Source organism: Pavona decussata, unplaced genomic scaffold (genome assembly GCF_977016875.1).
Source record: "Pavona decussata unplaced genomic scaffold, jaPavDecu1.1 SCAFFOLD_68, whole genome shotgun sequence".
Taxonomy (NCBI): Eukaryota; Metazoa; Cnidaria; class Anthozoa; order Scleractinia; family Agariciidae; genus Pavona; species Pavona decussata.
In genome coordinates, this window is record NW_028145487.1 from 192,899 (window position 1) to 264,987 (window position 72,089).

Below are 72,089 nucleotides of genomic sequence, written 5' to 3' on the forward strand. Positions count from 1 at the left end.
TGGAGACAGTTTGGTTTCCTTTTTGTTGTTCAAAATAAATTGTCAAAGTTTCAATAAATTTAATTCCTTTCATTTGAGTTAATAATTGTTTCATAAAATGAGCAATAGCTAATCTGGTTGAACTCATTTGAATCAAAGGATCTGTTTCATTTTTAATTCCAACTTCATAAGATTTTGTATATCCCTTGAATGCTCTTGCAACTTCTGTGATTTGAGTTCTTTGTGTTGGAATCGACAAAGGTTGAGGTCCATCTCTAAATTGAACAGGTGGTTTGATGATTGTATTCTCATAATTCTGAACCATTTGTTTGACTGATTTTCGTGGAAAAGGAATTGGAGTAACTTTCTTGGTTCTCGGCATTGGAACCGGTTTTTGTTTAGCGATTAATAATTCAATTAACTGATTTTTCGTCAATTGAGATAAATTAGATTTATTCATATATGTATATGATATATTATTTTCAGATTGTGCGTTCAAAGTTTGCGAGTTTGGGGTTTGGCGTAATGATTGACCACCCAACGGATCAACCATGATTGGAATTTGCGTGGACGGAGCACCAATCTTACTCCTATTACTTGTTTTTCTTTGTCTGACCATACGGTCTATATACACTCATTGAGTATACACAGATCGTTAAAACAAAAAATATATATCAAAAATTGGAACACTCATAGCTAAATCAAATTATTTGTTAAGATCACTGATAATCAAAAATGAAGGATCAATATTTTTCGTTTCATTTTTTTCATCATTTTTTCATATGCTTTATCAATTGCAATCTTTTTTTTTTTCTGAAAGTTCAGAATCATAATCAATCCTTGAATTAACATTTTTTGCTAATTCCTTAACAACCTTCATAGAAGATTCAATTTGTAAATTATCAATTCTATTATCATCTTTTATTCCATTAATATGAACGATAACAACATCATTTGGTAATTCACCGTTAAAACATTCAAATACAAATCTATGAAATGCAATATTTTTTTTAGGTAATGGTGATTGATTCAAAACAATTCTTCTTGAACCATCTTTCATTTTTGTCCCCATCAACAATGTTTTAGTTTTCATGTTTAATAATTGCCCATCATCAGATGATGCATAATTAGTGTACACTGGATGTATATAAAATATTTTATCATTAATATTGATAGTCTTTGCGATTGGTTTTTGCTTAAATGATTGAACACCAACAGATTCAACCATATCTGGATTTTGCGTGGACGGAGTACCAGATCGGCTTCTTTTATCGTGTTTTCTTGTTTGTGGCATCTTGGCCTAAAATTCCATTTAATATTCATGAAATCTAAGGTCAATTTTGAATCTCATACATTTCTTCAAATTTATTTTTTCCACTTATTTTCTCTTTTTTTAAATATACGAGTTTTGTCTTTAAGCCCTTTTGGTTTTCAAATTCATGTCAAAACTGTCTTCCAAAACCACATCATTCATAGTCAAATCAAAATGTTGATTAAATTAGCCTTGTATTCAACATCATTAATCCCTGTAAAGTGGAAAATTAGTATCATCCATGTCATGGCACATACGGTAATACATCTTATTAATTATTTTATTTTCTGTGTGTGTAAACTCACAATCATTGTCTTCCATTGGTGGAAATTCCATTAATCTATTGACAACTCTCAATTCATCTTCATTATATGAACTGTTCAAAAATTCTTTTCTGGCTTGATGCATATATTTGATATTTTCAGATGCTGTGACCAACGAAAGATTTTCACTTGAATTGTCTTGGCGGTCACAATTGATGTGATGAATTTGCATTCCAGGTGGAATTATTGATTGATTTACGGCCTCATAAACGAATCTATGAGCTGGACATGTATTGTTACGTCCCGGAGAAATTATATAATAGCCGTTCTCAGACAAATATCCTTTTCTTGGTTCCAATCTTTTTCGGTTGATTATGTAACCATCATCTGAGGTTCCGTAATTCTCAAATGTTGGATGAATAAAATATGTTTTATCATTATGATCAAAGGTGTTACTCATTTTTCGAATATAAATAAGGTTACATAAAATTGAATAACCGGTTTAAACCGGTTTTGAAAAACCTAAATTTAGGTTTTTGAGAAACCGAGGATAAAAATTTAGGTTTTTGAGTTTAGGGTTGAATTCAAAAATCAAGATGGTGGATAAATCAGTAATTGTGGTTTCAGATAATTTATGCAGTAATTGGGGTGAGATAATGTGGAGTTAATAGGGTTTAGGAAAAATATTGGATTTATAAGGTTTCGTATGGGATTTTTTATCATTTTTTGGAAAGTGAGCTGATACCCTCAAACATCTAACTACTTAAGTTCCAATAGCTCGGGAGTGTCACTGTCTTGTGTTTCGTTTCTATTTTTACTTTCTCAAAGCTGCTTTGCTTAAGAGCGCAATATGTACAGAAGTGGTAGTGAGATACGATCAGTAAACTTCCAACTTGGACATCTGCTATAAACTTTCAATTTCTCCCCTCCCAGAAAGCAACAAACAACCACCTGTATCCCTCGCCCAAATGCACTACCATGCTGCATAAAACGCGGTTTAACTCTGTTAAACTTTGTTAATACGCCTGGTGGATACTTGGTAAAGATTCATACGCGGAGTCGCCGCCATTGGCTCTGATCCACCGCACTCCTACCTCGTGTGTTAGAGGGGCCAAGTGCTTTATGGACTTAGTCTTAAACCCAGCAAATTTCTCTGAGCCTTGTCTGGTAAAAGTAACAACAAGAACAACGATAAAACTAACAACAGTAACCTTTTTTCTTCTAATAACAAAATGAGAGAAAGAAAAGTTGGAATCCACTTGCGATCCAACTAGTCGCGGCGGGCGCAACGAAAACAAACATACCTGTTGCAATAAAAGAAAATATTAATCCACAAACCCTATGGGCAATCTGGTGTAAAGTAAAGCGGGCTCATTTAGCTTACATAATTCTACCATAGTAAATCGAACACTGAAAACTACGATATTTTTCTTTTATTTTACGTTTTTATTTTTACTATTTTATTTTATTTTTTTGTACACCGAACGGCAAAGCACTCAGATCAGCCGGACGCCTTCACTGACTGTCAAATGACAATTACTGGGAAATTTGCTCAAAATTTACATATGTCTATACAAATAATTTCAAATGAAAATGTTGCCTAATGTTTTTATGACTGTAAAAGACTGTTGTTAGACCAGAAAGGTAGTTTTTGCATAAAGCCCCTACATCACGCTTCTGCAAATGCTCATTTAAATCAACGTTTGATACATACACTTTTGAACACCTTTCCTACTACTTCGCCTCTTGTAATGCCCGTGGTTTTAGACCATTTGCTTTGTATAACTAAAAAGCGAAAAATGAAATAGAACTGATGCCTTGCAGCTTACCGAAGCAAGTGCTGCGAAAGTGGGGTCAATCACTGAAAGTTTCCCCAACTGTTCTGATTAGTGAAATCTCTCAAAACAACGGTTTCTGACTAATGGTTTGAAGCGCCGTAGCTTAAAAATTGATAGAAATAGAATTCCAGGCCATCGTAATCAGTATACAAACAATCAATTCCACTATTGTCACTTGGTTTCTGCGTCCTTCTGTTTAATTTCAAACAAAATTGAAGTTACAACGTTTCAGAGCGTCTGCTTAAAGATTAAAAAAATTAGTTCCTTGGTGGAAGTCGCCCCGGGCGATTCACTCGTGTAATTCCGAAAAAAAAAATGCCTACTTCGTATTATGCTATGGTATTTTTATCGGTATATGACCCATGATATGACTGTTTCCAAAGTGAATACACCTCTCAAATTAAAGAACCTGCCTACTAAGTAGAAGGTAATGAATACTGCCGTCACGTATCTCGAATGGATTTTATCATGGTTAGCACCCCAGCGTTTCAAGCAATTATATGAACTTCCATCGGGTATTAGTTTGAAAGTGTAAAAGTAAGGTGCATGAACCGCAATGGCTATAATCCAGGTACAAGGAATGCAGATAAAACGCACTTTGGATGAGATTAGTTTTATCTGCAACGGGAAGACAACAGCTATGAACCTGTCTACTGAAATCAACAGAAGGCTTTGGATGGAGACCATCAAAGAAACATCAAGGAGAAAGTAGCAAAGCTTGCATAAGATATTCCCAAGCACCAAAGGGGTATCAACCATAAAGGCAGCGGAACCTGAAATAATATGTACAATATGGACCGGCATGATTGTCAATGGAGTGAAGAGATCGGACACGGCCATTTTGAGAACATAATAATTGATCGATCTTTGCAGCTGCTTATTCTTGTAAAACACCAGAATTACAAGAGAATTTCCAACCAGAGATACTAGGAGAATGATGAAATAGGCAAGAACCATGAGTACCTTTTCTGCATTGGAGTCGGCGGGAATACTATGTTCGTCAGCTGTTGGGAAGTCCATCTGTTGAGGATGAGCTGTTGTACGGAAATGTCGAGCTCGAGTTTTCAGACATGATTGTGTGCTCTTAGAAGACGAGAGATCTGTTGGATTCTTCTCTCGAATAATGCTGCTCAGTTATGTGTCACCAGTTGGTCGATATACAAGTGACTTTACCATGTATGGAGTATCGGAGTATATCGGCTACAAAAGTGCCCGTGGCGGTTTTCCTCACGGCGAGAAATCGATATTGTCAATGTTTGGCTTAATCGTTTAATTAATTCTTCGTTTAACATATTGCTGTCAGAGACTGAGTCCAAACCTAATGATAAGCTGTGGAGGAAGTTCATAAGTGTGAGGATGGTCGGATTTTAAGTGTTAAATATATTGAAACGAGAGTTCTTTGATAATATTTAATGTTTTTTATTTCTTGAATTGAAAGTGTTAAGTAAGTTTCATCACAAGGAATCGAATATTGCCGGACAACTGTATTTTCTTCCGTTCTTCAACTGTATTAATTTAACTCCTGCATGACTTGGAAGTGAAAAGCCTGTATAGTATATTTTCCAAATTTCCTTTAACCGAAACAAAAAGAATGGTTGAATCTTAAGTCTTGGGTATTTGAATGAGAGTTCTTAGATAATATTTAATGTGTTTCTTGGATTAAAAGTAATAAATAAGTTTCATTATAAGGATCTGACATTGTGACAACTGTATAACTTGAACATCTGTGTGATGGGAAAGTGAAAGCTATATGCATATATTATTCAACACATTGTTGCACTGCCCAAATATGGTCATGGTGAACTCAATATATGTCGTCCGCACTCAACAGATATCCTGCGATATACGTAGTTTTCGTGTATCGGGGAAAAAAATGGCAGCCGAACGCCGCCCCAGAAAACGCGAAGAAAGCAACCAAGTTTTATTTTAAGATTTTTAATGGTTAGTGAAAATTTTTAACTGCCTAATTACCTTTTCCTTTTACGATTTGGTTTACAGTTCAGCGAAAAATGTTGCGACTTTTTTGCCAGACTTTTGTTTAGTCCCGGTATTCAAACAAAAACTCAGAAACTACAGCCATATCTTTCTTTTAGATTGGTTCTCGCAACAAACAGAGTTCTCGACTCGTATTGAAGAAATGGAAAAAATTGAGTTTGGAAAATGCCTCGAGAAATTTTATCTTTCTGCGAGACAAAAAGATGGAGGATACTACAAAGCAACCACTCTCAGAAGTATTAGAGCTGGTCTCGATCGATATTTACAAAGTACAGAGCTAAAAAAACGGTTTAGCATCATAACGGACCCAGAGTTTGTGCAAGCATGCAACAAGGCACTGAATGCGTTTCTCAAAACTCTGAGGAAAGATGGGGAAATTGCTGGTGTTGTAAACAAAGAAACACTCACAAGAGAAATCGTTGAGGAGCTTTTCCATTACGGTCAGCTCGGCCCAGCCGACATAAAAAATCCGTCGCAGCTTCTTAACACAGTTTGGTTTTATGTTTCTTTATATTTCGGCAAGCGAGGTCGCGTAAACCAAAGAAAAATGACCAAGCAGATGCTCGTTTTGAGAACAACCCCAAATGGTCGCCAGTATTATGATGTCAACCGCAGCGTAGCTGGTTCCTTGCCGAGCACAAAAAATCACCAAGGCGGAATCCAAGACGATGAAGACGAGTCAAACGCGAAAATGTTTGAGCTTCCTGGTTCGCCGAGATGCCCTGTGCAGACCGTAAAAAGTTATCTTTTTCATTTGCACCCTGATACAGACTTCTTCTACCAAAAGCCTCGAGCGCTTAATGCAGGAAAGTTCAATCCAGAAGTTGACCCCATTTGGTTCTGCAACTCTGCGATAGGCGAGAGACCCCCTGCAGAAATGATGAAGAACATGACTTCCAAGGCTGGTACAATCTCGTACCCAGAGTCCTCAGGCTTTTTGGTCAGCGGGGCGGCGCCAGGAGAGACTCTGGGATAATGGAAAAATTTAATTTTTTCGATTGGTTGTCTGCATAACAATGGAAGACCGACAGGAAGTCCGTTGGTCATTTGCGGAAGTTAACCAAACCGGAAACCCCCCAACCAACTTCCTTGTTTTGGAGGGAGATTTGAAATGTCAAACTCGCTGTTTTGTAATTTTTATGTGTGTGTCACGATTATTTTATGTTAATTTTTTCATACCAAAAATAAGAAGGACTCCAATTCAAAGACGGGTTTTGAATTATGTCATTGAAACAATTTCTAGCCGACTAAACATTAGCCGTTTTATCGTACTGAAGTTTGCCACTACTGTCATACGACGGTAAAATGACACGGCCAAATGCAAGCAGTTTAATAAACTGATTACTGTCGCTGTTGCAAAAAATTTTTTTCGGAAAATATCATTATATCAGTCAGTTTGGGAGAAAAGCGGTAGGAGAACGAATTGGTGAAGCCGTTCGCAAGTATGGAAACATTAAACGTATTAGAGAGGACATTGGTGTCGTCAACGTACTTAATATTTCGAACATATTATTTACTAGTGAAGGTTATCATGGAAAAATAGAGAAGTTCTTCAACATCTATAAACCTTGTCGTGGATAAAAATTTGGAGATGACTGATCTGGTGTGGAGTGGAGTCCATCTCAGGTTGCCGTTTCGATTAATTCCCTTTCGGTTTTGCCACAAGGGAAACGCTGAAGACATCTCTACGATGTTCAAACACCGCACACACGAGTAAAGGTTTCACTTTTGTCAGTCACGGCCCATGGCCAGCTTGCCAAAGAAAAATAATTCAGAAAAAATTGCCCCTTTGAGGCGGAGGTAATGGTGTGTTGAACATTTTTATTAAATTTTGAGAGATTTTCTTTTGAGAATTTTGGCAGATTTTGTTCTAACTGTTCCATATTCCATGCAAAATAAGAACAATTAGTTATTTGTCCTAAAAAGTGTAAAGGGCCGTGGTGTTAGGATACCTTCAGATGAAAGTTTAATCTCAAATGTAATAGTACATCCAGATTAAAAGATTACTTTTACAGTATAGGGGCAGTTGAGAATAAAGACTTGTTGTTTGTTACTTACTACCATCTTCTCTGCAAGAAAGTCAACACACTGTGACAGTGAAGAGCCACCCAACTTGACAAGTCAAAAAACAGGTGTAGATAATACTGAAGCCTGAAGCTGGACTTCGAAATGCAGAAGTACCTTAAAATCTTTGCATTTATTTATTTCCCACATGTACACAGACAAACAATGAAAAGAAAAAAACTCAAGTAGTGGAGTGGAGGCTCAATAAAAGAAATCAATATGAGGCTTATGAATATTAAGCCTCCTCAATCTTAAAATATACGAAAGTTATAACATAATATATTGCTTGGAGTTTTTATATAACTCAACAAATAATGTACACTGAGTTTAAAATAAAGATGAAGGTAATGATAGTTTAACTGTACTCTGTTAATGTGCTGTACATTAATATATGTAAGTAAAAATAATCTAACCTTTTTAAAATATTATTTTTCCCTTCATCTGAAAAAACATGCAAATACTCCATTACCGAAGTATGAGAGAAGAAAACTGTGGGTTCCCTTGCAGACAAATATTCCTGTTGAGAGGCCAAAGTAATTATGCTGTTGCAAAGTGTGAAATCATGTCTAAAGTACCATTTGTTGTTAAAAAAAAATAGATGAGCGGTGGTGTGACCTTCTGTGCTATATGTTATAAGGAAGAATACCAAGTCTTCCCCTGAAGGGTTCAATTAATTGGACGCTATTATTGAGGAGATACAGGAGAAGGCCCCTGCTCGATTTCATTCTGCTGCAAGTGTACCCGTTGTACATAAACATGGAAGCCAAGTACCCCAAGTTTGTGTGGCATATGACCTGTAGATAATGCTTGCACAGCCTTGTGCAGAATTAAGTTGTAATTGGCAAATTTACTAACATAATTATTTTGGCAGTGGATGGATTTTACTGAATAATTTGGTGAAAACAACCCCTTCTATCATTTCTTTATGTAATATTCATTCATGTAATTATTATTGCTAGTAAATATTAGCAAGAAATTTGTGGTAGCCAGCAGGTTTTAGCATAAAAATTATACTTCTTAGTGAATCATATCGTTTATCCTTATTTTGCACTGATAATCAAACAAAAGAAAAAACTTTCAGACACTACAATACTAGCTTGCAAAAAAAAACTACATTCAATATTTACTAAAGAATGACAAGTCTATAAAATATATATGTTGAACATTCCAAGGATTCCAATGGGTCCTTTACTCCCTTCCCCTTCCCTGCTGGGGGTAACTAATAAAATTATGTGTAAGCATTATCTCATCAAGTATATAGAATTTTTAAGTATAATCTGTTAACAAAACTGTTAATAATTATAGAGTGATTTTAGATGAAACATAAAGTTTTACAATCAACGCTTGTTAGACTCCCCCCCCCCCCCCCCAAAAAAAAAAAATAAATAAATTACTATTCAATATATTTTATGGGTTAAAGAAACATCACTACCCTTATTGTTTATTCTGTTAACAAGCTTGAAAGAAATTTGAAACATCTTTACAGTTTTGTAACTGATGGTATGACAAATTTATATGATTTCGAATTATTATTTTGAATGTGTATTTCTATTGTTCTAGACCTTTGATCAATGCAGCTCACTAGGCTTGGTCCAGTCCCACAAACATTATGCAATATGCTGGATGACCTAGATTGTGGCATAATAGACAATCAGAGCCCAGGAAAGGCTAGAACTAAGAGTAACGTTTGACAATTTTCAGTTTTAGTTCTTAGCTAACATTATTGTCAAGGGACCACAAATTCCCACAAGCGCTGTATAATTTACACAGTTCAGCAAAGGTCTCACAACACTGTGCCAATCATTCAGGATATTGGGGAGTTTGACAATAGTAATTATCTGGCGTCAAAGCAAGAGGTGCAAGATCAGAGAAGAGATTATATTATACTATTCAGCTGCAGAGTGTTGGTTGAGTATAATACTTCCCTTGCCTGAAGTCAATTAAATGTGTGATACCTTAATAATCACATCACCATCGAGCCGACTCAAAAGAAATGGCAAATCATTCAGAAATTATCAATTTACCAGTAATGTGCCCTAATCAATCAGAATACATTAGGTAATGTGTGTCAGTATCTGAGCTACCTGACTCAGCTCTTGCTTAAAGTGTACACTCCACGACCAGATGAAGTCAGGTCCCACCAAAATTTGTCAATTTAATATAAACCCAATTTCCCCAATCTATTGACCCCTTCTCTGTGCACCCAAATTTATTAGAGAACTCACATAACATAGTTTTAAATTATTTTACCTTGATTACATGTAAACAAGAACAGACTGAAGGAGATTTTATGCATGGTACAGAAATTGGCTGACTAAATGAAGTACCATAGTGAGGATATCAACAGTCTCTCAACAATCACATTATAACCAATTTACTGATGAGAGGTGGAATGATTGATTACCACGCTCCATACAGTTCTCATATATAATTATTACTCTGTGGTTAGGCAGAATAGCTAACTAATTAAACCTCAACACAACTCACTATCCTTATTTTCAAAGCCTGTTGGCACAATTATCCAATCTCTGTTATACTACCTCATTTTATTTCTAGATATATTATTAGTATACCTGGGAGCAACTCTACAGCACTAGAAGCATGCAAGATGTGAGCACTCTCTATCAGTTTTGCCAAAAGCTAGGCAAAAGGAATGTTTTTTCAGAAAAAAAAAATTCACAGCTGCTCTTGAATTCATGGCATGCATTAAATATGCTGATGTTGAAATTGTACTTAAGCTTGCATTCGAGCACATATGACATTCTTAAATTCACTTTAAGAAAAGCGTGCACACAATTCAGTATCATAAAATTAAAAAATTTTGAGACGAAAAAAAACCTAATTTCCCGGCGTAGTCAATCGATAAAAATTGATATCGGAATATCATTCGATAAATCGATATCTATCGATAAATTGAATTTAAACGATATCGATTTTATCGGTCAATCGATAAAATTCGATACTCACACGCCGACGAAGTGTTAATGTTATCGATTGTATCGGATTCATCGATCGTCATTGAATTGATAAAAATTATCCTGTTTCCGTTGAGGGAGCGTTTGGTTGTGACTCTTTAAACGTAGATTTCAAAGGCAGCAATGAAATGATTTGTTGACAAACACTGTACAAGAGACCAAAGAGACTGCATTATGATTTTCTTCCTGATTTTATTGTTCGATTAACTCAGGGTTCGATTACAAACGTAAATTATTTTTCCTTTTCCGGGTTCTCGGCTTCAAGGTTGTCGTCTAAATTTTTTCTCTTCCTTTGTTCCGTTGGTTTTGAAACCACGTTTTAACCTAAGACATATGGGGAACAAGAAGAATTTAGATTACGAGCCCGAGGGCGTCTAGATGATTTGTTCATATCTTTACTCAAAAATTCACGAAAATCTTTCTCTTTAAAGACTGGGCGGAAGTGAAAGAGCAACGAGCATGTGATTGTGTTACATCAGCAAATAAATAAAACAGTGGAGTAATCAACCAGGGATCTATATCGAATTTCAAATACAACACACGATGAGTTTGATGAAGAAAAGATGAAACAGTTTTTAACATTTAACGAACAGGGAAGTTGTCTCTGCGAGTTCTTTTAAAATACCTTTTGGTGTTGCCGTTTCGAAAATTGGAACGATAATTCAGTTTCGATAAAATCGATAGCCCTGATTCAAAAATCGATAATTATCGATTACTCACAATGAAATCTTTTATCGATTTTTATCGAATTTCGAAAAAATTAATCGATTTTATTGATCGTTATCGAATGCTATCGATTATCGATATTATCGATTGACTACCCCGGGCTAATTTACAACAGTAAATATTAATTACTTATATTAAGAGGTGATTTAAATTATTTTCAAATGGTAACATGGTTGTGTTCATTGAATCCCATTTGGAAATAAACTGTTAAGGGAAAGGGAGAAGGTAATTTGAACATAAATTTAATACACAGTCAGCTGCTCAGTTCTGTGCGAGGAGAAGGGATGGTTCCTTTTTATTTTTAAGTAAAAACAGTAATAAAGAAATATGTTACTTGTCTGTTGTAGCAACGTCGAATTAAGTCCACCTTTCGCTCGCTCTTACATGAAAAAAAATCCAGTTGCTTTGATCCGCTCTTACGGGAAAAAATCCAGTTCCTTTTGATCGCGTGTAGGATCAATTTTGGCTTTCTCGAGCACTTTCAAGGCCCGATAAACCTTCAGGCCCAACAACAGTAACGCGGCTGCCATTTTGGGGCATTTGACTTCCGCTTTAATCTTAAGCATGCGCACAAAGACCGGAATCCCACGTTTTCTGGGATAAGAAATTCCATTATCCCAGAGTCTCTCCTGGCGCCGCCCCGCTGACCAAAAAGCCTGAGGACTCTGGGTACGAGATTGAGGCTGGTATCATTCCTCAGTTGACGAACCACTGCATCAGAGCAACAACAGTGACGATTCTCGGTGAAGAAAACATCGAAGCTCGCCGCATCAGAGCAGTAGCTGGCCACAAAAGCGATGCTAGCATCGACTCCTACAACAGTAGACCCTCACTACAGCAGTTTTAACAAATGTCAAACATCATTTCGTCGTTTGTTTCTGGTCAAGAAGAACGTGTCAGCACAACAACGTCAACAGCAAGCGAAGCTCAAGCAGCACCAGTGCCACTGCGTGAAGCTAACCAGCAATTTCATCTCAGTCAGCAGCATTTTCAGCACGTTTAGCAGCAGCCACATGGTTCATTTTTTGGCTGCACGTTCAACATAACAAATATATATAACTTTTCAGGCTGACTTTGTGGGAATTTAGTTTGAGCGACTGGCACACTCAGCGAATTACTCAATTTGGATGGAAGTTCTGCCAACGCTCTCGATTTCATTCAAACTTGAACAAAGCTGCCACTTTCATTCATGAATTTCCGCGCACGGTGAAATATCACAAGTTTTCTTTTTTGACAAATAAAGATCATCCGTACACCTTTTCTGCTATAAGCCTGTGCTTTCAAGTGTTGTCAATGTGTTGAATAATGAAACAATTATCCTGCTCAATCTTGCGGGATATCGCCTGATTTTAGCCAACTCGGCCTACGGCCTCGTCGGCTAAGTATCAGGCGATATTCCGCGCGATTTCGCAGGATAATTGTTAAATATTTGCTAAAATTACTTTTGTTGAAACACACTAACAAAGAGAGATATGTCCAGAAATGCAGGCAATGACGAAAATGGCGAATTTGACGATATTTCGCCAAAGACCAAAATTCAGGCGAATGAGCTCAAGATAAGGTTACCAACAAAGTAGCGAATTCGACGAATATGTGGCAAGATTTCGTCAATGGCTAGCCTCCATGTGTTTAGCTAATTTGCATGCACTTGGCACTTTGACTAAAATTTGCTAAATTTGTCACATTCGCCAAAATCGTCAAATCCACCAACATGGCAGGCTTCCATGTGTTAAGGTTAATTGCATTTATATGGGAATTTGGCAAAAACTTGCCAAATTCGTCACCGTTATGACTGTGGCAATACTTCGTCAAAATTGCCAAATTCGCCATTGCCTGCATTTCTGGTACATAAGTGAACAAAGAATCCTTTGGGAACAGAGGAAGTTCCTCTTTTTGTATAAAATCAGCGATAAGGTCATTTTGCTTTTTTTTTTTTTTTTTAAGCAGATCTGTAGAATGGAGGCCCGAATTATGAACTGACGGCCGGAAAGTTGGACTAAATCCGACCATAATGTTCTGGAGATATTTTTTGCTCGATTTGCTATCCAACATAGTCAACAATAGGCTACGCCTGAACTAAATTCAATTCCTTTTGTTTACGTACATACACGCTCGTGGAGTGAGGAGTCTTTATTTGTAAACCGCTAAGTGTGAAATGCATCACAGCACAATTTTTTCCTCATATTACACAACTGGAGAGTATATCATGTCATTTGAAATTATTTCTTTTAGACAAAAGTCTGCAGGATTCAGTGGCATATATTATGTTTTTCGAGCCAATAAGTGGCTGGCGAAGGGTCCAAGGTTTGATACTTTCGCCTAAGTTACTTTCTTGTACCGTTAACATGGTCTTGTGAAAAAACAATTTTCTATCGTTTACATGGTCTTGTGAAAAAACAATTAACTTTGGATTTTACATTTTTTTTTTAAATTTAGAATATAGGAGGTCGTTGACAGTTTTAGTTGACAGTCTCGCTGTTAGGCAAGGCAATATGTAAATTTCATCTGGAAAGTTAAAGAAGAAGCCAAAACTTGAACGAGAGGTTTTGTTACACTTCTTTCTTTCTTTCTTTTTTTATTTTATTATTATTATTGTTATTATTATTATTATTATTATTATTATTATTATTATTATTATTATTATTATTATTATTATTGTTATTATTATCAACATCATCATCATCATCATCATTATCGTCATCATCATCATTATCATCATCATCATCATTATTATTATTATTATTATTATTATTATTATTATTATTACTATAATTATTATTATTATTATTATTATTATTATTATTATTATTATTATTATTATTATTATTATTATTATTATTATTATTATTAGCAATTTGAGCCTGAAAAGGTCTTGGAATGTTTTTGACTAATACCTGTTATATTATCTCAATAAACTTATGAGGATGTGATCTGACCTATCATTTAGGGTAATGGGACAATATAGACTGATGTTTTACATGCACTTTATCCGTATTTATACTGTTCATTTCAAAAACATTTAGTCAAAATAAATGTGTTCTAAACTGATTCTCAGCCTTGGAAATGTTCTTAGTATGAAAAGCTTGTGATGGTATTTAATATACATGAGCACATTCGCTTCTGATGATAGGGTATTCGCTGCTCCAGCCCAGTAAAGGCGAGGGTGATTCTCCCCTCTGAGACTTTTAACCAATAACTTTTCTTTTTAAATCTTTGAGCGGACGCTGTAAAACGTCTTTATTTTTTGTTGTACAAAAGAATCAATTGAAAGTAGTGGAATGATTTTCTTGTTTGTTTACTGATTACGGTGGCTTGGAATTCTTATTCTGTCAATTTGTAAGCTACACTCCACTACAGTGCTTCATGTCTCGTTATCATGTCTCGCAAAACTATAATTTTCAGACGCCAATTTGGCTTTCTCAGAGGGAAAACACACCTTTTCGAAACAAGAAACTGAAAGAAAAACCGCTAAGGAATACTCGACAGGGTCAACAACGGAAATCCGATAATTAACGGCGAAGAAATTGTACTTCTGGGAGAAATTGTCGTTTTATCCAGCCGACGAGGAAGCGGACATCTCAGATCACTATTTAAGCCACGGACTTTCTATGTAATGTTCCAATACTCGTGGAAATCCAATTCACAAGAAATTACAGGTTTGATTGTGAATTATACTTATATACTTTTCTTATTCACCGATTCTTCGGTATTTTGCGAAATTTTTAAAAACTGTGCTCCGACAGTTCGACAAATTCACTTCATGAATGGAGTTCCAGTTCCTTCAAATCGCTTGCGCGTTATCATCTCAGATTAAAAATTGTACGCCTTTGCATCTTAAAACAAAGACTAAATTTTTCATTTAGGAGAGCTTAGTTGTCTATTTTCTTTCTAGTTTCATTGATAAAACGTGACAACTGCGTAAATATTGTGTCAACAAGCACATGTCCTCTCGAGCGGAAACTGAATTCTCCCTTCGCCGAAGCGAGGATCATAAATCATTTTCAAGTTTGTTTTTTTGGCAAATTTTTAAATGGCAACCAGTGTATTCTATTCGATAATTAGAAACTTTAACTATTTTAGACCAAAGGGTTATTGCTTTTTTTACCCTGTAAGTTGTGTATTTTTACTGAACATGGGGTTGTTTTTTACCGCTTTGCACATTGGATGAATGCTTGGTAAACCTCTGGTCAACCTACAATCAACGGGTTAAACTACCGTGTTGAAAATGTTATAAAACAATTGGTTCATGAGTCAGCTGTGCTTTCATCGAGATATGGAGCACGCGGGAAGTTTGGAGAGCACTCAGGAAGTTGGAGTTGCTACGCCTCGTGTTCTCTAAACTTCCCGCGTGTTTCATATCTCGATGAACGCACGCTGACGCATGGACCGATTGTTAAACGTTCACAAAAGCACAATTACTATGAACTCTATTGACAAACGCTTTCCCAGGTATGTTTTTGAAAGCGTTCAAAAAACTCGTAGCATGTGTTTTATTTGGTCTAAAAACCACTCGGCTGCGTCTCGTGGTTTTAAACCCGATAAAACACTCCTGCTCGTTTTTCAAACGTTACTTAATTACCCAGGAAAATTAAAACCCGCCTCCAGCTATTTTACCAATGGAAAATACACTTAGTATATCGTGTTTACCTAGGGTCAGATGTAACAACGGCTAATGGCGCCACTATCATTTAGGTAACATGATCTTCAGTGTGCAACAAGAAACCGGCAATTTAATTTTTTAAAGCCCAGTATCGGATTACAATAAAGTAAATACAATAAAGGAGCACATATGGATATCGCACATTCGCGCAGCTGCCCAACGCAAAGTTTTTCGTTTTTTTTTTTTTTCCTTTGGAGGACATTAAGCATGAAGCCTTAAAATTTTATATTTTATTTCCAATTAACTAGTTTTGCCTTTTTAATACCAAAAGAGACGTTTGAAGGAGCGCAGAGATCTTATTACACCCTCGGGTAAAAAGCGGAAATCCATTATCGTTTAATGGTTTGACAATAAACGTGCAATAATCATATCATTTGTAAACACATACGACAAGACAAGGAGGCCTTTCAAGAACTAAATATCTAAACTAAAAAGAAACAAAATTATAATATTCTAACTAAAGAACAAAGGTGCAAATGCTTTTCAAACTCGGTAAACGTGTTGTGCATTAACTTTGCTTTTAATGTAAGGTTGTCAGACACTAATTTAGTAAACACTCTGGTTAACATTTAAATACGTCCGCTAATCAGTTTACGGAAATTTCTCATCCCTCGTATTGCCACCAATTTCCGTGGTCGTCTGATTTTGTCCAAAAATTGACAGATCAGTTTATTTAAGTATTGGTTCATGCTTAGCGTGCGTATATCGAGTTATGGATGCATGCGGGAAGTTTGGAGAACACGAGAGAAGCGTAAGGGTTGCTCGAGGCGTAGCCGAGAGCAACTCTAGCTTCTTGAGTGCTCTCCAAACTTCCCAAGTGCATCCATAACTCGATATACGCACAGCTAAAAGCATGAACCAATTCTTTTATAACATAGTGAAAATAAAGTAAATGATTTCTGGAAAACAGGTTTTGTTCCTCATTAATTACAAAATTCTCTGCACAAAAAAACAAGGCGAAACTGGTTTCTCATATCGGTTTAATCGTAACGTTTCATTAAGCTTCAAGCTGTTATAAATGTACATTATTTATGGCGTTAGTCTCTCTGTGAAAGTTTTTTTTAATAACACAGCGCGCGCATGCTTCCTTCATCTGACTTGCACAGGACGCACGGCCATTAGATTAGACTGATCGGATTAGGGTGCACGCGCGCTATGTTATAATACCTTTTTGCCAATTTTGCGATTTCAAAGAAAACCAAAGCACGATCAAAACCGCTGTTTTATGAAGGAGCTTGGTTTCTCCTGATACAAATGACCGGAAAGTTAGACTAAATCCCACATTTGTGTTCCGGTGATATTTTTGCCATATTCAAAGTTTGCTATAGTATATAGTCCGGCAACAATTGGCTACGATTGAACTAAACTCAATTCCATTTATTCACATACATACACAGTAAGAAAAATTCACCTAGGAAAACGAGTAGAGGTTTTTCATACCGGCTCGCAACTAAAAATATTCAGCGAGGAGTTCTATATTTGTAAACCAACTTTCAAATACATTACAACGAAATTTGTTTTTTGTGTTAAACGATTCAAAGACCTGGAGGCGAGAAAAATATCATGTCATTAAATTTAAAATCGTTTCTTTCGAGGTAATTGTCTGCAGCCGATTCAGTGGCAGACAGTGAGCTCTCTCGACTTGCCGATAGAGTCTAGGGTTTGCTGCGTTCGCTTGTGTTACTCTCTTTCATCGTTTACATGGTCTTGTCACACAAAACAACTTTAAATTAATGTTTAGAATTCAGCATGTCGTTGACAGTTTTATGTGACAGCTCAAACATCCCCCGCGAAAAGATCCCTTTGATTTCTAACGTGTTTCAAATTTGAATCGCTGTTTTTGTTTTGTTTTGTTTTTTTGTTTTTTACTGATGCTAAATAAATCAATGATCAGTTACTCAGTATCTTACGAACCAAATCGGACATTTTCAGCTACATTGTTAATATAAAACAAAACTCTGCGCACAGGAACAACTCAACTTCTCCCTTGTAGTGCTAATATTATTGGTCTATAGAAGAGAAAGAAAACAACGAAAACCCAGCTAGTTAAAAGGTCCATGTCGCATAATACCGGCGTGCGAATGCTGGGAACAGCTCTGTCAATATTCTACAAAAAATACAGAATGCCGCATGCAACAGACTCTCGGTTAAGAAGTGATCAAAGAGGGAACTTGCTGCGTTTTCCATTTCCTTTTACAAAATTTTCTGTATTTCTTTTTGCCTTCACGTTTCGCAGGGTATAATCCTTTTGGTTTTTACAAATACACGAATTCTAGCCGAATGCTAATTCATTCGCAGAAAATTAAAGCTATAAAGCCACGAACGATTGCAAAAACAATCCGAGAGGTAATTGGGTCTCACGTAACATTCAATCCATTTGTCAGCCACAGCTTAGTAATAACAACAAATTAAATATTTCGAACGCAATAAACCTCTGCAATAAAAAGAAACTCTTTATGAGATCTAAGCAAGTTCAAAAATTTTCTCCCGCGTATTTTGAGCTGGTTAAGGATTAGCTACTATATTGGGGTACTTCCTCCCTTACCCCATTTCCCCATAGATATTATTGTTGAGTTGTTTATAATAATTGACTCGTAGGAGCAATGGGTTAAAGCATTTTAATGCTTTTAAAAACAACAAGGATTATCCGGACATGAATGCCTTGATTTAATATTTGATCCTTCTTCTTAAAAAGATTGTAACCATATTTGATAAGCAGGAGCACATTCGGTTCTGATTATAAATAAGATAATCGTTGCTCCAGCGCACCGCAACGCATTTGTACGGCTTTCTCTGAGAGCTAGCAATGGAACAGCTGTGCCAAATATTAATTTTTTCATTTATCCTTATACATGTCACAAAATGGAGCTTGAGATTGCTGCGTTGCAGAGGTCATCTCCTTAACGTACCCACAAAAAAACAACAACATTTTTATGAATAATTATTTTAATTTTCACAAACAACTACCCTCCTATTCATACACCATAAACCCTTCACCTACTGATAGTAACTGGTACAGACTTGGGAACCCATTCACCTGGGATTTCACAAAGGTTACTAGTGAACTGTTAAAACTAAACAGAACCGCAACGCATCCCTGCGGATGGTCGCGTTGATTTTGCAGAAACGCCTTCAGCCGATTTTTTATGATTCACACTCTGTATGATCTCATACAATTCCTGTCATGTCGACAACGTAATCTTTTTCAGCCGCCTTTACACTGGAAAGAATAAAATGAAAATGGGAAGAATAAAATGAATAAAATGCATTTGCTAACCGTATTTACAATGTAACCGGTCTGTTTCCCGCAGTCTTTAACACGGTCTAAGTGTAGCGATATTACAGAAAGACCATTATTTAGTATACGATCTCAAATAGTTTTTGTCTTATATGCAGGTTTCCATAAACTGGAGTATTTACATAATCAATGCGCCGTTTTAGGCTTCCAACAAGTTTCGTAAAAAAAAAAAAAAAAAAAAAAAAACGACAACAACTCTTTTCTATTTACGGCCAGTTAATATAAGTTATCCCTAATGTAATTTACAAATCCTCCGTACACAAAGTCAGTAAAGTCAGTTTTTTAGGTCAGGAAGTGTCCGTAATTAACATAATCTTCCTTTGTGCTGTTTTTTCCTTCTTCGCCTCCTCCTCCTTCAGCTGCTAAAGTGGGAGCGCTTCTTCAGTTTTTCTTCCTCGCCATCGTCTTCCTGTCCACTTTTGTGTTCTTGATCATTTTCTCCTTTCCTTCTGTCTCATACTTGCTCTTCCCCTTCCTCTCTTTTTCATCTCCTTGGTCTTGTTCAATGACCCTCAGACAGATACGCTCAGACCTAGAGCTAGTAGCACGTTTCCTAAGACTCGTAATTCCTGTCGTTATTCGAAGACTACTGGTACCAGCTCGGGCAGTAATGATTTCTTTAAGACCGTTTCGGTAGTTCTTACTAAAAGAAAAACAGATGCATGGGTTGATGGCACTCCACGAATAAGCCATGAAGAGTGAAACAAACGGAATCACGGTTTGAAATGCGCAGATAGGTGGATTCTGCCAATGCCACAAGAAAATTCTAATAAAGATTAAGAATAACATTGGACCTATACATACAGCACAGGCTGTTAGTATGGCTACTGATAAACGGATAATGTGTGTATTCTTTTGATATGAACTGGATCGACCGCTTATGGACATACTTTTCCTTTGTTTGTGCCTCCATTTTAAAGTCCAAGCTATTGTGCAGTACAAGATGGCGAAGACACACATTGGTACCAGGTAGAAAGTAATGAATACTGCCGTGAGATATCTCTTGTGAATTTCCACATGGTTAGCACCCCAGCGCTGCAAGCAATAATATGAATTTCCATCGGATATCAGTTTGAAAGTATAAAAGTAAGGTGTATGAACAGCAATGGCTATAATCCAGGTACAAGAAATGCAGATAAAACGCACTTTGGACGAGATTAGTTTTATCTGCAACGGGAACACAACAGCTATGAACCTGTCTACTGAAATCAGCAGAAGGCTTTGGATGGAGACCATCAAAGAAACATCAGGGAGAAAGTAGCAAAGCTTGCATAAGATGTTCCCAAGCACCAAAGGGGTATCGACCATAAAGGCAGTGGAACCTGAAATAACACGTACAATATTCACCGGCATGATTGTCAAGGGAGTGAAGAGATCGGACACGGCCATGTTGAGAACATAATAATTAATCGACCTTCGCAGTTGCTTGTTTTTGCAGATGACAAAGATTACAAGGGCATTTCCGACCAGAGATACAAGGAGAATGGTGAAATAGCCCAGGACCATAAGTAGCGTTTCTGTCTTGGAGTCTACGAAAATGCAACTTTCGTCGGTACTGTTGGGAGATCCACTCGTTGTAGATGACCCAGTGTTGAACGGCAATGTCGAGCTCGAGTTTTCAGACATGATTGTGTCACTTGCTCTTTGACGACGAGAGATCTGACGAATTCCTCTCTTGAATAACAGTGCTCAGTCTTGTTTCACCAGTTAGCAGATAAACAAGTGACTTTACTTTGTGCTGACTTTCAGAGTATATCGGCGACAAAACGGACTGTGGGTTTTGGTTTTATCGACGACGGAAAATTAATATCATTGACTAAACATTATAGTGGTTGAAATTGAAGATGTCTTTCAATGACATTTTCAATTTGGTGTTGTGTCAACATGACATTAATATTTTCTTTTGTTTGGCTTAATTGCGGTTATTCGAATTCTTTGTTTTAACATACTACTCTCAGAGTATAGGCTATTGTGGATGTTTATAACGTTGAAATTTGTGGATGGTCGAATCATAAGTCTTGGGTACTTAAATGAGTGTTTTTTCCCGAAATAATGTTTAATGGGTTTTTGGAGTGAAAGAAGTAATTAAGTTCCATGACAAGGAAACTAATATTGCGAGAACGTTTTTTTTTTTTTTTTTTTAACTCATATTATATATTTAATATCTGCGAGACGGGGAAGTGAAAGGTCTGCATATATTAAAAAAAAAATAGATATTTTGTCGAAACACACTAAGAAATATTTCTTTGGGAACAGAGGAAGTTCCTCTTCTTGTATAAACCAAAGCGATAAAGTCATTTTGCGTGGCTTTTCTAAGTGGATCTGTATACTGGAGGCGCCAAAATTTTGACTGAGGGCCCGAATGTTGAACTAAATCCAACAACTGTGTTCCGTGTTCTTTGCCGAAAAAGACTAATAAAAATTCCTTAGAGGACACTGAGGAAGTTTATCTACTTGTATGAAAACAAGCGATAAGGTCATTTTCCGTGGTTTTTCTAAGGGGATCTGTAGAATGGAGGCGCCGAATTTTGACCAAAAACGGAAACATTGAAGCTCGGTATAAAATTCAGCATCCATAAGACATTTATTTATCCGTGTACAACTGTGTAAATCCACAGAGGTCTCTTTTGAAGTCGATTTTCCTTTTTCTCTTTTAGACTTCAGTCTGCGGTAATTCTGCGTTTTCCATGACCGAAAGGGAGACATTTTAGGGGTTTGACTACGTAGGGAAAAATAGGAAAGACACTTAACTCCCCGAAATAACGGGAGTCAACATTAAAATGTCACGGAAGACCTCATAGATATAATTTTTAAACTAAATTCAGAAACATTTGAGGAGTTTGAAGCGAATGGTATCCAAAAGTTGACATTTTGATCCTTGTTTCATGAAGACGCCGAAACATCATATTTTTATCGTTGATCTTTGCTTGAATTTCTTTCAGTTGAACATGTGAAATAAAACATATTTATAAACATTACGTAGTGAATTTTGATGTAGGAATACAATGGCGAAAACAAGCGTTGATGTACAACAGAGTATTATTCATTAGAACCAACTTATGGCAACCTATGGCAACAGTGAACTAAGAGAACCACATTTCTTGTTAACTCTTGTTAGCTGTGCACTTTTCAGGTTAAAGTTTGCCCGTTTCTTAATGGTTTAACTTAACAGATGGAATTTACATATTGCCTGAAAAAACTGCTAACAACGAGGCTGTCACATAAAACTGTCAACGACCTGCTAAATTCTAGACATTAATTTAAAGTTGCTTTTGTAATAAGGCCATGTAGACGAATAAAATGGAGTAATACAAGCGAATGTAGAACGCCTTCGCCTTTATTAGCGCGCGTCGGCGAAGCCATTTGGCGGGTCGAGAAAACATGAGGATACTATATGCCTTTGAATCCTATAGAATATTTTCTCAAAAGAAATAACATGAATTAGAAATAAAATGAGATGATAATTTTCTCGCGTCTGAGTCTTTGAATCGTTGAAAACACGCAAACAAATTGTGCTGTAATGTATTTCAAACGTAGGTTAAAAATAAGAGGCTCCACGCTAAATAACTTAAGTTGTTAGCCGGTATGAAAACCCGTCTACACATTGGTTTCCTCAGGTGATTGTTTTATTTTATTTTATTTATTTATTTATTTTTTCTGTACATGTATGTGGATAAATGGAATTGAATTAGTTCAACCGTAGCCAATCGTTGACTACATGCGATAGCAAATACTGCAAAAATATCTCCGGGACACAATTGTCGGATTTCGTCCAACTTCCCGGCCATCAGTAGAAGGCGAAACCAAGCTTGTTCATAAAAACGGTTTTTTTCGTGCTCTGGTTTTCTTTAAAAACACAAAATTGGTAAGAATGTTATATTCTTATCTGTCAATTTTGCGACTACCACGGAAATTGGTGGCAATACGAGGGTTGGGACGTTTCCAAACACTGATTAGCGGAATTCTTTAAAAGATAACTGAATTTGTCTCCGACAGCTTAAAACGCCTGCAACCTAATATTTTTAAAGTAAAATTAATGCACAATACGTTTACCGTGTTTAAAAAGTATTGTTACCTCACACGTTTTGGTTATTTAGTTAAAATATTATAATTTTCTGTCTTTGTAGTTTGCGTATTTAGTTCTTGGAATATATATATATTTTTTTCTATAATTAATAGAATGAACATCAGATGAGTCAACGTGCCTTCAGCCTTTGGTTCAATAAATATTATTTAATTTTTAGCTAGAACTTGATAGTTAATGTCTCGCCATGCATTTTGATAGGTCTCCTTGTTTTGTCTTACAATGTCTTTACAAATGATACGATTATTGCACGTTTATTACAAACCATTAAACGATAATGATAAATTAGCAGTTTCTTTCTATACACTGATGATCACGTTTCCTAAACGATAGCGGCGCCATTAAGTTCCAATAGCTCGGGAGTGTCACTCTCTTGTGTTTCGTTTCTATTTTTACTTTCTCAAAGCTGCTTTCACAGGGTGAAATAGAGCGTTTCCGTTTCCGTTTTTTTGACGGATTCATAACGGAAACTTGAATTTCCGCAAACGGAAATTTAGGTATCCGTTGCGGGAAAAATGCGTGTACGTTACTTTTCCGCAACTGCGGCTTCGCGGAAACGCATTACTTAAACTCGTGTATCCGCAACGCTTCCGCGGTTGCGGAATCTCTTAAATCCGTCATGTTTCCACGACTCGTAAATTCAAAGGAAACACAATTATCCGCTGGGTTTCCGCAGCGAGTAAACTTAACGATGACGCGTGATTGGATCGATTAGGGTTTGACGTGCGGGCACATTATTCAAGGAGAACGTGGGGATTGGAAAGGGTTAAATTTTCCCTTATAAATCGTGAACCCATCCAATCAAGCGTATATGCAGTCAACGATTTCCTGCTAAAGTGGTTGGTTCTTGTGTTCGCATTATCAGTCTCAAACTCATTAATTATTCATGACGTTAATTTACCAACCAGATCACCCTGTTCTGCTCAGGTGGATGAAATTCAGAAGCCCAATAAAACACGAGTTAGAAAGTTGCGAAAAAAAACCAAACAAGTGAGTCTCAGATAGCTGTACTAACGCCAACAAATGGACAACCTTACAAGGAGCAACCCCACTGAAATACTAGCCCTCATTTTTTGAAACAATTATTACTTAACCCTTTAAGTTTCGGAGAAAAACGATCTTTTAAAAGGAGACAACTTGGCTAACGTCTTTAGACCTACATGTACAACACTATCATTTGACGAGATTACGTTTTATTTTCGCTGTTGAAGAGCGAGTCCTGTTGTGGTCTTAAAAATACAATGTCATAAACTATGCTATTTTAAATATACAATGTAATGATATTATCGTTTCCTTTACTTCCCAATTTTAATATTTTCCGTATTAAAAAAATCTAAATAATATTCTTTCTAATTATATACTACGAAAATTACGATATTATATTATTCTGTGAATGAATAAATAAATACGATCGAAATATAATTTTTGCAAATTTTGAATTTCTTAATAAAACTAGACTGCCACCTATGATTTATTTAAACTATAACATTTCGAAGCATAATTCTTTTTTACATTTATCTTTCTCAACATACGAATTATTTTAATTTGAAATATAATTTCTATTCTTTTGGAAAAAATAAATATGACAAAAAATAGAAACAATTTTTCTTAAAATATGAATTGAAATAATTTGACCTCAAAATTTCTATCGCGTGATAGTTGACAAGGGTGAAGCCCGAATCAACTATCACCTGATAGAAATCAAAAGTGAATAAATGTAACTTTTTAAATACAAATTTCTTAAAATATGAGTTGACATAATTTGATATCGAAATCTCTATCATATGATGGCTGATTCAAGCTTCAACCTCCTCTAGACTTCAAAACAATATACAAATAATGTACCATATAGATAGAAATATTAAACAATATCGATAGAAATTGAAAGCAAATACAATCTAATCAGTGTTTTAGTACAAATTTTATCACTCGTTTAAAACCTTCTTCACACACACTGTGACTTAATTGTAATTTTTGAAGGGTTTCGAGTGAATATTGTTGTTTAATTTTCTATTGAATCGGAACACCATACAAACTCTTATGCTATGATTTGGTGATCTGTAGTATCAGTGGGTTAGTGAAGATACACAAATACAGTGTAACATAGAAGCACTATCATTTAAAGGACTGGTTGTTCAAAAGCTGATGAATAGTTATCCCCAATTAAAATTACCGGAGTTTTCATCTCACTCTTAAAAATATTTTTTGAAGCCAAAACTGGTAGCAAAAATATGTCTGAAAATTATTCATTAATTTGTTATTATAATTTCCAAAGTAACTTAAATCAAAGATCTTGATAACCAAAGATAAGCCTAATCAGCTTTAGAACAACTGGGCCCTGAACATTAATTTTTGGACATTCTTCCTGCCCAAGAGGGACAGTTTTGTGGTAGAGGTCTGTCAGACAAATTCTCCCCAGCCATTCGGGAGACTTTCGCAGCAGTCCTTTTTTGCCTCTTACTCATCCTTGCCTGGTAAGTGGCATCCAGGACTGCTTTAATTGTTCTTAGCTTTGTTCTTTCCCATTGAAGGGGCTTCACGTGTCTTGGAGGGGGACCGGTTGTTTGTCCTCCATCTTCATCACTTTCCTCCGATGACATGTACTCTGCTGCATTTTCCAAATTCATTAGTGCCACCACCCTCTCTTTATCCTGTGCAGAGAGGTTTGCCTTCTCAATCATCTCCTGGCGATGGGTTAGTTTCTGAAAACCAAGCCAAAGATGGATTAAGAGCTGACTGCATTTTTTTTTAATAGGGCATAATTATCATTTATAAGTTACTTTCATAATTTGAATGAGGGATTTTGTTTGTAGCAAATTAAATAAAATAGGAATTCTGTAAATGAGGTTTTTGAGAAATATTCCAAGGCACAATGCTGGTAAAAGTCAATGACAAGTGATGTTTATGTTATAATGTACTACCACCACCACTACTACTACAGTCAAAACTCTTTATTATGGACACCAAGGGAACAGGAATAAGTGTACATGTACAAATTATACAATAATATGTAGAGGTGTCTGTTTTAGAGAAGTAGACTTCATATTTTCGGTCTCTTAGGGACCAAGCTAACTGTCTGTAATAGAGAGGTGACTGTATTAAAGAGGTTCCACTGTACTACTATTGCTCGTGTCATGTATGTAGATGGCCTACCCTTTGAACGCGTAGGCGACGCCTTGTTGCAATGCGGTGTTCATCAAGCTTCCCTTTTTTCTTCCTGACTGCATCATCTCGGATGCTTCTCCAATACTGATGAACTGCCCCTTGTAAATTGAGGAAAAGAGACAGACGGCACTTTATCATGGTCCTAAACTATTAGTTATGCTGTAATAAAGCATACAGTGTAAGACACATTTGAAAGCATTGGAGAAAAAATAATACGCATGATCATTACCATTGGCTGCAGCACAAATTTTCACAGATTACATGTACTTCACCATAGTGTTTGAAGACTACAGCGGTAGTCTCATATTTTTTACAAAATAGTAAGATTATGATCTACTCTTTAGTTCTGTAGTTTTGGATTAAAGAAAGAAGACACAGGTGGATGGAACATACTCTTTTTCTGATGCACTTGTATGCAAATGATATCACTGTGGTGCAAATACAGGATTTACAATGTCTTTCAAGGTGTAACTGAGATCCTCCTGGCCCCAGTTGTTCAAAGGCCGGATAACTTTATCCAGTGGATAAGTCACTATTCAACAGCTTCAATCTGTGCAAAGATTTCAATATTTCCTCATGCACCACCGAATATGCACACTCTAACCACTGCTTAGTTGGGGAGTGTACGAAAACCTTGGACCACATTTAACGTGAAGTATATTTTAGACCCCGAGTAGTGCCTTATCCAGCGAATAAAGTTATCCGGCCTTTGAACAACCCAGCCCTGAACTTTCTTAAACCTGGCCCCAGTTGTTCAAAGAGTGGATAACTTTATCCAGTGGATAACTCACTATCTAGCTGATAAAATGTATTAGTTGGAGTACATTTCATCCACTGGATAGCGATTTCAGTGCACTGGATAACGTTATCCATTCCATAAATCGCTATCCAGTGGATAAATCGCTATCCAGTGGATAAAATGTACTCCAACTAATACATTTTATCCTCTGGATAGTGATTTATCCACTGGATAAAGTTATCCACTAATTGAACAACCGGGACCTGATCAACAAGTGAATTTACAGGTAGAGTGTATACATACCTTTTATTTCTGCCTTGGCCCATTTCCCTTTGCCAAAATTTCCCCGAATTTCCTTTACTAAAACTCTTTCCACCTGCTGGTTTCCTTCCTCGTCATACCTATAAAGAGTACAATGCAAAGCATGGGTCCAATAGACCCTATTCGTATTCTCGGTATTGAACTGGAACTAGCTTGCACACGACGCTTATGCAGGGAAATCTTTTCACATGCAAATACTTTGTAATATATTCCCCCACAAGGGCCTCCATTGCAAGCTGGATCCAGTTCAATACCGAGAATACGAATATGGTCTATTTGGAATGACTTTTTTCCCCAAATTAATTCATGTCATTAACAAAAGCGACTTATTTGTCCACTCAATAACATGTAAATTTGGCTAAGCCTTTCATAAATTAAAATTGTGGCCCTACTCATGAGGTGAACGAGCACTACGAGTCACACGCGACAGGAGTGGTGACAAGAATAGAATATACATGTATATGCATACCTCTCTACAGCAACCTGTACAAGGAGGGGACAACCTTCAATCTTGTGGAAAAATTTATTTCGTGTTATTTGAGAGCATGATTGTATGTAAGGGGGGAGGGGGGGGGGGGTATTCACCATTCTGATCCATACAAATTGACAGATGGCTGGTAGCACTGGTGACGGCAAAACTAAGGGACGAGTTGCTGCATTAGCGTTTCTTATGTTACACCAGACCGTATAAAGCGTCCCACACACTGCTCCGATGGATAAAAAAAAAATAAACACTGCGTTGCCGTGTTAGCATTTTTATGTTACACCAGACCGTATAAGGCGTGACACCCGCCGTTCTGATAGATAGAAAATTAAAGGCTGAGTTGCTGTGTTAGCATTTTTTATATTACATCAGACCGTATCAGGTGGGTCACCCGCCGTTCTGACAGATAGAAAATTAAAGGCTGAGTTGCTGTGTTAGCATTTTTTATATTACATCAGACCGTATCAGGTGGGTCACCCGCCGTTCTGACAGATAGAAAATTAAAGGCTGAGTTGCTGTGTTAGCATCAGACCGTATGAGGTGGGTCACCCGCCGTTCTGATAGATAGAAATTATAAAGCGCTGAGTTGCTGTATTAGCCTTATTACACGGAATGCCCGCAGGGCATGACGTGTCTAGGTTTCGGTCGGGTATCTTTTTTTTCATCGGTGTCGCAAATGTGCACATTAATTTATGCATTAAACTCTGTCCTCCCCTAGTAAGGATATATTGTTCTGATTGTCTTCAACAGAAGCGGCCCAATCAAAATCTATTTTTCAGGCACATATCACGAGAGAGGGGACCCACTCATCACTTCTGTGTGACGTCGAATCATCATTTGATTTATTCATTAAAACTAGATTAAATTCTTCCCTCTCCCAGAAGGGATCTATTGTTTTGATTGTCTTGAATAAAAGCGGCCCAATCAAACTCCATTATCTGCGCGTATATCACGAGGGAGGGGACCCACTCATCTCTACTTGTGTGACGTCAAAGCAAATCATCATTTGGAAAAGTTGTTTTCGTTCAATGGCGGCCACATGTCTGAATTTAAGACTCCCGATCTGCCGTTTTCAGAGAGAAAACCAACCTTTTTCAAGCAGTAAATCGAAATAATAACTTCTAGGTAGTACTCGACAGTTGAAACGGCGGAAATTGGGAGAGTTCACAGCAAAGAAAATCCGCTTTAAAAAACAGATCGAATGATCAACGCGAAGGATTAGAGCTAGAGGAGGCCAGACCAGTTCAGCGGGGTCATGACGTTATTGCATAGTTATTTCTGGTATGATTCCTAGTAACACAACGATAAGTATCACGCAATATATCTGAATAAAACCATTCAGACAATTATTTCAATGGCCAAGGGAGGATATTTTTTAAATATCTGCGAAACATACAATGGGGAATAATTGGGGCTACATTAAGCATTCCGTGTAATGCCATTAGAGGGGCATCTTGTTTATTTTACGTTACACGAGTCCACGACACCGACATCAACCATGACACTGGCTGTGCATTTTTTTTTCATTTAATTAATTTTACGAGTTTGCTTCATAGTCACTTCCTTCATTACTTCACCAGCTGTATAGTTTCGAGTTTTTTAATGCTTGTTTGTAAAATACTGACCTTACTGATAGAAGTGTTCTATATAGTCCCCTCATAACAGTTTTTTGTCTGGTGTAAAAATAGATTTACAATTTGGACATTTTGAGCAAAAAGTGAATTTGTCGTGCCCCCTGTTCTGAAAGTGAGTATGGATTGTTCCATTTTATCGTAAGTTCAGGAGTGAAATTTTGAGGGCCGCTCTCCTACTATAACTGTTATGATGCCTACCCCCAGAACAATAACCTGGATGATGATACGATATTCAAAAACAGTGTCCACATTGCAAAGAAAGAAGTGAGAATAACATGAGCCGTTCATTCTATGACATATTGAATGAGATCACTGACGCCTCAAGGCTTCATCTGCATCCGCTCATGGACAGTGGCTTTTTACAAAACAATAGAAAACATTAGCTGGAAAAACTTTGTTTCGGAAGTGAATGTACAACTAGTAGGCATCTTAAACAATAGCAAGTTATTCGTATGGTCAAAAAAGTATATCGAGAGGTAAATTTCATTGAAACTTAATAGCAAATATGGCCTTTGTTACTTAAATTTGTTTGTTTAAATGTATACTGTTGCACTATTGATCCACTCACAGATGGATAAAAAATAGCAGTCCCACTTTTGTCAATAAACAATATTTTGATCACCAAAAATGTTATGCAGGTAGTTTGTTTCTTAGTAACAATTTGTTCCACAAGGCAGTAATGAAACAAAGCTTTGCTTTACTACACTGTACCTATGTTTTCTTTTATGGCAGTTGTTGTAACATTCAGAGATCATCAAAACCAACTCCAGTTTTTCTTCTCAAAGCTAATTATTAGCAAAGTTTGGGCATGGGCCACTAAAGATGGGCGGCCATCCTTGTTTAGGCGGCAAAAACAAGAACCTAGAAAGATAATGCTACCAACCTGGCATCCGTCAGAAAGCCTGTAAAATCCTCTTGTCCCTTTTGTAACTCCTTGTAGGTCTTTCTCACTGCATCCTTAATCAAAGTAAACATAAAAGTGTTGGGTGTTAACCGAAAGTGTTTCTGCAAGTTAATGATTTTTGGCGATACATGAACGTGATACTTATCACAGGATCCATCTACATGTAAGATGCATGAAAATTCGCTCGCTACAAAAGCGCGCCATTTGTAAAATCAGTAGTGATTATCATTTTGGACTTTCTTCCCAAACTGGTACTACACTGTATTTGTCGTTAAAAGTGACAATTTAGGTGGCTTAGGTTCCAACTAAAAACGAACCCCCTTTCTATTAACACAAATTCGTTGGGTTCCAGCTACCAAACGTCCAAGAAGTCTATCTTTATACCCGCGACTGAGGCGGATAATAATGCCTATTGATCTACAATTATAGTTTACACTTTGTAATGCAAAATTTGAACGCAAAAAACCCAGCCAGGAACGAGGGAAATTGTTGAATGGTGTATAAACCGACTGATCGCATCGCCCGAAGCACATGTTTGAGAGGACGACAAGCTATATTCGCGCGCGATAAACTTTAAGCTTAATTTAATTGACCATAAAATGTTCGAACAATTCATAAAGCGATAAGATGGGGAAAGATTATACTTACGGAACAACTAGGATCGACAGATGATCGCTTTCTTTTGTTGAATAAGCTTTTCTTTGCTTTGGGATGGAGCATGGAGTCCAAACGCTCGTTTAGCTTTTGGTTGACTCTCCTGAGGTCGGCCAGCTCTTTAATGACTGTATGCATCGGATCTGGGGTCGCATCTTGCGGCACTTGAACGTTGTTCGAGCCCTCCACGACTAAGGACGTGATTTCTTCAGCCATAACCTAAAATGGATCACTTTAACAAGCGAACAACCGAAGCGCGAAACTAAAGCAAATTCAAAAGGCGCGCACATTACGTTCTCACTCCAAAACGAGGCACGCGTGCGCCGTAAGGGTCAAAAAGCGGGAGGCGTACCAAAGGTTTCAAAGGTCATTTGTGACTCCCTGCCAGTTTCAGCTCAAGGCCAGGTCAGGAAACGCTGCATGCGAACCGAAGCGAAGCACAAGTGAAGTCCACGTTTATTCCTAGCGTATCGAGAAGGTTATGCCCTTAGGTAAGTTTTGTTCGCAATTTTTATTCTTCATTTTAATCTGGTCTCTGCTGCAGACTGCATTCTGTATATGATCACGTCCATTCAGTACAAAACTACGGTAGACATGTGCTCCATTTAACAGCTATCTATCATCTTATTCAAAGAATGGGAATGTTTATTATCGATACTTTGTTTCTGTTGAAGTTAAGGTTCGTTGTTCTAAGATGAGGTATCCTTTGTTATAAGCTTAACATATTGATAAGCTTAAATTTGACCAATTGCTGTTGTAAGAGCTAGATAACATTTTCATGAACTTTGTCATTTTAAAAATCAATCAGGAAAGGTGTATCAATAACTACCCGGGGAAGTCAATCGATAAAATTGATATCGGAAAATCATTCGATAAATTGATATCTATCGATAAATTGAACTTAAACGATATCGATTTTATCGGTCAATCGATAAAATTCGATACTCACACGCCGACGAAGTTTTAATATTATCGATTTTATCAGATTCATCCATCTGACTGACCGAGTCTGTACAGCACCGCGCAGCGCGGTTTGTTAACAATGATTATAGCCGTTATAGTAGTGTATCATCTATGCTCACGGACCTAAAATATTATTGGCCCTCACTGCAATTAAGACGTAGCATATGTGATATCGGCATGTTTTACCAAATACATAGAGGTCACGTTAACATCTCCCTCCTCCACGAGCTTACCTCTGTGCCCGCGCACAGCCGTACAAGGGCGAGTCACGACTTTAAGATAAGTCTACTGTTCTCTTCAGTCGACGCTTACAAACACTCATTTTATGTAAGATCAATCCCAGCATGGAATGCATTACCACCTGACATCGTCAAGTCTAGCTCTTACTCAGAATTTATTAGTTCTTTATATGTTCTGCATGTATAATTTAACCTATTGTGGGTCCGCTGGCCGCTCCATTGCCGGCTTAGCTTTGCTAATGGCAATTATGCTAATTAAATATTAAAGATTAAAGATCTTTATTGAATCAATAAAAATTGGCCTGTTTAAAAGCGGCAATGAAATGATTTGTTGTCAAGCACTGTACAAGAGACAAGTGTTCATGTTCAAGTGGTATTACATGTAAAAACACATGTATGGGATGACAATAAATATTATTATCGTTGGTTTTTAGTCTCTTTCACCAGCTATTGCTTTCTATTTAACATTTACATTACGAGCCCGAGGGCCTCTTGATGATTTGTTTATATCTTTACTCAAAAAATCACGAAAATCTGTCCCTTTAAAGACTGGGTGAAAGAGCAACAAGCGTGCGATTGTGTTACATTAGCAAATAAATAAAACAGTGGAATAATCAACCAGGGATCTATATCGGATTTCAAATAAAATACGCCCTGAGTAATTCTAAACGTTTGTAGAAAAGATGAAGCAATTTTTATCGTTTAACGATCAGGAAAGTTGTTATCAGTGTCTCTGCGAGTTCTATAATATCTTTCGGTGTTTCCGTTTCGAAAATTGGAACGATAATTCAGTTTCGATATTTATCGATAAAATTGATAGCCCTGATTCAAAAATCGATAATTATCGATTACTCACAACGAAATCTTTTATTGATTTTTATCGAATTTCGAAAAAATTAATCGATTTTTTATAGATTGTTATCGAATGCTATCGATTATCGATATTATCGATTGACTACCCCGGGATAACTATTATTTAAGTATCATTATCATGTGGGCATAAATCTGTCATCTGGTGTTTTGATTTGTTTGATGTTTAAATTTCTTTATATACAGTCGAACCTCGATTATCCGGACTCGTCCGGACCGCGGTAAATAGTCCGGATAATCGAAAATATGAATATTAATGAGATAGAAATGTAAACAAAAGGTTACAGCAAGGAAAACATGACTTTAAATATGAAATCGGTTTCCCAGATCTTTGTTGAATAAACTAGGCGTACAGGGCTTTATCCAACTGCTCATCATCGGCCAGCTTCAGGGACTATCATTTTAATCCTTCGCTTGTCTCGATACTGTCAGTAAATATTAGGATCTTGTCTTTGTTCTTCCGTATGTACCTACATCAGCTCAGGAGGGATTTAACTTTATTTTCAATCTCGTACCCACAGCCCTCGGGCTCTTTGGCCAGCGGTTAGTCACCAGGAGAGACCCTTGGGTTTTGGAATTTTATAACCGAAGGATTTCTGCGGTAAAACAATGGAAGTCTTTATGTTGCTAAAATAGAGCAGCCAATCAAAAAATTTCAAGTTTTTTTAATTCTCTAGAGTCTCTCCTGCCGCCCACCCGCTGACCAAAAAGCCTGAGGACTCTAGGTTCGAGATTGCTTTAATTTGGAAGTCAGCTTTGTCCAACATTTTCAAAGCACCACTGTCAAACTGTCATGATTAAATTGGATTTAAAATGCAAGGAACAGCACAGCTTTGAGAGCCCTTAATCAAAAACAAATCACGTTAAAATCCCAGGGGCCCCACTCACATATTTTAATGACAGAGGGGGTCCGAAGGTTTTTTTGGGCCTAACATTTAGGCCAAAAGGGATTTTTTTGGGTCACGAAAACAACACAGGGGTTTTTGGGGGGTATTGTATTTTTCATCAGCTCAAATCAACAATAACATAAGCGCAATTTACTTGTGTGATATTACAGGATATTTCTGAGATTGTACTCTATTTGAAAAGTAATTACCGGCACTCCACGCGCATCTAATCCAGAGAGATAGGTCACGTAATTCAAGGCCTTTCAAGCCAGTCATTTTGAGTCATGCGAGCTTTTTGTATTTGTTTACAGCATACAGTTTTGTATGTATAGTTTTGTTTTTGATCAAAACTTGCTGATGCAAAAACACTGAGGCATTTTTTTGGGTATGCTAAAAAAAATGGGGGATATTTTTGGGTAGACAAATTCTGAAGTTGGGATTTTTTGGTGTATAAAATATGAACCTCTGTCGGATGCGAGTGGGGCCCCTGGGCAAAAAATATCCTACAAAAGAGCAAGTAGGTTATAATTATTTTACCTATCAAAATTCCCTCTTAATGTTGTTATTTATGGCTGTTTATGATAAATGTACATGTACATGTAGCATTAATTTTTGACACCTTCTCTTTATTTCATGTACAGCCATTTAAAGTGATTGAGCTGAAAGTTTGTCTTACTAAGACTGAAAACCATCCAAGACTGTCATCATGCCAAAGAGAAAACGAAATAAGAACAATTCTGCAGAAGATGGAGATAGAGTAAAATGTGGTCATTGCCACACTTTCTTGTCTAAAAGGCAATATCATGAGCATAAGCGTCAATTTTTTAATCCCATGACTGGAAAGTGGAATGCTGTGGAAGATTTTATCAAACTTGATGTTCAAGGATCAAGCTCTAGTGAAGGTGTGTGTAAACTTTAATATAAGTTTCGCTGTGCTCAGGTTGTTTTTACAATAGTAGCCCAGATTGAATAGATCTGACATACATGTAAGAGTTAGATCAATGAGAAATTTTGCTATAATTTAGTGGGGGGGGGGGGGGGGGGGAGGGAAGGATGGATAAGAATTGAGGGGAAACTTTCTCCCAACCATCTATATTGAAGCCAGGGAAATTTTTTTATGCCATTGATTTTTCAATGGCTGTTATGTGACCAAATGGAGGCAATGAAGCTTGTACCGTGAAACATTAAAGGCTCTTTTGGAGCATGGATGCTATTAGGGGGAATTCAGGTTATCAAAATTAGGCTATTGAATTCCTGTATTTCTTGGACTTCAGTTGATTTGTTGACTCAAAGGCCATCCAATTTTCCTCTTATACACTTAGATCTTTTGTTTTGCTGTTGAAAGACTTTATTTTTGTTTTTTGTTTTTTTTGGAAAAAAGTGGTTGATTGCAATCATTGTTTTAGCCTCTTAAGTTGAGTGTCAATGTGATAACTTAGTGAAAGTAAATGGGGGGAAGGGGGGGGGGGGCTTAATTTAACCATTGTAACTTTTTTTCTGCCAATGAATATACTTATCCTTAGCAAATAAAATAAGATGATTTCCCTTCTAGTGATGAATATCTATCTATTGTGATACATGTCTACAATATTACAACATGTAAGTTGTTACATATTGTTTGAAAAGACCAATCATTAGTCTTCTTTTCTGAAAGGGTCAATGGAACATCAAAGATTAGGGTGATCATTAAAATAATTTTTAAGTGAGCAGGGATTAAAGAAATCTTCATGAGGTGATTGCATGAAGCAAGAATTTTTAACTGCCACCTGAGGCAAATCCTTAGTTAGCATACAAAAAAATAATGAAAAACTGGTGCCTGATGTGATAATTGAGTTTACAAATAAATGTAATCATTTACTTGACTGTGTAGTGTACTCTAATGTGTTCTCTTAATTTTGTGTTCCATATATTTAGATGAATCTGCCTTTTCTTCTCAACTTCAAACCGAGGAGCTGCCATCTAGTCATGGAGATCCTGGTAAGATCAATTTTGGTGAATTTCAGCTGTATGTAGTTGTATGATTGCAAAATAGTCTTTTTCTGTTAAGTAAGGGGGGGGGGGGGGGGGTCATTATTTAGTAACTGATTGCCTTAACTTCTCAGTCACTGAAGACTTAATGATGTCCTCCCTGAAAAAAAAAAACATTTCGACAATGTGGCTGTTAATTGACCTTATTCTCCAACTCCCAAATAATGCCTTCCTTGAAGGGGAGGTGATTGTTTAGCAACTCTCTCCCTTACTGCCTAGAAGTTAATTTCCTTTGGGGCTTTGGCCACGTATCACCGATCGATCAGGGAAGTAGTAGCTGGAGGGGGGGGGGGGGAGAATAATATTTTTGTTTTAGAAATGTCTGCTAATGACCCTTGTATTCACTCTTAAACCTGAAATTCAATGGGAAATGCTAAGAATTCCATACATGTATACTCAAAACTGAGATTCCTGGGATTCCTGCAAATCCAGACAGATATACATGTACTTATAGTCTTTTTAGAAAGGTTTACTTTAACATCCTGAATGATTCTGCTTTATTTCTTTGTTTGCCAAAAAAAAAACCAATTGTTTGAGGAAATAATCATAATTTATATTTAAACCATAGGTATAGAACTGTTCACTCATATTTGTTTCTACTGTAATTACTTGATGATACTAATAATTCTTTAATCTTTGTAGAATCAGAGCGATGCTGTGGTGAGGTTTCTGATTTGCCATCAACGACACTTTCAACTGAAGAGGTATCTTGTGTTTTATTCGCACTTAGTTTAAAATTGATCATGTCTTTGTTTTGTATTGGGGTGAGGGGTGGGTGGGGTAGGTGAGGGGCCTTTGATTTGTATTGGAATGTACAGTAACTGTATAGTAGAACTGTGTGCTCTGAAGAAACCCCTTATGCCTTAAACATGATTAGTGATGTTAAATCCGCCAAACTGACAATATATAGCTACTTGCCTGTTTGGTGTGGTGTATTTGACAAATTTTCAATGCCTGTATTGAGCCATATTTCTGTCATTAACTAGGTTACTTCTGCACACTAACATTACTTCTTTCAGAGTAGCAAAAAGTGTTATCCTTATATAGGTAGTCTTTAAAACAGGTGTACATAAAAGAAACTGACGAAATTCTCTAATGGATACAATCATTTTTGAATTTGCCTTAGGAAACCAGCGTAGACGAAGACGAAATTTCAGACTCCCAGGAGAGCTCAAGTGAAGAGTCGGATGGTCGTTCAGAAGAAAGTGCAGATGAAGTGGAAGAGTCCGATTTGCTCGAGGATATAGCTGGTGCTATTGACATAGATGGAGATAGCTACCCTTTGCCTGAACCTGCTGAACGTCCTTCTCGTCGCCTGCAATCCTTTCTTATGTGGGCGCTATACTTTTTGGTTGTTTGGCAGTACTGCTACCTGATAAGCGACAATGCCCTACTTATGCTGCTGAGATTTTTGAAAGCCTTCTTGACCTGCATTGGAGGTGTACTTCAAAATGGAATCGGTGCAGAGTTTGTCCTGTCCTTAGCCGCTCTTGTACCATCAACAATGTACTCTTTACGAAAGGTTTTAGGAGTTGATAGGGACAACTTTGAGAGATACGTTGTATGCCCCAAGTGTACAAAATTGTATAGACCAGAAGATTGCCTACAAAGAGTCGGAAATCAAGTTCAACCAATTTTCTGCGATAACATTTTATTTCCGAGGTCTAAGAGAAGGATGGTATGCGGTAGCAAGCTTGTTAAAAAAGTCATCTTGAAGAGTGGTACGCCGAAGTATTATCCTCTCAAAATGTACTGCTACAAGAGTGTGATTGATGTGCTAGAGACATTTTTGAAACGTCCAGGCTTTGAGGAGGCATGTGAACAATGGCGCGATCGTCAAACTGATGAGCAATTATATGGCGACGTTTACGATGGTAAAGTTTGGAAATCGTTTTATCGTTGGAATAACAGGGACTTTCTCTCGCTACCTCGAAGTTTTGGCTTGATGCTTAATGTGGACTGGTTCCAACCGTTCAAACACCGCAAAGACGTATCTGTTGGAGTACTGTACATGGTCATCATGAACCTTCCTCGCTCAGAACGATTCAAGCGGGAAAATGTGATCATCGTTGGGATTATTCCTGCACTATCTAAAGAGCCATCATCACTTAACTCCTTTCTGAACCCAATGGTGGACGAACTAAGTGCGCTGTGGCGTGGTATTAAAGTCAAAACTAGGAAGGCACCTGTTCAAGGCGCGGAGATACGTGCTTTTCTCATTTGTTGTGCAGCTGACATACCCGCTGCAAGGAAACTGTGTGGATTTGTTGGACACAGTGCGAATCGTGGTTGTTCACACTGCAACAAGTTTTTCCCTGGTGGTTTTGGTGAAAAGAAAGATTACAGCGGGTTTGATCGCAGCACGTGGCCTCAAAAAACTGACAATTCCCACCGACAAAACGCTAGAAAGTTAGAGAAATGCAGAACGAAGACAGAGAGAAAGAAGATGGAATCCATGCTTGGAACAAGGTACACAAGTTTGTTGGAGCTGCCGTATTATGGTAGTATCACCATGTGTGTCATTGATCCAATGCATAATCTGTTTTTAGGAACAGCCAAGAAAATGTTTAAAATCTGGTGCGAGAATGACATTTTGACAAAGGAAAAGCTTCGCAAACTACAGGAACGCATTGAGACAGTCGAAGCCCCATCTGACCTAGGACGGCTTCCTGGCAACATAAGCTCGAACTATGGAGGCTTCACTGCATCTCAGTGGAAGAACTGGGTGTTGTATTACTCGCTGTATGCTCTTGAAGGTGTTTTGGATGAAGAGCATATTAACTGTTGGCAACATTTCGTCTTGGCTTGCCGTCACCTTTGCAAGCCATGTATCACGAAAACAGATCTGCTAATTGCTGACCAAAAGCTCCTTCACTTCTGCAAGAAGGTGGAATCTCTATATGGCAAGACTGTAGTAACGCCCAATATGCATCTTCATCTTCATATCAGGGAGTGCGTGGAGAACTACGGTAGTGTGTATGGCTTTTGGTTGTTTGGTTTTGAGAGGTACAATGGCCTGTTGGGAAGCTTCCACACGAACAACCGAGAGGTAGAAGTCCAGCTTATGAGAAGATTCCTGACAATGAGTGCCCTTGATGACCTACAGTTTTCAATGCCTTTGGATTTTCAAGACTTCTTTCATCCCTTATGCAGCGAAGTCCGCCAAACAAACCAAGCTGAGGGTGTGGTTGAAACAAGCAAGTCTTTGTCGTGGTCGAAAGCCATGAGTGGACCGTTAGAGTCTAATTGCAATGTGTGGACGGATCTAAGTATGATTAAACTCCCTAGTCGTTATCGCCTGTGTTGCTTTGATAGTGGTGAAATAGACCAGCTGCGGAGTACATACTCTAAGTTGTATCCATCTTTGGACCTCCGTTCCGGCTATCTCAACTCCACATACAAGAAATATTCATCCCTATGTGTAGGCGAGGAGCGCCTCAGCTCTGGTATGGAAAGTCGTCTTTATAAGCACGCAAGAGTGATGGCCTCGTGGGTTGGCGATGAAGGCGAAATCACCTTGGGAATTAGCAGACCAGGACAAGTGAAATTTTATTTCGAACATTCGTTTGACATTGATGAGAAGCAATACCGACATTGCTTTGCTTGTGTGCAGTGGTTTAAGGAGTATCCCAATAACACGCCATATAGAAATCCACTCTCTGTTTTTTACGCCAAGGTCTTCAAACTTCCCGGCGCTGCAACATTTATTCCTGTTCAGAGAATACAGTCGCGATTTATTGCTATAAATAAGAAGCACCAGAACGTTGATACTGTAATTGTGTGCCCTCTCGTCCAGAGGACCTTTATTTGAAATTGAGATGTCAGCTTGTCGGAAAGGCCTAAACCTTTTGTAACTGGACATTTTGTGCTTGTAACGTGAAAGAAACATTTGTGATATTCCGAGGCTTAACCTTTAAGTCAAAACAGTGACCAGCATCAAATTTCTCCTTGTGATGTAAATGCTTATTCAACCCCTCAGGTCATGAGAATTAAGGATACGATCGCGCTAAATTTAATTTCCTTGCTATTTTAATAACTTCTCCTTGATACTTTTATAAGAATATTAATGGGAGGAAATAAGATAATTTGTCCTTTGATATTAGGGTTCAAAGGGTTAACGTGGCTTGCTCGGGTTTTTCCGAGGTGACACCTTTCAAGGATGGACGAGTATGACAAATGTTTGCAAAAAGAAAGAGATCAACAACAGCTTGATTCTAGAAATGTATCCAAGTTACAGCTAAAAATTTTGTTTATCAAAATCGGAGTTATCACATCATCGCTGTGGTATCACTGTTCGATTGGTTTCAGTTGAATATTGGAAGGTTTCCAAACATGCTGAGGTAATAAACCTTAAGACAAATATCTAAAGTACATGTATGTAAAACCGTTTCCGAAACAAAGCTACACGTAGATTTTGAGAAAATTGCCCATATCTCCCAATCGAGGCACTTTGAGACAATTTGATGGGCATACTTGTACATTGTTGAAAACAGAAGTTTGTTCTGTGTAATTATTTGGAACGGAGGGATCAACTACGGTTTAAGCTTTAATTTAAATAGCTTTTCGTGAGTATTGTATTGATTCTTACGCGCCTTAAAAAATATTATTCAAAGACCGTTGGCACTCATTGAAAAACCCGTAAGGCGAAGTTAAGTATGTTTTGACCCGGTTGAGTTTTAAATGATTACCGGCATTTTCCTTATAAGTAAAGGTTTAAATATACATAGGCAAGTGAAAATAAACGATAAAACCGAACAAAGTTTCCCAAAATTTCTGCTCATGCGATTTTAAGACAGTTGATTGGAGGCAGGATGGAAACGTAATCAGTGGCTAAAGCAGGACACAAGCAAGTAACACAAACGAGAGAGACATCTGAAACTGTGTCGTGTTTTCATTATTTTGCAGTACATCACGTTTTTCATTGTCTTCTTTTATGCCTGTTATAAATGCTCACATTTCAAAACAACTTGCGAGCACCATTAAGAATGTTTTTGACAAAAGCAGCTCTTTGCGTTGAATCTAAATTGGAATATGGGGAGTATAACAATAAAATGGATGAAATCACAGAATACCAGAAACGGAAAGCCCCGTGAAATTATAACTTTAAGTTTCCGTTTGGAATCCGTTTTGCAGAAACGCGACGGAAACAATCTTGCACGTTTCAGCCAACGGAAACGCTGCGGAAACGCGAAACATGACCACCATTTTCCCGTAACGAGTTTCCCGTCGTATCCGTCCTGCGGAAATGTAACGGAAACTTCAACCGTTAGGTTTCCGACACATTTCCGAATTACGGAAACTTCCTATTTCACCCTGTGTTTGCTTAAGAGCGCAATATGTACAGAAGTGGTAGTGAGATACGATCAGTAAACTTCCAACTTGGACATCTGCTATAAACTTTCAATTTCTCCCCTCCCAGAAAGCAACAAACAACCACCTGTATCCCTCGCTCAAATGCACTACCATGCTGCATAAAACGCGGTTTAACTCTGTTAAATTCTGTTAATACGCCTGGTGGATACTTGGTAAAGTTTCATACACGGAGTCGCCGCCATTGGCTCTGATCTACCGCACTCCTACCTCATGTGTTAGAGGGCCTAGTGCTTTATGGACTTAGTCTTAAACCCAGCAAATTTCTCTGAGCCTTGTCTGGTAAAAGTAACAACAACAACAACAACGATAAAACTAACAACAGTAACCTTTTTTCTTCTAATAACAAAATGAGAGAAAGAAAAGTTGGAATCCACTTGCGATCCAACAAGTCGCGGCGGGCGCAACAAAAACAAACATACCTGTTACAATAAAAGAATAAGTACAAAATATTAATCCACAAACTCTATGGGCAATCTGGTGTAAAGTAAAGCGGTCTCATTTAGTTGACATAATTCTACCATAGTAAATCAAACACTGGAAACTACGTAAGATATTTTTTATTTGATCTTATTATTATTATTATTATTATTATTATTATTATTATTATTATTATTATTTTTTGATTTTTTTTTGTAAAGAACGGCAAAGCACTTATCAGCAGGACGCCTTCACTGACTGTCGAGTGACAATTGCTGGAAAATTTGTTCAAAATTTACATATGTCTAGCTACAAATAATTTCAAAAAAAAAAGTTGCCTTAAGTTTTAACGACTGTAAAAGACTGTTGTTAGATCAGAAAGGTAGCCTTTGCTTAAAGCCCCTACATCACGCTTCTGCAAATGCTCATTTAAATCGACGTTTAATACATAAACTTTTTGTACACCTTTCCTGTTACTTCGCCGGTTCAAATGTCCGTGGTTCAAGGCCATTTGCTTTGCACAACTAAAAAGCGAAAAAATTAAATAGAATACCTTGCAGCTTACCGAAGCAAGTGCTGCGGAAGTGGTCAATCAATGAAAGTTTACCCAACTGTTCTGATTAGTGAAATCTCCCAAAACTACGGTTTCTCAACAATGGTTTGAAGCGCCGTAGCTCAAAAATTGATAGAAATAGAATTCCAAGCCATAGTAATCACTAAACAGACAATCAATTCAACTATTGTCACTTGGTTTCTGCGTCCTTTTGTTAAATTTCAGACAAAATTGAAGTTACAACGTTTCTTAGGGTTTGCTCAAAGATTAAAAAAATCAGTTGCTAGGTGGAAGTCGCAGCGGGCGATTGACTCGTGTAATTCCGAAAAAAAAAAAGCTTACTTCGTATTATGCTATATATGTGGTATTTTTATCGGTATATGACACATGATATGACTGTTACCAAAGAGAATACAACCTCTCAAATTAGAGTAAGTTCCTAGACATGACCATTCCTTGTTATCATTCCTCTTCCACTTCCTATATCTGACCTTCCTCCTCCCATTCCTTCTTCAGTACTGCTTCTTCGTCAGATCGTCGCTCTGTCCTTACTTCAGTAATTTCTTAATAATCTTCTTCCCCTTCTTGTCGAAGTTCCTCTTGCCCTTCCTTTTGTTCGTCTTGTTTTTCATTTTCTTCTTCTTCTTCCTTTTCAATGACCCTTAGACAGATACGCTCAGTGCCTGAACTAGTAGCACGTTTCCTAAGCGTCGTGGTTCGAAGATTAGTGGCACCAAATCGGGCAGTAATTATTCCTTTAAGACCGTTTTGGTAGTTCTTACTAAACGTAAAACAGATGCATGGATTCATGGCACTCCACGAAAAAACCATGAAGACTGAAACAAACGGAATAACGGTTTTAAATGCACAAATAGGTGGAGCCTGCCAATGCCACATGAAAGTTCTAATAAACACGTAGACGGAATGTGGAGCTATACAAAAGGCATAAGCAGTTAATATGGCTACTGATAACCTGATTGATACTTGATGTGAACCGGATCTATAGCTTGTGGACATACTTTTCCTTCGTTTGTGCCGCCGTTTTAAAGACCAAGCTATTGTGCAGTACAAGACGACTAACACAAAAATTGGTACTAAGTAGAAGGTAATGAATACTGCCGTCACGTATCTTGGATGGATTTTATCATGGTTAGCACCCCAGCGTTTCAAGCATTTATATGAATTTCAATCGGGTATCAGTTTGAAAGTGTTAAAGTAAGGTGCATGAACAACAATGGCCACAATCCAGGTACAAGAAATGCAGATAAAACGCACTTTGGGGGAGATTAGTTTTATCTGCAATGGAAAGACAACAGCTATGAACCTGTCGACTGAAATCAACCGAAGGCTTTGGATGGAGACCATCAAAGAAACATCTGGGAGAAAGTAGCAAAGCTTGCATAAGATGTTCCCAAGCACCAAAGGTGTATCGACCATAAAGGCAGTGGAACCTGAAATAATATGTTCAATATGGCCCGGCATGATTGTCAAGAGAGTGAAGAGATCGGACACGGCCATGTTGAGAACATAATAATTGATCGATCTCCGAAGCTGCTTATTCTTGTAAAACACCAGAATTACAAGAGAATTTCCAACCAGAGACACTAAGACAATGATGAAATAGGCAAGAGCCATGAGTACCTTTTCTGCATTGGAGTCGGCGAGAAAACAATGTTCGTCAGTACTGTTGGGAGGTCCATCTGTTGAGGATGAGCTGTTGTACGGAAATGTCGAGCTCGAGTTTCCAGACATGATTGTGTGCTCTTAGAAGACGAGAGATCTGTTGGATTCTTCTCTTGAATAATGCTGTATAGTATATTTTCAAAAATTTCTTTAACCGAAACAAAAAGAATGGTTGAATTTTAAGTCTTGGGTATTTGAATGAGAGTTCTTGGATAATATTTAATGTGTTTCTTGTATTAAAAGTAATAAATAAGTTTGATTATAAGGATTTAACATTGTGACAACTGTATAAATTTAACATCTGCGTGATGGGGAAGTGAAAGCTATATGCATATATTTGCTAAAATTACTTTTGTTGAAACACACTAACAAAGAGAGATATGTCCAGAAATGCAGGCAATGACGAAAATGGCGAATTTGACGATATTTTGCCAAAGACCAAAATTAAGGCGAATGAGCTCGAGACAAGGGTACCAACAAAGTAGCGAATTCGACGAATATGTGGCAAGATTTCGTCAATGGCTGGCCTCCATGTGTTTAGCTAATTTGCATGCACTTGGCACTTTGACAAAATTTTGCCAAATTTGTTACATTCGCCAAAATCGTCAAATCCACCAACATGGCAGGCTTCCATGTGTTTAGCTTATTTGCATTAATTTGGGAATTTGGCGAAATTTTGCAAAATTCGTCACCGTTATGACTGTGGCAAGGTTTCGTCAAAATTGCCAAATTCGCCATTGCCTGTATTTCTGGACATAAGTGAACAAAGAGTCCTTTGGGAACAGAGGAAGTTCCTCTTTTTGTATAAAATTAGCGATAAGGTTATCTTCCTTTTTGTTTTCTTTTTTAAGTGGATCTGTAGACTGGAGGCCCGAATTTTAAAGTGACGGCTGGAAAGTTGGACTAAATCCGACCATCGTGTTCTGGGGATATTTTTTACTCGAATTGCTATCCAACATAGTCAACAATAGGCTACGACCGAACTAAATTCACTTCCTTTTGTTCACGTACATACACGCTTGTGGAGTGAGGAGTCTTTATTTGTAAACTGCTAAGTGTGAAATGCATCACAGCACAATTTTTTCTTCATATTAAACAACTAGAGAGTATATCATGTCGTTTGAAATTTTTTCTTTTAGACAATAGTCTGCAGGATTCAGTGGCATATATTATGTTTTTCGACCCAATAAGTGGCTGGCGAAGGGTCCAAAGTTTGATACTTTCGCCTAAGTTACTTTCTTGTACCGTTTACATGGTCTTGTGAAAAAACAATTTTCTATCGTTTACATGGTCTTGTGAAAAAACAATTAACTTTGCATTTTAGAATTTTTTTTAAAATTTAGAACATAGGAGGTCGTTGGCAGTTTTAGTTGACAGTCTCGCTGTTAGGCAAGGCAATATGTAAATTTCATCTGGAAAGTTAAAGAAAAAGCCAAACTTGAACGAGAGGTTTTGTTACACTTCTTTCTTTCTTTTTTTTTTATTTTATTATAAATATTATTATTATTATTATTATTATTATTATTATTATTATTATTATTATTATTATTATTATTATTATTATTATTATTATTATTATGATTGGCAATTTGAGCCTCAAAAGGTCTTGGAATGTTTTTAACTTAACTGTTATATTATCTCAATAAACTTATGAGGACGTCATGACCTGACCTATCATTTAGGGTTAATGGGACAATATAGACGGATGTTTTACATGCACTTTATCCGTAATTATACTGTTTATTTCAAAAACAGCTAGTGAAAATAAATGTGTTCTAAACTGATTCTCAGCCTTGGAAATGTTCTTAGTATGAAAAGCTTGTGATGGTATTTAATATACATGAGCACATTCCCTTCTGATGATAGGGTATTCGCTGCTCCAGCCTAGTAAAGGCGAGGGTGATTCTCCCCTCTGCAACTTTTAACCAATAACGTTTTTTTTTTTTTAAATCTTTAAGCAGACGCTGTAAAACGTCTTTATTTATTTGTTGTACAAAAGAATCAATTGAAAATAGTGGAATGATTTTCTTGTTTGTTTACTGATTACGGTGGCTTGGAATTCTTATTCTGTCAATTTGAAAGCTACACTCCGCTACAGTGCTTCATGTCTCGTTATCTTGTGTATCGCAAAACTATAATTTTCAGACGCCAATTTGGCTTTCTCAGAGGGAAAACACACCTTTTCGAAACAATAAGCTAAAAGAAAACCTCTAAGGAATACTCGACAGTTTCAACAGCGGAAATCCGATAATTAACGGCGAAGAAATTGTACTTCTGGGAGAAATTGTCGTTTTATCCAGCCGACGAGCGAGCGGACATCTCAGATCACTATTTAAGCCACCGACTTTCTATGTAATGTTCGGGTACTTGTGGGAATCTAATTCACAAGAAATTACAGGTTTCATTGTGAATTTATACTTATATACTTTTCTAATTCACCGATTCTTCAGTATTTTGCGAAATTTTTAAAAACTGTGCTCCGACGGTTCGACAAATTCACTTCATGAATGGAGTTCCTTCAAATCGCTTGCGCGTTATCGTCTCAGATTAAAAATTGTACGTCTTTGCATCTTAAAGCAAAGACTTACCTGAATAAATTTTTCATTTAGGAGAGCTTAGTTGTCTATTTTCTTTCTAGTTTCATTGATAAAACGTGACAACTGCGTAAATATTGTGTAAACAAGCACATGTCCTCGCGAGCGGAAACTGAATTCTCCCTTCGTAACGCGAGGATCATAAATTATTTTCAAGTTCGTTTTTTTGGAAAATTTTTAAATGGCAACCAGTGTATTCTAATCGATAATTAGAAACTTTAACTATTTTAGACCAAAGGGGTATTGCTTTTTTTACCCTGTAAGTTGTGTGTTTTTACTGAACATGGGGTTGTTTTTTACCACTTTGCACATTGGATGAATGCTTGGTAAACCTCTGGTCAACCTACAATCAACGGGTTAAACTACCGTGTTGAAAATGTTATAAAACAATTGGTTCATGAGTCAGCTGTGCTTTCATCGAGATATGAAGCACGCGGGAAGTTTGGAGAGCACTTAAGAAGTTGGACTTGCCGAACTCTTTCATGCTCTCCAAACTTCCCGCGTGCTTCATATCCCGATGAACGCACGCTGACGCATGAGCCAATCGTTAAACGTTCACAAAAGCATAATTGTTATGAACTCTATTGACAAACGCTTTTCCAGGAATGTTTTTGAAGGCGTTCAAAAAACTCGCAGCACGTGTTCTATCGGGTCTAAAAACCACTCGGCTGCGCCTCGTGGTTTTAAACCCGATAAAACATTCCTGCTCGTTTTTCAAACGTTACTTAATTACCCAGGAAAATTAAAACCCGCCTCCAGCTATTTTACCAATGGAAAATACACTTAGTATATCGTGTTTACCTAGGGTCAGATTTAACAACGGCTAATGACGCCACTATCATTTAGGAAACATGATCTTCAGTGTGCAACAAGAAACCGGCAATTTATTCTTTTAAAGCCCAGTATCGGATTACAATAAAGTAAATACAATAAAGGAGCACATATGGATATCGCACATTCGCGCGGCTGCCAAACGCAAAGTTGTTGTTGGTTTTTTTTTTTTTTTCCTTTGGATAACATTAAGCATGAAGCCTTAAAATTTTGTATTTTATTTCCAATTCACTAGTTTTGCCTTTTTGTTACCAAAAGAGACGTTTGAAAGAGCGCAGAGATCTAATTACATCCTCGGGTAAAAAACGGAAATCCATTATCGATCAAATCCGCTTTTTTTATGAAGGAGCTTGGCTTCTCCTGATAAAAAATGACCGTAAAGTTAGACTAAATCCGATATTTGTGTTCCGGTGATATTTTTGCTCTATTAAAAGTTTGCTATCGTATATAGTCCGGCAACAATTGGCGACGATTGAACTAAACTCAGTTCCATTTATTCACATACATACACAGTAACAAAAATTTACCTAAGAAAACGAGTATAGGTTTTTCATACCGGCTCATAACTAAAAATATTTAGCGAGGAGTTCTGTATTATTTTGTAAACCAACTTTGAAATACATTACACCGAAATTTGTTTTGTGTGTTAAACGAGTCAAAGACCTGGAGGCGAGAAAAATATCATGTCATTAAATTTAAAATCCTTTCTTTGGAGGTAATTGTCTGCAGGATTCAGTGGCAGACAATGAGCTTTCTCGACTTGCCAATAGAGTCTAGGGTTTGCTGCGTTCGCTTGTGTTACTCCCTTTCATCGTTTACATGGTCTTGTCAAAAAACAACTTTAAATTAATGTTTAGAATTCAGCAGGTCGTTGGCAGTTCCATGTGACAGCTCAAATATCCCCCGCGAAAAAGGTTTGATTTGATTTAAAGTCACCGATGATAAATTTCAATAATTTTACTGAAAGAGCCGTTTGATTTATAATATGTTTCAAACTGCAATAGCTGTTTCTTTTCTTTTCTTTTTTACCAATGCTGAAAGAATTGAAGAAAAACAGTTACTACCCCGAGAACCTAAGTCGGACAGGTCGTTGGCAGTTTCATGTGACAGCTTAAACATCCCCCGCGAAAAAGGTTTGATTCGATTTGATGTCACCGATGAGAAGTTTCAATAATTTTACTAAAAGATCCGTTTGATTTCTAACGTGTTTCAAATTTGAATCGCTGTTTTTGTTTTGTTTTGTTTTTTTACTGTTGCTGAAAGACTTGATGAGCAGTTGCTATCCCACGAACCAAATCGGACATTTTCAGCTACATTGTTAATATGTAACAAAACTCTGCGCACAGGAACAACTCAACTTCTCCTTTGAAGTGCTAATACTATTGGTCTATAGAAGAGAAAGAAAAGAACGAAAACCGAGCTAGCTATAAGGTACATGTCGCAAAATACCGGCGTGCGAATGCTGGGAACAGCTCTGTCAATATTATACGAAAAATGCAGATTGTCGCATGCAACACTGACACTCGGTTAAGAAGTGATCAAAGAGGAAATTTGCAGCGTTTTCCATTTCCTTTTACAAAATTTTCTCTATTTCTTTTTGCCTTCCAAATACACGAACTCTAACCGAATGCTAATTCAATGGTAGAAAATTAAAGTTATAAAGCCACAAGCGATTGAAAAAAGCAATCCGAGGTGTAATTCGGTCTCACGTAACATTTTAATCCACTAAGGAAGCATTTGTCAGCCACAGCTTAGTAATGACTACAAATTAAATATTTCGAACGCAATAAACGTCGGCAACAACAAGAAACTCTATCGGAAGATCTTACTGAGAAAATTTAAATATTTTCACTCCCGTATTATGAGCCGGTTGAGGTTACAGATGTCCGTAATGTCCTTTACACATCCTAAATAAAGGAAACATGCACCGAGAAACGCCAACGCCGACGCCAACGCATTGTCAAGGTCCTTGAAACGAACTTTTATTGCTATTCCTCTTCCAACTCCTACTCCAGCTGTTTCTCCTCCCCTTGTTCTTCAGTTCTTTGTTGACGTCAGATCAACTTTCTGCCCTCATTTCTATTGTTAAAAATTTTCTCTTTTCTTTCTCAGAATTCTTCTTGCCCTTCTTTTTGTTCGTCTTGTTTTAGCTCTTTCTGGCCTTCTTCAATGACATTCAGACAGAAACGCTCAGTGCCTGAACTAGTAGTACGTTTCTTGAGGGTCGCAGTTCCTGTTGTAATTCCAAGATTAGTGGCACCAGATCGGCCAGTAATTATTCCTTTAAGACCGCTTCGGTAGTTCTTACTAAAAGAAAAACAGATACATGGGTTGATGGCACTCCACGAATGTACCATGAAGAGTGAAACAAACGAAATCACGGTTTGAAATGCGCAGATAGGTGGAGCTTGCCAATGCCACAAGAAAATTCTAATAAAGATAAAGACAATGTGTGGCCCTATACATACAGCATAGGCTGTTAGTATGGCTACAGACAAACGGATGTGCGTACTGTTTTGATATGAACCGGATCGACCGCTTGTGGACATTTTTTTCCTTTGTTTGTGCCTCCTTTTCAAAGTCCAAGCAATTTTGCAGTACAAGACGGCGAAGACACACATTGGAACCAGGTAGAAAGTAATAGATACTGCCGTGAGATACCTCTTGTGAATTTCCACATGGTTAGCACCCCAGCGCTGCAAGCAATTATATGAATTTCCATTGGGTATCAGTTTGAAAGTGTAAAAGTAAGGTGCATGAACAGCAATAGCCACAATCCAGGTACAAGAAATGCAGATAAAACGCACTTTGGACGAGATAAGTTTTATCTGCAACGGGAAGACAACAGCTATGAACCTGTCTACTGAAATCAACAGAAGGCTTTGGATAGAGACCATCACAGAAACATCAGGGAGAAAGTAACAAAGCTTGCATAAGATGTTCCCAAGCACCAAAGGGGTATCGACCATAAAGGTATCGGAACCTGAAATAATATGTACAATATTGACTGGCATGATTGTCAAGGGAGTGAAGAGATCGGACACGGCCATGTTGAAAACATAATAATTAATCGACCTTTGCAGTTGTTTGTTCTTGCAGATGACAAAGATTACAAGGACATTTCCAACCAGAGATACTAGGAGAATGATGAAATGGGCAACAACCATGAGTACCGTTTCTACATTGGAGTCTGCGAAAATGCAACCTTCGTCGGTACTGTTGGGAGGTCCATCCGTTTGGGATGAGCTGTTGTACTGAAATGTCCAGCTCGAGTTTTCAGACATGATTGTGTTGCTTTCTCTTAGACGTTGGGAGAGCTGATGGATTTTTCTCTTGAATGACGGTTCTTACAGTATGTTTCACCAGTTGGTTGATATACAAATGAGTTTGCTTTGTACTGAGTTTCATGATCAGCGTCTTCTGGAGTCAAAACTGGCCGTGGGTTGTCGGTTGAGTGACAGGGAGAAGTTGATAGTAAAATGGTCTCAATTTTACATGTCCTTGCTGTCTTACAATGCACTTGTCAATGTCGCATTTTTTCAATGTGCCTGTCTTTTTATTTATCTTTATCGCGGTTAATTAATTCTTCCTTTAAACATACTGCTATCAGAGTATAATCCTTCAGATAAGCTGCGCAGGATGTTTATAACTTTGATTGTGTTTGATGTCTGTGGATGATCAAATTTTAACTCCTGGGTATTCAAAAGTGATAGTTCTTGACAGGAGATCATTAAGTTTCTTTCATTGAGTTTCTTTAATTTATTACCAGAAATCTAACACAACTAATCACAACTTTTTTTCAATTTAACAGCTGACGGAAAAGTATAAGCACGGGATATATTTTCAAAATTTACTTTTGCCGAAACAGGTTAAGAAATATTTCTTAGTGAACAGAGGACGTTTCTATTTATTCTGCATGGTTCTTCTAACAGGATCTGTAGCCTGGAGACGCCCAATTTTGACAGATGGTCGCGAAGTTGGACTAAACTCGAAAATATTGTGTTCCTGGGATAATTTTGTTCCATTTGCTATCGTAGATAGTCAACAATTGATCACGATTAAACAAATTAAATTCAATTCCATTGATAAAGTCAACAACTGGGTACGATTGATCCAAATTCAATTATTTTTATTCACATACATGCACAATAAAAACTCACCTGCTGCTGATTCGTATATATAGGAGCCGGGTAATTTTTCCATTTTTGGTAACGGTTGAAAAGGAAAAATATAAAGGACAGAAACGGGCGGAATCAAGTTTTTCGTAACAAAGGGTATCGATTTTGCTTTGCTCTTCTTTGAAATAATTAAAGCAAAAAATAATAATAATCAAAAAAAAAAAAAAAAAAAAAGAAGTACTGGCAAATATGTAATATTTCGACCTGTCATTTTTTTTTTTTGACCGAATCAGACGGCCACGGAAATTGGTGGCAATGCGAGGGCTGAGAAATTTATGAAGACTGATTCATGAAATTCTTTAAATTTTGACTAAATTAGTCTCTGGCAACTTGAAACAACTACAACCTTATAATTTGAATGCAAAATGAATGTACAACACGTTTGCCGACCCTGCAAGGAATTTTACCTCACACATGCTGGTTCTTTAGGTGGAATAGTAAAACATTCCGTCTTTATAGTTTGGATAGTCAGCCGTCTGCCGCCCCATGTTTGCTTACGTGATGTTATCTTGTGTCATGCTTTATATGTAAGCCAATCAGATTTTACCGGAAATGAATTCATTTTGGAAGGCGCTAACCCTTAAAATTCTAAAAATATTTTTGAACTTATAATATTATGCCACAAAAAAATCTATGATTTTAAATGCCCAATTCTAAAATTTCTAAAAATACACAATGGCATTCTCTAAGCCGAAAAGAGCTGAGCTCTCTAAATTATTTTTTTTCCAAACTTTTATGCTTAAATCGAGGAGACAGTCAACCTCGTGTTTCAACGTCGTTATAAATGCTTCAGCTTCATTCCAAGCGAGCGTGAAAAACTTCAGCTCGAATGTCGACAGTATCATGCTGTATTAACCTTACCAGGTTGCAACTGTGTGAAACTTCAACGACTACCAAACCTTCGTCTGGTGAAGATTGCCACACCGTAACACTTTTCTCCATCGATCAGTCAGCCATTGTTCAGCATTGCCGTAAACAATGTTCCCAATTTCTCTGTCGACCTCGACGAATTCCCCAATTGTGGCAGCAGTGATTCCACAATCCTCCCTTTTAATATTTTCGACTTGTTATTTTCGTATGTACTCCAGGGGACTCAATACAACAACAGATGTTTTGAAACCACTAGAAGGATGCAATTTTTTCATCCTGACTTTTGGAATCGACTGGTATATGACACTCTTGCCAAATCCCATTCGAAGTACGGCTAAAACATCTTCTTAGTAAACGATCCTTCTGATGCATTCTGTCTTTTCATCCTTTAACGAAGTGTTCAAGAGACGAAGTAGAGCAGCGAATAAATCCCTGTTGTATCTCCCTTGGCGACCGCCATAATTTTGAAATTACACTGGAAGTCAAACATGTAATCATGTTACCAATTGGAACGTGGCTTAAAGAATCTTTTGTTATTTCGATCAATTATATAAAAATCCAGAATTTGGACAAGCGGCAGACGACTCGTACAGTAATTGTATCAGGCGCTCCTTTTTTCTTCCCTTCTCCCGACCGCCGTCTGAAAAAGGAGAAAGAACGCCTGATCGTAGGTTATAAACCGGCGGAAAGCGGAGCAGTGTTTCAACGCCTCTGAGAGTCGTTGTAGTTCAATAAACAGTATCAAATGTTTTTAGAACTGTACCTTACGCGGTGGATATATGGAAGTCTCGAAGTAGTAAGGTTCTCGCTGAGTTATGCGCCGGAATTTATGTTGAAATTCGGAGTCTGAGCCAATAGGTTTTTGCTTATCTTTTCAAGCGGCAACAGGTGATTAATCATATTATTCAGATGTTTCGCGAAGCTAATTTTGGGATAAATACATTGGTGTAGGCTTCAACAATTAATATTACTAATTTGAAAACTTTTATTCAGTTACAGCTCACAATACTACCAAAACAGAGTACATTGATGTACTAGAAAAGTCGAATTACTATTGTTAAGTTCTTCACAACACTGTTTTAATTTGTTGTAAATAATAAGAAATCAGTGAAACTATACAGTAAGCAATCCTGTCTTTTGAAATCCTGCCGGGTTACAGTCGTTCATCGTTTACATGGTCTTGTCAAAAAACAAAACAGCTTTATCTGACAGCTCAGACATCTCCCGCGAAAAAGGTTTGATTCGATTTGATGTCACTGATGAGAAATTTCAATTAATTTACTGAAAAAGCCGTTTCATTTACCAATGTTGAAAGAATCGAAGAATAACAGTTACCCTAATTAAGTCGGGCATTTTTAGTTTAATTGAAAAGGTGTAACAAAATTCTGCGCACAGGAACAACTCAACTTCTCCTTTGTAGTGCTAATGTTATTGGTTTATAGAAGAGAAAGCCGAAAACAACGAAAACCGAGCTAGTTATAAGGTACATGTCGCAAAATACCGACGTGCAAATGCTGGGAACAGCACTATCATACAACAGACACTCGGTTAAAAAGTGATCAAAGAGGGAACTTGCTGTGTTTTCCATTTCCTTTTACAGATTTCCTGTGTTCCTTTTTGCCTTCACGTTTCGAGGGGTATAATCCTTTTGCTTCTCACAAATACACGATCTCTAACCGAATGCATATTCATTCGTAGAAAATTAAAGCTGTAAAGCCACGAACGATTGCAAAAACAATCCGAGATGTAATTCGGTCTCATGTAATATTTCAATCCAGTAAGGCAGCATTTGTCATGACTACAAATTAATTATTTCGAACGCAATAAACTTCTACAACAAAAAGAAACTCTTTATGAGATCTATCGAAAGATCTTACTAAGCAAATTCAAATATTTTCTCTCACGTATTTTGAACTGGTTAAGGATTCACATGTCCTGTGTGTCTTTTACAATTCCTAAATGAAGGAAACCTAGTAGCAGCAACGCCATTTTTTTACATTACAAATGAAGTTCCAGTAGGACTACACATAACGCATTATCAAGGTCCTTGAAACGATCATTCCTTGTTATCCCATCCAACTCCTACTACAGCTCTTTCTCTTTCACTTCTTCTTCTTCAGTCCTCCGTTGACGTCAGATCGTCCTCCTTCCCTCATTTCTCAGTATTCTTAAACATTTTCACACTTTCTGTGTTTCCCGGGACAAATTGAAAACATTTCAAAGCTTACGCAAGACTCGCAAAGTAATTTCAAGTACAACTGTTAAGAAATGGAGAACAATTTTCCAAATTTTGTTGTGGGTTTGCCTATCTCATCACCCCTAAGCCCGAGGGGAAAAAAGCAAAAGAAACATTGCATGGCCGTTTGCCGTGTTTTGGCTGTCAAATTTGCATCAAATGTATTTTCTCTGAGACGTTCTCAGCGTAAAATTCTACTATTACTATTACTATTACTATTGCCACCAAAAAACTTCAAAAATCTGGATTCGCAAGCTTGTGCTATGATTCCTGACCAGCAAAACTTCACAAGGCTCGATGAGCGATTTAACCATGTCCTCACACTGCCAAATCGGGCAGGTTCACGTCACTTAAGAGCCGTCATCTGTAAATATCGACTATCGTCGTTTGGACGACAAAAATTGAAATCCCTCAAACTTTCTCAGAAAAATGGTCTATATAAGTGATTCACATAAATATAACTTTCAGCTCAGTTCGATTCGTATTTTAGCTATAGTACGACCATCTTGGTTTTACCGCTCTGAGAGGGCTTTCAGAGGCCATTTTAGGCCACACTTTTAAGAATTTGTCTTACAAAGAAAGCATCACAAATCCGAACAAAATCTCATTACTCAAGACAAGCAAATGTTTGTTGTTGTGTTGAGAAGCTTTTTTGGGAATTTGATCGAAATCTGATTTTTTTTACAAAATTTTTAATTTCTTCCCTATTGAACTACTCTTCAAGTGCCAAAAAAATGGCCGAGTTTAAAGGAAAATATCGCTAAAAGTACATTAGTTGGCATCCTAAAACAGCATCCCAGTTAAAGAGCAATGTCTCGTCTGTAAGAATATGTAATAAAAGTTTTGGGCAGTTAAAAAGAGAAAATTATAGAAGAAGAAGTTTTAGGGACCGATCGTTATTACGTCCTAGGGGGGGGGGGAGAAGTTAAATCGACTAGAAACTTCTCCATATCGCTACTATTCTTCAGAACGGCAAAGATCTTGCACGTAATAGGTTGAGTAATGACATAGAGAGGCAAACTGTGTATTCCATCAAGCAGTTTATCTCTGAAGGCTTGTTTATCTGGGCCAAAAAAAAAATGACTAAAAGACGAATAGAGATGGTAGGCTTGTTCAAAATTTATATATCCAAATTCATACATCAAATGATCCTGTACTGCTCTCAAACCCCGAGCTGCGTTGACCTTCTGTGTACCTACTTTTGACGACTGAAGAATAGACTTCAGCAATAACAAGACATCGTTATTATCAAGACATCGAAGAGATGATCTAAGGTACGTTCCCTTATTTGAATTTAGCCTAACTTCTAATCGTTTCTCTTGCCACTTCAGATTCAGAGCTAGCGACTTGGGCACATATTTTGGTAGCCTTGTATTGAATACAACGTAACCAAGCGTTGTGCCCAGGACCTTCTCAACAATTCAACCAGCAGGCCAACCATAGGGGGGGGGGGGGGGGGGGTAAAATTTTCAAACTGTCATGGACGTGGGGGGTAAATCTTTTGTTTGAATTTTTTTTTCTTTTTTAGGGGGGGGGGGGGGGGGTTAAAATTTTCATACACTTGATTTTTTAGAAAACCACCGCCCCCTCCCCCCCCCTAGGACGTAATAAACGATCAGTCCCTTAACTGTAATTTTGTCAACAAACACCGCCTTCATAATTAGCATAACAACATGAAAATAACGATTTACTAAGAAAATAATGATAAATTCCACTTACCTCGTGAAATATCGAGAACTGGATATTTGAAAATATATCAAATTATAGTTTCAGTCGGATACAGTCGCATTTTCGATGATTTGTTGTGCGAAACCACTGTAATACACCGCAGCCGTTTAAACTGAGTTGAATTCTTCAAAGTCCGTCAGGACAACCATCGGCCGAAAAAATTGCCCTCCGCCCCATAAGCTGCCGTTTGCAAGATGTCAAATATTTCTTTGTTATTCTTAATGACCAAAAACTCTTTCAGCAACCATTTAAATCCTGCTTTGAACTGGAGATTCTCGTCAACAAATCGTTTATGTTCCGTTGACCTTCCGCCGTGATTAAACAATGAGATTGCGTTACTGAAACGCGCACATCCAGACGGGCTGGGATGGGGGTGGGGAGGAAACAAAAATGGAACAGGTGCTAAATTAAAAAAGGGCCATTAAAGATTACTGTCAAAGCTATTTTATGCATTTCGGGTACTAAATGGGAAACTGCTGTCCCAGAATAATGTGGAGTATTATAAGCTATAGCGCTCTATTTCTTTGGTTAGGGCGTGGGAGGGGAGGGGGTAAAATTTTCAAACTGTAATTGCAGTGGGGGGTAAATCTTTTGTTTGAAATTTTTTTTTTTTTTGGGGGGGGGGGGGTTAAATTTTCATACACTTGATTTTTTAGAAAACCACCGCCCCCCCCCCCCCCCCCCTCCCCTAGGACGTAATAAACGATCAGTCCCTTAACTGTACTTTTGTCAACAAACACCGCCTTCATAATTAGCATAACAACATGAATATAACGATTTACTTAGAAAATAATGATAAATTCCACTTACCTCGTGAAATATCGAGAACTGGATATTTGAAAATATATCAAATTATAGTTTCAGTCGGATACAGCCGCATTTTCGATGATTTGTTGTGCGAAATCACTGTAATACACCGCAGCCGTTTAAACTGAGTTGAATTCTTCAAAGTCCGTCAGGACAACCATCGGCCGAAAAAATTGCCCTCCGCCCCATAAGCTGCCGTGTGCAAGATGTCAAATATTTCTTTGTTATTCTTAATGACCAAAAACTCTTTCAGCAACCATTTAAATCCTGCTTTGAACTGGAGATTCTCGTCAACAAATCGTTTATGTTCCGTTGACCTTCCGCCGTGATTAAACAATGAGATTACATTACAGAAACGCGCGCACATCCAGACGGGCTAGGGTGGGGGTGGGGAGGAAACAAAAATGGAACAGGTGCTAAATAAAAAAAAGGGCCATTAAAGATTACTGTCAAAGCTATTTTATGCATTTCGGGTACTAAATGGGAAACTGCTCTCCCAGAATAATGTGGAGTATGATAAGCCATAGTGCTCTATTTCTTTGGTTAGGGCGTGGGAGGGGAGGGGGGGGGAAGCTGGCAAGTAAAACCCTAATTTACAGCATCAGTTGATCGTTGCTCTTCTGTTTAGATTTCATACATGATGTTGTTTAATGATTCTCGCCAAGAAAATTTTTATGTTCTGTTGACCTTTCGCCATGATTAAACAATGAGATTACATTACAGAAACGCGCGCACCGGGTTGGGGTGGAGGTGGGGAGGAAATAAAAATGTCACGGATCTTAGCTTGTAAGATGCGGCGAGAGCATTAGCCATTCTTCGCCTTTTTGGGGCTATAAATTAAACACCTGTCTCGGAATAATGGAACATGACTAGTGACTTTGGGGAAAGTTGAGAAATATGTGTAGATTATAATTTTTTTCGGGCGCTTTCCATTCAACAAAAAAAACCGGTTCAAGATTTCGGAATTTTTGCTGGTCAAATGGAACGGGTCCTTGAACTTGTGAATCACGTGAGGAGGCACACGAGGGATACTGGGCTATTTGAAAATGGTGCACTTTTTGAATGTTTTTGCGGCTTTAGAGGAAGATGATGCCGAGTTAACTATTCTGTTATCGACAGCGAAGACGATTTAATCCTTGTGGCGGCAGTTTCCTTGTCCCCAAACAGCGGCAACAGAGGCCCCATTTACTGTTTCTCCAAATAACTCTAACAAAAAAAATTAAAGTCAGTGTTTTAGTTTGCTTCCGGGTATCACGTTTGTTTACAAAAATGGCGGGAATAAATCAGAATATCGATGAGCAACGTTTGAGCAAAGCAACAAAACATAGCTACTGTTTAAACCTACCGTTGCTGGTCGTAGGTAAGTGACATTCGTGGTTTAAGAAAACGTCGAAAATCTCAGACAAAAAACCACAAAGCCATTTTGTTTGCGGCACTTTCGGCTCACGTGACGTTCGCGCTCGGCCGGGGAGACTAAATCCGACACTCATCGCGAATGGAACACAGAAAATTCGGTAATTCCGGGAATTCCGGAAAGAAGAGTAAGCTCAAAAGGTAGTCCCAAATTTTCGAAAATTCTTTCCGGAACTTTTCCCGTTCCATTGGATTTCTGACCGGAAATCTCGGAAATTTTGACTGAATGGAAAGCGCCTCTGGTTTCTGGCGTACTAGGAAGTACCCTATGTAAAGTCATGGTCTCTCATTTAGATGGGTACCTTTTCCAGCGAGTTCAAATATTTTGTGGTAGATCTAGGGGCGAAAATGGACTTCTGGAACTTTCGTCGACAATTCGTTTCATGTTTTTTTTCCTTCTCCCACTGTGATCAAATTGCCCTGCGGAAACGCGAAGCCGATCATTAAGTAGATTTATATAATGACTACATTATATTAAATTTCATAGGTGTGGCTACTTTTCATTTTATTTCGTGTTTAATATTTTAAGTCGTTTGGGTCGCAAAAGAGAACCATAGAAATATAATGTGTCAATCAAAACGTATTGTTTCCAGTTTTAATATGCACATTCTTTTCGTGACACGCGTAAAACAAATGGTTTAGTAGCCGCACTTTTAATTGGTCCATGGAGAATTCCTGTTCATGGCCACTTGTGGCTACTCGTCGTATGTTGGAGGTACCTGCAGATCCAGTACCTAAAACGATAAAAATGTGCAGTGTGTCCCACTGAGTGACTGCCGAGGGGACGTGAGCGTCCATTTAAAAGCACTGCACGTTTGAACTCCCCCACGAAATTCACAACCTGGTTTCCATGCAATTTCGGATCACAAGTTATCACCTGCAATTACACTTCATTACACCTTTTCACACGAAGACGCTAAAAATAGAAGCATTTGCGGAGTGAAAAGGGTGTAACTTGGTAAGAAGCAAACTGTCCCATTAGATCGTACTCTCTAAACTAATGCTTTTGAAAAACACGTATTTGAATCTCATATATTCTTCCTTATCAAATTTACTTCCTTATGAAATTTGGTCTGAGGCATATATTAATCACGTGCAAGGAGACCGTGGGAAAGTGCGAATTTCATTGACGCCCATACAGTGTATACAATTTGTACTAATGCATTCATTTAATTTTTTTTTTTATTAAGTGATAGTGTATTAAATGGATATTAAAGCTGCGGACGTACACGTGTGCATTAAGGTCCTGTAATAATTTTTTAATCAAAGTATAAACCAAAAATTTCACTTTTTGGAAATTATCGCGCGGGCAACATTTTCGAATGCATGATCGTTATAACGTAGGAGCACATGTGTTGAAAAACGAAGGTTTATTGTGTTGCAACGATACTGAGTGGAACTGAGGGAGAAAAATGGGGAGTTATTCCGTCATTATCATCATTGATAGTCATCATCATCGTCATCATTATCACTACTTCTTCAGGTCTCTATGATGCAACTGAAGACAACCTACTTGCCAACCACCCCTCTCACGCCCCAACCAAAAAAATACAGCACAAGGGCTTATCATATTCCACATTATTCTGGGACAGCAGTTTCCCATTTAGTACCCGAAATGCATAAAATAGCTTTGACAGTAATCTTTAATGGCCCTTTTTTTATTTAGCACCTGTTCCATTTTTGTTTCCTCCCTACCCCCACCCCAACCCGTCTGGATGTGCGCGCGTTTCTGTAAAGCAATCTCATTGTTTAATCACGGCGGAAGGTCAACGGAACATAAACGATTTGTTGACGAGAATCTCCAGTTCACAGCAGGATTTAAATGGTTGCTAAAAGAGTCTTTGGTCATTAAGGATTACAAAGAAATATTTGACATCTTGCAAACGGCAGCTTATGGGGCGGAGGGCAATTTTTTCGGCCGATGGTTGTTCTGACGGACTTTAAAGAATTCACCTCAGTTTAACGGCTGCGGTGTATTACAGTGATTTTGCACGACAATTCATCGAAAATGCGGCTGTATCCGACAGAAAACTATCATTTGATATATTTTCAAATATTCAGTTCTCGATATTTCACGAGGTAAGTGGAATTTATCATTATTTTCTTAGTAAATCGTTATTTTCATGTTGTTATGCTAATTACGAAGGCGGTGTTTGTTGACAAAAGTACAGTTAAAACTTCTTCTTCTATAATTTTCTCTTTTTCACTGCCCAAAAATTTTATTACATATTCTTACAGACGAGACATTGCTTTTTAACCGGGATGCTGTTTTAGGATGCCAACTAATGTTCTTTTAGCGATATTTTCCTTTAAACTCGGCCATTTTTTTGGCACTTGAAGAGTAGTTCAATAGGGAAGAAATTAAAAATTTTGTAAAAAAATCAGATTTCGATCAAATTCCCCAAAAAGCATCTCAACACAACAACAAACATTAGCTTCTCTAGAGTAATGAGATTTTGTTCGGATTTGTAACACTATTTTTGTAAGGCAAATTCTCAAAAGTGTGGCCTAAAATGGCCGCTGAAAGCCCTCTCAGAGTAGTAAAACCAAGATGGTCGCACTACAGCTACAATACGAATCGAACGGAGCTGAAAGTTATATTTATGTGAATCACTTATATAGGCCATTCTTCTGGGAAAATTTGAGGGATTTCATTTTTTGTCGTCCAAACGACGATAGTCGATATTTACAGAGGACGGCTCTTTAATTTCAAGAGCGACCAACCCCTTCAAGGAGCGACCCTCATTTGTCGAATTATTTTTGAGGAATATTTTATAAAAGCAATATAGGACTTTTTTCCGTGTTTACATAGCCCCATCGAAACACTCGGGGAGTTTGGAGAATTCTCAAAAGTTATGGAAACCCTCGACTTTGCTTCTGTCACGAATTCTCCCAACCCCCTTCGTGTTTAGATGAGGCTATCACTTTGTAAACACGGAGAGAGTTCTCTATTGTCTAAATCACCTCTGTATTAGTAACTTGAGAATTATCACCCCCTGCGTGGGATTATCACCTCTCCCTTAGTAATCCGGGGGGGGGGGGGAGGGGGTATTATCTTCTGGAAAAAATTGTCACCTCTCATAAAGCACCGTGGGGATTCCCACTCCTAAAAGAGGATTATAAGTGACATAGCTACCTCATTGGAGTACCGTTTCCCCGCAAATATTATTGTTGAGTTTTTAAAATGAATAGTAGGAGCAATGGCTTAAAAACATTTACAACGAAGTTTGACCGGACATGAATGCCTCGTTTTCAATATTTTTTCCTTCTTCTTGAAAAGACTGTAAAGGAGCACATTCGGTTCTGATTGTAAATAAGATATTCGTTCTTCCAGTGCACTGCAACGCATTGGTAAAGCTGTGCCAAATATTAATTTTTGATTTATGTTTATACATGTCATAATCACAAAATGGAGCTGGAGATTGCTGCGTTATAGAGGTCATTCCCTTAACTTACCCACTATAGACAACAACATTTTTACTAATAATTATTTTAATTTTCACAAACAACTACCCTCCTATTCATACACAATAAACCCTTCTCCTACTCATAGTAATTGCTACAGACTTTGGAACCCATACAAATGAGATTTCACAAAGATTGCAAGTGAAACTGTTGAAACTAAACAGAACCGCAACGCATCCCTGTGGATGGTCTAGACGATATTGCAGAAACTTCTTCAGCCGGTTTTTTATGAGTCACACTCTGTACGGTCTCACACAATTCCTTTTATGTCGACAACCTAATCTTTTTCAGCCTTCTTTACACTACAAAGAATAAAATGAATAAAGCTTCATTAACTAAGGTACATTTGCTAACTGTATTCACAATATAACAGGTCTCTTTCCCGCAGCGTTTGCTAACTGTAGCGATTTTACAGAAAGGCCATCATTTAGTACGATTTCACACAGTTTTTGTCTTATTTGCATACACTGGGGACAGTATAAACTTCAGCGAATACAATTAAGGTAATGAATATAACATAATGAATGCGCCGTTTTAGGCTTCCAACAAGTTTCGTGGTAACAAAAAAAAAAAAAACCCAACAACTTAGTACTGAAGATGAGCAGTCACGTTTAGGGTGGATATGAAATATATGATACACAACATGCTGGTGAGTCCCTCTTTATAACGTAACATGGCATCTTAACAGTTATATATCAGCAGGGCGAATCTCTCAACTGGCAGACTGTTAGTAGACGTACGTTTGAAGGCATTAGGCAGGTCACTTAAAAGTCTTTGAAATTGATCTTAACGGAATTGAAATCTTTCGTCTCTTCCATTTGCAGCCAGTTACTATAAGTTGCCCCTAATGTCATTTACAAATCCTCTGAAAACAGAGTCAGCAAAGTCAGTTTTTCAGGATAAGAGGTGTCCGTAATTGACATAATCTTTCTTTGTTATCATGTCCTCCTCCACCCCCTCCTCCTACGCCTCCTCCTTCTTCTGCTGCTAGTGTGGGGCGCTTCTCCAGTTCTTCTTCCTCGCCATCGTCTTCCCGTCCACATTTGTATTCTTGATCATTTTCTCCTTTCCTTCTGTCTGATACTTGCTCTTCCCCTACCTTTTGTTCGTCTTCTTTTTCATCTCCTTGGTCTTGTTCAATGACCCTCAGACAGATACGCTCAGACCCTGAGCTAGTAGCACGTTTCCTCAGACTGGTAATTTCTGTCGTCATTCGAAGACTACTGGTACCAGCTCGGGCAGTAATTATTTCTTTCAGACCGTTTCGGTAGTTCTTACTAAAAGAAAAACAGATGCATGGGTTTATTGCACTCCACGAATACACCATGAAGAGAGAAACAAACGGAATCACGGTTTGAAATGCGCAGATAGGTGGATTCTGCCAATGCCACACGAAAATTCTAATAAAGATTAAGACAAACATTGGACCTATACATACAGCATAGGCTGTTAGTATGGCTACTGATAAACGGATAATGTGTGTCTTCTTTTGATATGTACTGGATCGATCGCTTATGGACATACTTTTCCTTTGCTTGTGCCTCCATTTCAAAGTCCAAGCTATTGTGCAGTATAAGACGGCGAAGACACACATTGGTACCAGGTAGAAAGTAATGAATACCGCCGTGAGATATCTCTTGTGAATTTCCACATGGTTAGCACCCCAGCGCTGCAAGCAATAATATGAATTTCCATCGGATATCAGTTTGAAAGTGTAAAAGTAAGGTGCATGAACAGCAATGGCCACAATCCAGGTACAAGAAATGCAAATAAAACGCACTTTGGACGAGATTAGTTTTATCTGCAACGGGAACACAACAGCTATGAACCTGTCTACTGATATCAGCAGAAGGCTTTGGATGGAGACCATCAAAGAAACATCAGGGAGAAAGTAGCAAAGCTTGCATAAGATGTTCCCAAGCACCAAAGGGGTATCGACCATAAAGGCAGTGGAACCTGAAATAATACGTACAACATTCATCGGCATGATTGTCAAGGGAGTGAAGAGATCGGACACGGCCATGTTGAGAACATAATAATTAATCGACCTTCGCAGTTGCTTGTTTTTGCAGATGACAAAGATTACAAGGGCATTTCCGACCAGAGATACAAGGAGAATGGTGAAATAGCCCAGGACCATAAGTACCGTTTCTGTCATGGAGTCTGCGAAAATGCAACTTTCGTCGGTACTGTTGGAAGATCCACTCGTTGTAGATGACTTGTTGAACGGCCATGTCGAGCTCGAGTTTTCAGACATGATTGTGTTACTTGCTCTTTGACAACGAGAGATCTGACGAATTCCTCTCTTGAATAACGGTGCTCAGGTTTGTTTCACCAGTTAGCAGATAAACAAGTGACTTTATTTTGTGCTGACATTCAGAGTATATCTGCGACAAAACTGACCGTGGGGTTTTGGTTTTATCGACGACGGAAAATTAATATCATTGACTAAACATTATAGTGGTTGAAATTTAAAATGTCTTTCAATGACATTTTCACTTTGGTGTTGTGTCAACATGACATTAATATTTTCTTTTGATTGGCTTAATTGCGGTTATTCGAATTCTTTGTTTTAACATACTACTCTCAGAGTGTAGGCTATGGTGGATGTTTATAACTTTGAAGTTTGTGGATGGTCGAATCATAAGTCTTGGGTACTTAAATGAGTGTTTTTCCCGAAATAATGTTTAATGGGTTTTTGGAGTGAAGAAGTAATTAAGTTTCATGACAAGGAAACTAATATTGCGAGAACGTTTTTTTTTTTTTTAACTCATATTATATATTTAGCATCTGCGAAACGGGGAAGTGAAAGGTCTGCATATATTAAAAAAATAGATATTTTTGTCGAAACACACTAAGAAATATTTCTTTGGGAACAGAGGAAGTTCCTCTTCTTGTATAGAACCAAGCAATAAAGTCATTTTGCGTGGCTTTTCTAAGCGGATCTGTAGACTGCGGAAATCCATTATCGTTTAATGGTTTGACAATAAACGTGCAATAATTATATCATTTGTAAACACAAGACAAGACAAGGAGGCCTTTCAAGAACTGAATATCCAAACTAAAAAGAATCAAAATTATAATATTCTAACTAAAGAACAAAGGTGCAAATGCTTTTCAAACTCGGTAAACGTGTTGTGCATTAACTTTGCTTTTAATGTAAGGTTGTCAGACACTAATTCAGTAAACACTCTGATTAACATTTGAATACGTCCGCTAATCACTTTACTGAAATTTCTAAGCCCTCGTATTGCCACCAATTTCTGTGGTCCCCTGATTTTGTCCAAAAATTGACAGATTGGTATATTTAAGAATTGGTTCATGCTTAGCGTGCGTATATCGAGTTATGGATGCACGCGGGAAGTTTGGAGAGCACGAGAAAAGCGTAAGAGTTGCTCCAGGCGTAGCCGAGAGCAACTCTAGCTTCTTGAGTGCTCTCCAAACTTCCCGCGTGCATCCATAACTCGATATACGCACAGCTAAAAGCATGAACCAATTCTTTTATAACATAGTGAAAATAAATTAAATGATTCCTGGAAAACAGGTTTTGTTCCACATTAATTACAAAATTTTCTGTACAAAAAAAAAACAAAGCGAAACTGCTTTCTCATATCGGTTTCATCGTAACGTTTCATTAAGCTTCAAGCTGTTATAAATGTACATTATTTATGGCGTGAGTCTCTCTGTGAAAGTTTTTTTTTAATAACACAGCGCGCGCATGCTTCCTTCATCTGACTTGCACAGGACGCACGGCCATTAGATTAGACTGATTAGATTAGGATGCACGCGCGCTATGTTATAATACCTTTTTGCAATTTTGCGATGTCAAAGAAAACCAAAGTACGACCAAAACCGCTTTTTTAAGAAGGAGCTTGGTTTCTCCTGATACAAATGACTGGAAAGTTAGACTAAATCCGACATTTGTGTTCCGGTGATATTTTTGCCATATTCAAAGTTTGCTATAGTATATAGTCCGGCAACAATTGGCTACGATTGAACTAAACTCAATTCCATTTATTCACATACATACACAGTAACAAAAATTCACCTAAGAAAACGAGTAGAGGTTTTTCATACCGGCTCACAACTAAAAATATTCAGCGAGGAGTTCTATATTTGTAAACCAACTTTGAAATACATTAAACGATTGTGTTAAACGATTCAAAGACCTGGAGGCGAGGAAAATATCATGTCATTAAATTTAAAATCCTTTCTTTCGAAGTAATTGTCTGCAGGATTCATTGGCAGACAGTGAGCTTTCTCGACTTGCCGATAGAGTCTAGGTGTTGCTGCGTTCGCTTGTGTTACTCTCTTTCATCGTTTACATGGTCCATTCAAAAAACAACTTTAAATTAATGTTTAGAATTCAGCAGGTCGTTGACAGTTTCATGTGACAGCTCAAACATCCCCCGCGAAAAAGGTTTGATTCGATTTGATGTCATCGATGAGAAGTTTCAATAATTTTACTAAAAGATCCCTTTGATTTCTAACGTGTTTCAAATTTGAATCGCTGTTTTTGTTTTTTTCTGTTTTTTATTGATGCTAAATAAATCAATGAACACTTACTATCGTACGAACCAAATCGGACATTTTCAGTTACATTGTTAATATGTAACAAAACTCTGCGCACAGGAACGACTCAACTTCTTCTAGGTAGTGCTAATATTATTGGTCTATAGAAGAGAAAGAAAACAACGAAAACCCAGCTAGTTATAAGGTCCATGTCGCATAATACTGGCGTGCGAATGCTGGGAACAGCTCTGTCAATATTCTACAAAAAAATACAGAATGCGGCGGCATGCAACAGACCCTCGGTTAAGAAGTGATCAAAGAGGGAACTTGCTGCGTTTTCCATTTCCTTTTACAAAATTTTCTGTATTTCTTTTTGCCTTCACGTTTCGCGCGGTATAATCCTTTTGGTTTTTACAATTACACGAACTCTAACCGAATGCTAATTCATTCGCAGAAAATTAAAGCTATAGAGCCACGAACGATTGCAAAAACAATCCGAGAGGTAATTGGGTCTCACGTAACATTTCAATCCAATAAGGCAGCATTTGTCAGCCACAGCTTAGTAATGACAACAAATTAAATATTTCGAACGCAATACACCTCTGCAATAAAAGGAAACTCTTTATGAGATCTAACCAAATTCAAATATTTTCTCTCGCGTATTTTGAGCTGGTTAAGGATTAGCTACTATATTGGGGTACTTCTTCCCTTACCCCATTTCCCCATAGATATTATTGTTGAGTTGTTTAATTGACTCGTAGGAGCAATGGGTTAAAGCATTTTAATGCTTTTAAAAAACAACAAAGATTATCCGGACATGAATGCCTTGTTTTAATATTTGATCCTTCTTCTTAAAAAGATTGTAACCATATTTGATATGCAGGAGCACATTCGGTTCTGATTATAAATAAGATAATCGTTGCTCCAGCGCACCGCAACGCATTTGTACGGCTTTCTCTGAGAGCTAGCAATGGAACAGCTGTGCCAAATATTATTTTTTTCATTTATCTTTATACATGTCACAAAATGGAGCTTGAGATTGCTGCGTTGCAGAGATCATTTCTTTAACGTATCCACAAAAAACAACAACATTTTTATGAATAATTATTTTAATTTTCACAAACAACTACCCTCCTGTTCATACACCATAAACCCTTCACCTAATGATAGTAATTGGTACAGACTTGGGAACCCATTCACCTGGGATTTCACCGCAAAGGTTACTAGTGAACTGTTAAAACTAAACAGAACCGCAACGCATCCCTGCGGATGGTCATGTTTGCACAAACGCCTTCAGCCGATTTTTTATGAGTCACACACTGTATGATCTCATACAATTCCTGTCATGTCGACAAGCTAATCTTTTTCAGCCGTCTTTGCACGGGAAAGATTAAAATGACAATGGAAGGAATAAAATAAATAAAATGCATTTGCTAACTGTATTTACAATGTAACCGGTCTGTTTCCCGCAGTCTTTAGCAGGGTCTAAGTGTATCGATATTACAAAAAGGCCATCATTTAGTATACAATTTCAAATAGTTTTTGTCTGATATGCAGGTTTCCATAAACTGGAGTATTTACATAATCAATGCCCTGTTTTAGGCTTCCAACAAGTTTCGTGGTAAAAAAAAAAAAAAAAAAAAAAAAAAAAAAACCGACAACAACTCTTTTCCATTTACGGCCAATTAATATAAGTTGTCCCTAATGTAATTTACAAATCCTACGTAAACAAAGGCAGCAAAGTCAATTTTTTAGGTCAGGAAGTGTCCGTAATTGACATAATCTTCCTTTGTTATGTCTTTTCCTCCTCCACCTCAACCTCCTTCAGCTGCTAATGTGGGGGCACTTCTCCAGTTCTTCTTACTCGCCATCGTCTTCCCGTCCATATTTGTATTCTTGATCATTTTCTCCCTTCCTTCCGTCTCATACTTGCTATTCCCCTTCCTCTTGTTCGTCTTCTTTTTCATCTCCTTGGTCTTGTTCAATGACCCTCAGACAGATAAGCTCAGACCCGGAGCTAGTAGCACGTTTCCTAAGACTGGTAATTCCTGTTGTCATTCGAAGACTACTGGTACCAGCTCGGGCAGTAATGATTTCTTTAAGACCGCTTCGGTAGTTCTTACTAAAAGAAAAACAGATGAATGGGTTGATGGCACTCCACGAATAAGCCATGAAGCGTGAAACAAACGGAATCACGGTTTGAAATGCGCAGATAGGTGGATTCTGCCAATGCCACAAGAAAATTCTAATAAAGATTAAGACAAACATTGGACCTATACATACAGCATAAGCTGTTAGTATGGCTACTGATAAACGAATAATGTGTGTATTATTTTGATATGAACCGGATCGAACGCTTATGGACATACTTTTTCTTTGTTTGTGCCTCCATTTCAAAGTCCCAGCTATTGTGCAGTACAAGACGGCGAAGACACACATTGGTACCAGGTAGAAAGTAATGAATACTGCCGTGAGATATCTCTTGTGAATTTCCACATGGTTAACACCCCAGCGCTGCAAGCAATTATATGAATTTCCATTGGGTATCAGTTTGAAAGTGTAAAAGTAAGGTGCATGAACAGCAATAGCCACAATCCAGGTACAAGAAATGCAGATAAAACGCACTTTGGACGAGATGAGTTTTATCTGCAACTGGAACACAACAGCTATGAACCTGTCTACTGAAATCAACAGAAGGCTTTCGATGGAGACCATCAAAGAAACATCAGGGAGAAAGTAACAAAGCTAGCATAAGATGTTCCCAAGCATCAAAGGGGTATCGACCATAAAAGCAGTGGAACCTGAAATAATACGTACAACATTCATCGGCATGATTGTCAAGGGAGTGAAGAGATCGGACACGGCCATGTTGAGAACATAACAATTGATCGATCTTCGCAGCTGCTTATTCTTGTAAAAAACTAGAATTACAAGAGAATTTCCAACCAGAGACACTAGGAGAATGATGAAATAGGCAAGAACCATGAATACCTTTTCTGCATTGGAGTCGGCGAGAATACAATCTTCGTCAGTACTGTTGGGAAGTCCATCTGTTGAGGATGAGCTGTTGTACGGAAATGTCGAGCTCGAGTTTTCAGACATGATTGTGTGCTCTTAGAAGACGAGAGATCTGTTGGATTCTTCTCTTGAATAATGCTGCTCAGTTATGTGTCACCAGTTGGTCGATACACAAGTGACTTTACTTTGTGCTGAGTATCGGAGTATATCGGCTAAAAAAGTGGCCAAGGCGGTTTTCCTCACGGTGAGAAATCGATATTGTCAATGTTTGGCTTAATCGTTTAATTAATTCTTCGTTTAACATATTGCTGTCAGAGACTGAGTCTAAGCCTACTGATAAGCTTTTGAGGAAGTTCATAAGTGTGAGGATGGTCGAATTTTAAGTGTTAAATATATTGAAACGAGAGTTCTTTGATAATATTTAATGTTTTTTATTTCTTGAATTGAAAGTGTTAAGTAAGTTTCATCACAAGGAATCGAATATTGCCGGACAACTGTATTTTCTTCCGTTCTTCAACTGTATTAATTTAACTCCTGCATGACGTGGAAGTGAAAAGCCTGTATAGTATATTTTCCAAATTTCCTTTAACCGAAAGAAAAAGAATGGTTGAATCTTAAGTCTTGGGTATTTGAATGAGAGTTCTTAGATAATATTTAATGTGTTTCTTGGATTAAAAGTAATAAATAAGTTTCATTATAAGGATCTGACATTGTGACAACCGTGACTGTATAAATTGAACATCTGTTTGATGGGAAAGTGAAAGCTATATGCATATATTATTCAACACATTGTGGCACTGCCCAAATATGGTCATGGTGAACTCAATATATGTCGTCCGCACTCAACAGATATCCTGCAATATACGTAGTTTTCGTGTATCAGGGAAAAAAATGGCAGCCGAACGCCGCCCCAGAAAACGCGAAGAATGCAACCAAGTTTTATGTTAAGATTTTTAATGGTTAGTAAAAATTTTTAACTGCCTAATTACCTTTTTCTTTTACGATTTGGTTTACAGTTCAGCGAAAAATGTTGCGACTTTTTTGCAAGACTTTTGTTTAGTCCCGGTATTCAAACAAAGGCTCAGAAACTACAACCATATCTTTCTTTTAGATTGGTTCTCGCAACAAACAGAGTTCTCGACTCGTATTGAAGAAATGGAAAAAATTGAGTTTGGAAAATGCCTCGAGAAATTTTATCTTTCTGCGAGACAAAAAGATGGAGGATACTGCAAAGCAACCACTCTCAGAAGTATTAGAGCTGGTCTCGATCGATATTTACAAAGTACAGAGCTAAAAAAACCGTTTAGCATCATAACGGATCCAGAGTTTGTGCAAGCAAACAAGGCACTGAATGCGTTTCTCAAAACTCTGAGTAAAGATGGGGAAATTGCTGGTGTTGTAAACAAAGAAACACTCACCCGAGAAATCGTTAAGGAGCTTTTCCATTCAAGTCAGCTCGGCCCAGCCGACATAAAAAATCCGTCGCAGCTTCTTAACACAGTTTGGTTTTATGTTTCTTTATATTTCGGCAAGCGAGGTCGCGTAAACCAAAGAAAAATGACCAAGCAGATGCTCGTTTTGAGAACAACCCCAAATGGTCGCCAGTATTATGATGTCAACCGCAGCGTAGCTGGTTCCTTGCCGAGCACAAAAAATCACCAAGGCGGAATCCAAGACGATGAAGACGAGTCAAACGCGAAAATGTTTGAGCTTCCTGGTTCGCCGAGATGCCCTGTGCAGACCGTAAAAAGTTATCTTTTTCATTTGCACCCTGATACAGACTTCTTCTACCAAAAGCCTCGAGCGCTTAATGCAAGAAAGTTCAATCCAGAAGTTGACCCCATTTGGTTCTGCAACTCTGCGATAGGCGAGAGACCCCTTGCAGAAATGATGAAGAACATGACTTCCAAGACTGGTATCGTTCCTCACTTGACGAACCACTGCATCAGAGCAACAACAGTGACGATTCTCGGTGAAGAAAACATCGAAGCTCGCCGCATCAGAGCAGTAACTGGCCACAAAAGCGATGCTAGCATCGACTCCTACAACAGTAGACCCTCACTACAGCAGTTCTAACAAATGTCAAACATCATTTCGTCGTTTGTTTCTGGTCAAGAAGAACGTGTCAGCACAACAACGTCAACAGCAAGCGAAGCTCAAGCAGCACCAGTGCCACTGCGAGAAGCTAACCAGCAATTTCATCTCAGTCAGCAGCATTTTCAGCACGTTTAGCAGCAGCCACATGGTTCATTTTTTGGCTGCGATATTCCGCGCGATTTCGCAGGATAATTGTTAAATATTTGCTAAAATTACTTTTGTTGAAACACAC

At 37.7% G+C, this 72,089-nt stretch overlaps 5 protein-coding genes across 5 annotated transcripts; 1 reads left to right on the forward strand and 4 right to left on the reverse strand.

The window, feature by feature from the left end:
- Positions 1-18,775: 18,775 nt before the first annotated feature.
- Positions 18,776-20,864, reverse strand: LOC146477832 (neuropeptide FF receptor 2-like). The gene has a single exon (XM_085112932.1). It carries the CDS (start codon positions 20,734-20,736, stop codon positions 19,492-19,494), a length of 1,245 nt encoding a protein of 414 aa, XP_084969058.1. The 5' UTR covers positions 20,737-20,864; the 3' UTR covers positions 18,776-19,491.
- Positions 20,865-23,946: 3,082 nt separating this feature from the next.
- LOC146477833 (uncharacterized) lies at positions 23,947-32,323 on the reverse strand. Its single transcript, XM_085112952.1, has 5 exons — positions 31,090-32,323; positions 30,421-30,494; positions 27,402-27,499; positions 26,348-26,457; positions 23,947-25,896 (listed from the first exon to the last, which is right to left on the reverse strand). The coding sequence occupies exons 1-5, from the start codon at positions 31,309-31,311 to the stop codon at positions 25,540-25,542; spliced, it is 861 nt and encodes a 286-aa protein (XP_084969078.1). The 5' UTR covers positions 31,312-32,323; the 3' UTR covers positions 23,947-25,539.
- A 2,563-nt stretch (positions 32,324-34,886) lies between these two features.
- LOC146477834 (uncharacterized) lies at positions 34,887-41,394 on the forward strand. The gene is made up of 4 exons (XM_085112995.1): positions 34,887-34,956; positions 35,969-36,031; positions 36,725-36,786; positions 37,209-41,394. The coding sequence occupies exons 1-4, from the start codon at positions 34,887-34,889 to the stop codon at positions 39,891-39,893; spliced, it is 2,880 nt and encodes a 959-aa protein (XP_084969121.1). The 3' UTR covers positions 39,894-41,394.
- A 7,814-nt stretch (positions 41,395-49,208) lies between these two features.
- Positions 49,209-50,817, reverse strand: LOC146477835 (neuropeptide Y receptor type 1-like). Its single transcript, XM_085112996.1, has one exon. The coding sequence runs from the start codon at positions 50,815-50,817 to the stop codon at positions 49,642-49,644; it is 1,176 nt and encodes a 391-aa protein (XP_084969122.1). The 3' UTR covers positions 49,209-49,641.
- Positions 50,818-63,116: 12,299 nt separating this feature from the next.
- LOC146477836 (neuropeptide receptor 15-like) lies at positions 63,117-64,487 on the reverse strand. The gene has a single exon (XM_085112997.1). The coding sequence runs from the start codon at positions 64,485-64,487 to the stop codon at positions 63,117-63,119; it is 1,371 nt and encodes a 456-aa protein (XP_084969123.1).
- Positions 64,488-72,089: the final 7,602 nt, after the last annotated feature.

Bases quoted from the DNA above. Each gene is read 5' to 3' on its own strand.
- LOC146477835 (XM_085112996.1), bottom strand. From the start codon at position 50,817: ATGTCTGAAAACTCGAGCTGGACATTTCAGTACAACAGCTCATCCCAA.
- LOC146477836 (XM_085112997.1), bottom strand. From the start codon at position 64,487: ATGTCTGAAAACTCGAGCTCGACATGGCCGTTCAACAAGTCATCTACA.
- LOC146477832 (XM_085112932.1), bottom strand. From the start codon at position 20,736: ATGTCTGAAAACTCGAGCTCGACATTGCCGTTCAACACTGGGTCATCT.
- LOC146477834 (XM_085112995.1), top strand. From the start codon at position 34,887: ATGACTGGAAAGTGGAATGCTGTGGAAGATTTTATCAAACTTGATGTT. The intron at 34,957-35,968 runs GTGTGTGTAAAC...CCATATATTTAG, and splicing joins AGGATCAAGCTCTAGTGAAG to ATGAATCTGCCTTTTCTTCT. The intron at 36,787-37,208 runs GTATCTTGTGTT...AATTTGCCTTAG, and splicing joins CGACACTTTCAACTGAAGAG to GAAACCAGCGTAGACGAAGA.
- LOC146477833 (XM_085112952.1), bottom strand. From the start codon at position 31,311: ATGGCTGAAGAAATCACGTCCTTAGTCGTGGAGGGCTCGAACAACGTT. The intron at 27,500-30,420 runs GTTGGTAGCATT...TACTCTTTATAG, and splicing joins GGCTTTCTGACGGATGCCAG to GTATGACGAGGAAGGAAACC. The intron at 25,897-26,347 runs GTAGGCCATCTA...CTTGGTTTTCAG, and splicing joins GTCGCCTACGCGTTCAAAGG to AAACTAACCCATCGCCAGGA.